General features: G+C 42.4%; 1 protein-coding gene, 1 long non-coding RNA gene and 1 pseudogene across 2 annotated transcripts; all 3 read left to right on the top strand.

Annotated features, from left to right (window-relative positions):
• Nucleotides 1-2822: 2822 nt before the first annotated feature.
• On the top strand, nucleotides 2823-20130 carry tmem86a (transmembrane protein 86A). The gene is made up of 3 exons (XM_034215959.1): nucleotides 2823-2969; nucleotides 13815-14079; nucleotides 15146-20130. Exons 2-3 carry the CDS (start codon nucleotides 13947-13949, stop codon nucleotides 15571-15573), a joined length of 561 nt encoding a protein of 186 aa, XP_034071850.1. The 5' UTR covers nucleotides 2823-2969; nucleotides 13815-13946; the 3' UTR covers nucleotides 15574-20130.
• A 9464-nt stretch (nucleotides 20131-29594) lies between these two features.
• LOC117545941 lies at nucleotides 29595-29712 on the top strand (annotated as a pseudogene).
• Nucleotides 29713-35110: 5398 nt separating this feature from the next.
• On the top strand, nucleotides 35111-37609 carry LOC117545920. The gene is made up of 6 exons (XR_004568896.1): nucleotides 35111-35270; nucleotides 35494-35582; nucleotides 35677-35782; nucleotides 36052-36121; nucleotides 36942-37000; nucleotides 37328-37609. It is a non-coding gene; the product is annotated as an uncharacterized LOC117545920 (long non-coding RNA).
• The last annotated feature ends 24588 nt before the right edge of the window (nucleotides 37610-62197 follow it).

The raw sequence follows: 62197 nt of genomic DNA, 5'->3' as shown, positions 1-62197 counted from the left end.
TTTAACAAGATTGGCCTCTATCACTAAATGCCTATGTCTGATATATCTAAAGCCATGGATGTTTGACTCTCGTTCTTATTATACATCCATGGTTTGATTTAACATTTACTGTAGTTTCACTTCCGCTTTCTCCCATGGTTTCTTTACGTAATGTCCGGCCAAAAATAAGTTAGACACTCTTAGAACCACAAGATGTCGCTACAATTGTGGATATTCTTCTTCATTTCCCTGAATGATACTATTATATTATTCTAAAGCAATTACTAACAAATAACAGTACCAAACAGTTTTAACTTTATAGTTTCCAGTGGAGAGGGCTGATTTAGCTTACTGAAATAAAAGTAACCCTATCATAATCTAAGAGTAGGGCAAGCTACTCAATAAAGTAAAGATCCTGCATTTAAAACTGAATTTTTACAAAGTTGCATAAACATGATTTAATATCGGCCTCCCTGAGCAAAAGTCTAGACAATCATGCAGAATGTTTTTTAGAATAATATTATTTAATAACTCATATTGCATAATCGTAGCACCCACACACAAATTGCAGCTCGTCTATACTTATTGTAATTTGTAGTATTGTACCCTAGTTTGGGTATACATTTTGTAACACATTTTACAAGCTGCATTTCTTTTAATTGTAGTGTTGATATTTAAGTTGAAAAGAAACTTACATTTCTCCCCCTGAAATGGGGAATCTAGATTTCTTAAGTAGTGTAAATAATAAATACTCCAGTAAAGTACAAGCACATTTGACTCAAATTGTAATTTTTTGGACCAGAAATTGTTTCCTTCAAGGCATAGGGAGTTTTCCATTTGATCACTTCTCCAGTTGGTGACCCACAGAAAGAAAAAACTAAATTATGTTTGTGTGTTTTGTATGATATTAGTTAGTATGTAAAAACGTACAGCTTCCAATTTAGTATACATTTTGACCTCCTACTTAATTTAATTTTAATGTAAAAATGTCCCATGGTTTCAGTTGTACTAAATTCAACTATTTCTACATGTTTATGAAATAAAATCCAATTACAAATGCAGAATTCAAAGCAAAATTCTGTGTCATGCTGTAACATGAATACACACACTAACTAAGGCTACACAATATAATTAAGTTTAGCGTAACAGATCCCTAACTGCATCCCTGTCCCTCATGGCTGAATGGCTATATCCCATACTTTTGATATAAATCTGTTCCAAAATCTGAAAATCGGTGTGTAACCTTAAGAATTGTCACTACCGAACACATATTATCTTCAATTAAGTAAACTTTTTCTGAGTTTTATGCAAAGTATTATGTTTGTATGTGTGTAAACCTCTAGCCATAGTTGCTAGCATTCTTTAGTTATGCTCAATTTTAGCTAGAATCGTCACTATCGAAACAGTCACTACCGAAACATATGGTAAACATATGATCGTTTCGGTAGTGACACAATGGAATGGTAAGCAGGTAAATCCCATAGTTTTGAAATAAATGTGTTTTAAAGTCTGAAAATCAGTGTGTTGCTTTAAAGGTCTCTAATTATACTATTTGTAGGCATATATTATAGGTCTCAGATATATATAAAAACCTGTCTATGAAGTGTTTTGCTCAAAATACCAAACAGATCACCCATTCTAGCCTAATTCCCCTCTATTTAAGCCTGTTACTAAAGTGCTGATTCCGGGTCAGTAGCTTCAAACATTCACACTTCAACATAAGGCATGTTATGAGTCAAGATTAAGCAATAAGCTTGAGGGAATATGATACAACCTTGAGAACAAAATACTGTGGTCACTACCGAAACACTGGATGTTTTGTAAAAAGTAAAGTATATTGACTTATCAAATAAAATGATATGATACTGATTGGTTTAATGTATGTTCAATTTCAACAATCATCAACTCTGGAATCAATATGATCAGTATTATGCACTTTACAAAGAAAAATTGCATTGAGATTGTTATGAATTGTATAAATTGAACTTTGAAATTTGATTACAAATTAAATTGCATTGATTTAATTGCAAAAACCCTTAATAAATATTTGTTAAAATACTATTTAGAGAAGGGAAGGTAAAACAATCTTAACAGGTTACTTGTTTTACTACAGTGTATATACTATGTTTCGGTAGTGACCATTTTTGGTATGGAAGAACATTCCAATACAGTCTGAAAATACGATATAAAAATCTACGGTTATTTTACTAGATATGTGTAATTTAGATATGGTACAAAATATATATGGACAAAGTTTTGGGAAAAAAACATACAACATTTCAAAACTGTTCCAACCTGACTTTGCATCAATTCGGTAGAATGGCCCATCTATGTAATACCACTATCCTAATGTCAATTTAAGAGCACTCGTATATTCATGATATTTTATGGGGAAACGGTCTGATTAGTTGACTGGGGAGCTTTAACTGAAAGGAAACAGACAGAATATCCACAAACTGTATTTATTAAAAGCATTGTATTTGAATCAATGCAATCAGTGGAATCGGAAATCAATATATTGTATTAGAGCAACATTTCGATCTCTTATAGATGTTTGCCAGGCTTTTTTGTCTGATTTCTAACGCCTCATCTGACCCATTTACAACGTTTTGTCAGTCCCAATCAATAATAAGATCAAAAGTCTATCAAGAAGCTCCTCTGTAAGATGTAAATAAAGGCCATCTGCTCCGATATGTAAACAGCAGCCTGACTCCTCCTATCAGGGCGCCCATTTTGCTTTGGCCCTCCCCCTCCACAACATCTCTCTGCTCCTATTGGTCAACTGAGAAAAACGTGCCCACGTTTCGGCTTGTCTATCACCTCCTACCGGACGTAGGGCCGCCTACCGGAGCGAGGACAAAAAACAATCGGGCATCCCTCATGCAGTAAAACACAAAGTGGAGGACCCAAAGCTAATTTTTTATATTTAACACCATTGTCATCGACACAGACACCGCCGAAGAAAAACATGGTTTTCTCCGGTAACCGTGGTGAGTAATCTGCTTTAAGCATTCTTTGATATTTTCACACACAAAACAGGAATAGTAGTGGTAGCCATTTAGCTACACGATAACACCACTTCTTAAGATAAGTTATCCATTCTTATCAATGTTTCTCATTAAGACATGTGTTCATTGTTGAGGGGCTGGAATAAACTCACTGTTTATTGCATCATTTTAGTTTTTATTTATAGCATAGCATTTCATACTCTGTCGTCGAAGGCCAATGAATGCTCAATAAAATAAAGTTTATTTATCAGTAAATAGGAATGTTTGTTTGGTGAATTGAAAATGCCCTCGGACACCCGTGTTGTTGTCTGCGTCGTATGCTCGTTATGTCCTGATATGCGTCTGAATGTGTTGGAGACTCAAAGCAGGAACTTTAATATTCAGCTGTTTCCTCGTAATCTTGACGCGTTTTAGCTGCGACTGAATGCACCGTCCCGTCTCGATATTCCACCAACAAAAGGACGTTTCCACATATTTCCAAAGGCAGCCCCCTGACAAAAAAGCAAACTGTCATGTGACGACCTTTTTTTGGTCTATTTTTCTTTCCCCCCTGTGACGCATGCGCTGAACAGTGTGGCTGCCTTTATTTTCATCTCCTTTGCTCTAGCAATGCTTCAAATAGAATAATGTGTAGACTAATGTTGTGCATTTCTAAAACATAATTTACCCAATGCCACTGTAGGACATTGGCAATTTTGACAAAAAACATCGACAGCTAAATTAATAATTTAGCCGACCTTAGCATCCTCTTACTTTGACAGAGCTGCTATGAAATGTTACCCCATGAGCAGGGGCCAACTTGGCCTGTAGTAAACTCTGACTCTCAGCCTGTGAGAGGAGCCTTTTTGGAGAAATGCTTGCCATATAAACTGGTTTCCTTAGTGATGGTGATGCTCCCTGGGCTGGGCATGCAGAGGCATGTGCTGAGATAAGAACACTGTTGGAAAGGGTAAGACAAGTATTCAATTAGAGAAGCCAAGAAGCAAATTACATCAACTATTTAGTGATCATCATGGAACATTACTTTGACCAAAACGAGAGCCAATTAATCATCATTATTTTCCTTTTTATTTGGTTACAGGTCATTCTTATGTTTACGCGTGTATCATGTTTCAGACCCAGGCTAGAAAATGACCCAGAATGACCCAGAACAATTGAATAGATGTTCATCCTGGATGTTATTCAAGGCTTCATGCTGGGGTTTGGTTGCTTTATGACTGGTGCAGAGGTATTAGTGATTAACCGCTGCTTCTTCCTTCCTGGAATGCAGTAACCTAACGAGTTGTTCCTGATAGTTATGCCAGTCACAAAAGTGTAAACATTTGTAATCATTTAAGCATATTCACCACTCATTTTGTATTTTTCTACACAAATATATACTGCTTAGACATTCTTAAGTGATTATTGTCTATCTTGAAAGTACATTGATGTGAAGTTAGAAGAGCACAGCTGTAGTTAGAAAATAGGAGGAAATAATTTGTAAAAATTCTTTGTTTGTTGCTATGAAAGAGGGAGCCATTCCATCCTACTGTGACCCTGCAATCAATCATTAACCAAATCATTATTTAACAGTGGCAGGTGTTTGCAGCCAGTCAGCTGTACTGTATGTGCTACAGCACTTTTCTTCCGACGTCAAAAATGATAACAACATTATTTATTTTGTTTGCTTTCCAAATTAGGCAGTATGTTCTTTTCTTTTCTGCTGGCGTCAGCTGACTGTCACACAGCGCTCATGTCGGTCACTGCAGACAAACTGACGCCTTATTCACTGTGAGAGGAGTTTGTTACAGCTGAGAGGATGCCATGCTGCCTAAACTCTGACAAGTTAATTCAGGTACAAGACACTGAACAGGGAACTGGAGAGAGAGAGAAATAAAACCATTGCACCCACTTCGGACCAGTTTTCCACCAGGCAGTTAAAGTCATCCTTGATGTAACAATGTGATACAATGCATAAGAGGTAAACAAAACAATATGATATTTTTTATTAATTCCAAGTTTAAACACTGTTGGACATTTCAGCCGAGTTTAAATAATTAATAAATTGAGATAAATATATATAGAGGATTTGAAAGAGTAGCCTTTGTGTGCTTTGGGACATAGGTGTGTCGGATGTACTAACGGCTGTGCTCTCTCCTATTGCGGCCCTTTTATTATTGTGTAGATACAGTGAGTTTAAATGAACAACAATGGAAAGGGAAACTGCAAAGTATGGCTCAAAGACAGTATAAATGGGACCAAAGGTAATGGGAATCTCTGACTTCCCCCCCCCACCTTCCTCCCTGGAATCTGCGGTCACCCTCCAAATCCCTTACTACAGCCATCTACACATCCCCTGAGTTTTTCCCTCACAAATAATAATCATACATAGTTTGTGTTCTTAGATCTGGAACCTAAATCAATGGGCCTCAGCCGGCAGATCTCAGGTGTGCAAGTATTCCTTTGGTGCACTTTATTAAATTGTAGATAGTCTTTTATGTGTAATGATCAGGACAGTACAATAACAATATGTTGGTTTTCTTGTTTCCCGTGCTTAAGTAGCCTCCAGTGGCCCGTCTAACAGAGATATGCTATTGGTTAGACTAGGAGTCCTGCCAGTTTCATCTCCTCTGCTCGGCACACATTTGGCCTTAATGGGATAGATACAGCACACACACACACACACACACACACACACACACACACACACACACACACACACACACACACACACACACACACACATACATACATACATACATACATACATACATACATACATACATACCAACCCAGTCTCACGGCATTTCGTGTTCACCAACACGATTTTGAATCTATTGATTCGTGTTCACCAACACGATTTGCCCCTTTTTTTCGTGTTGCACAGCACGATTTTAAAAGCAATGTATTTCTACTGCCTGCAGCACGTCTTTTTCTCCGGTCGGGTCGTGGGAGACCGGAAGCTGTGTGGTAAATAAAAACATGTTAAAGAGTAAATACTGAGTCTGAAATAGTATAGCAATATGCTGTAAAATTATGTGAAAGCACGAATAAAACTACACATCTTCAGATGTTGTACGAAAACACAAGTGTCCTACATTTATAATACAAAGTTATTATGGCTGTGTGTACCTTGTGTGCACCTCCTAGTGGTTAAAGCACGTTATTGAATTATTGTTATATTTGATTAAAAAAATATTAAGAGTACATACTTTCATAGGGGGAAAGTATAAATAAAGAATGTTAAAAATCAAGAAGATACTCTAAGTGATCTCTACAATAAAACAGTTTAGTGCAGAATGTACAAAGATATTAATAGGAGGAGGTGCAAAACAGAAAAACGAATTAACCTTTATTTAAACATTAAATAACAGATTAAGGTCTTCTTTTAAATAAGAAAACAACTTTGGGGGTATCTATAGATAAATATTAAGCCTGACAAAGTACTTAACGTCTAATATATTGCTTTCCTGCAATGTTAACTATGTTGAAGCACTTATTTTTAACTGATATTATACATATGAATTATACTCTCTTATGTATGTAGATAGAATAATACATTTGCAGAATATGACAGTTTGATGGTGGAGGTATACACATATTGATAGATGTCTTGTTGAGGAACCTGTGACCCAAGTGTTTCATTCATTGCATAACTACACCGTAGTTGTGTATATGATATGTCAATAAACCTTTGAAAATCTTGAAAGGGATGTGCAAAATAGCCATAATATACAGTCTTTAATTACATTACATTACATTGCATTTAGCTGACACTTTTATCCAAAGCGACTTACAATAAGTACATTCGACCAGGAAGACACAACCTTGAAGAAAACAGAATCATATAAGTACATCAGGTTTCATAGAGCCAAACATTTCAAGTGCTACTCAACTGGCTTTAGGTAAGCCAGTCCTTTATTAGTATAAAAGTGCTTCGTTAATAGTTCTAAACGCTCGAAGTGGAGTCGAAAGAGATGAGTTTTCAGTTTGCGCCGGAAGATGTGCAAGCTATCTGCCGTCCTGATGTCAATGGGGAGCTCATTCCACCATCTTGGAGCCAGGACAGCAAACCCACGTGTTTTCGCCGATGGGAACTTGGGTCCCCCTCGCAGCGAGGGCACAACGAGTCGTTTGGCTGATGCAGAGCGTAGTGCACGCGCTGGGGTGTACGGTTTAACCATGTCCTGGATGTAGGAAAGGGCCAGATCCATTCGCAGCATGGTAAGCAAGTACCAGTGTCTTGAGTGGATTCTAGCAGTTACCGGAAGCCAGTGAAGGGAGCGGAGGAGCGGAGTGGTGTGGGAGAATTTAGGAAGGTTGAAGACCAGACGAGCCGCTGCATTCTGGATGAGCTGCAGAGGTCGGATGGCACATGCAGGTAGACCAGCCAGGAGGGAGTTGCAGTAGTCTAGGCGTGAGATGACGAGAGCCTGGACCAGAACCTGAGTCGCTTTCTGAGTCAGCTGGGGACGTATCTTCCTGATGTTGTAAAGCGTGTATCTGCAGCAACGGGTTGTAGCAGCGATGTTTGCAGTGAAGGACAGGTTGTTATCTAGGGTCACACCCAGATTCCTTGCAGTCTGAGTCGGGGAAACAACTGAGGTGCCGATGTTGATTGTTAGGTCAAGAGTGGGACAATCTTTTCCCGGGAGGAAGAGCAGCTCAGTCTTGTCAAGGTTGAGCTTGAGGTGGTGAGCAGGACATCCACTGAGAGATGTCAGCTAGACAAGCAGAGATGTGTGCAACGACCTGGGTCTCTGAGCGGGGAAAGGACAGAATTAATTGGGTGTCATCAGCGTAGCAGTGGTAAGAAAAACATGCGGGCTAATGACTGATCCGAGCGAGTTTGTGTACAGGGAGAAGAGGAGGGGACCAAGAACAGAGCCCTGAGGGAACCCCGTAGTTAATTGACAAGGGTCGGACTCAGACCCTCTCCAAGTCACCCTGTAGGTACGGTCTTTCAGGTATGAGGTGAGGAGGGAAAGTGCAGAGCCTGAAACTCCAAGTTTTTGGAGAGTGCGAAGGAGGATCTGATGATTCACCGTGTCGAATGCAGCAGACAGGTCCAATAGGATGATGACAGAGGAGAGGGATGCAGTTTTGGCAGTGTGCAGTTCCTCCGTGACAGCAATGAGAGCAGTTTCTGTGGAGTGACCTGCCTTGAAACTTAATTAACTATTAGTAGAGAATAACGAGTAATGAATATACTTTATTACTCGTTTCCATTCATGTCAATTGCAGATACATGTTTAGTCTTCTCAAGCACCAACTATCAAATATCTCTCCTGATTGTTGGCACTTGACAATCACCTTACCTGAATTTTACTCAGGTGTAACTAAAGTCTGATTTAAGGGTTGTTTATATTTCACATAATTAATCAGAATCTGCAAAGTAACTCAAATAAATGCAGTGGAGTAAAAATACCAGGTTAACCTCTGAATTGTAGTGGAGTATAATTACAAAGTAACAATGAGCTGTCATGTGGGTATTAATGCTGCGCATTATAGATACAAGCGATTTTCACCCATTTATTAATTATATGTTTTACATTTGATAACACCAATGTGTTTAATACTGATAACTTCTAATTGTGGGAAAAACGAAAATGTTCAGTAGAGACGTCCCATAGAACATTTTGCGAAACACAATAGCCAGCATGTGTAGTTCTGGGGGGGCGTTCGATTCCAGTTTTGGATAGTCTGGCGTGGTTTCGTTCCATTTCACACAGCTGTTTGACGCTCTGCGTAACCTTACGGGACTGTAGTCCTAAACGATAGCTGGGGATTATGGGTAGTGTAGTGTCTTCGGCCATCCTAAACTCAGAAATGTTGACAATCGCAATGATGCTCGAAATGTCCCTTATAGGCCTACGTCTGTTTCCGGTTATTTTTATTTTGAAATTCAGTTCCTGACGGACGCCAAAAAAGCCAGAGATTATGGAATTAAACCAATAAATAAAAGCAAGGATAATTGTGTGTTATTGGTGAGTAAATAACAGTGTGTTATTTTGAAAAGATTAAAGAATTAGAAGGAAATTTTTTTTTACAAATACAGATTTCCGTATTCTGAGGCTCTGAGCTCCATTTATTTTTACGGCAACAAAAGTCCGAAATTATACGATTTAAAATAAAAGCAATAATTGTGGCTTGATATTGAGTAAGAACATGTTTTTATGAACCACACAGCTTCCGGTCTCCCACGACCCGACCGGAGAAAAAGACGTGCTGCAGGCAGTAGAAATACATTGCTTTTAAAATCGTGCTGTGCAACACGAAAAAAAGGGGCAAATCGTGTTGGTGAACACGAATCAATAGATTCAAAATCGTGTTGGTGAACACGAAATGCCGTGAGACTGGGTTGTACATACATACATACACACACACATTTTTCTGTGTTAAGTATTTTATGTATTAAACAGCTTATTGAAAGTAAATCATGGAGTGCATCAGTTCACACAAATGACATTACATTTCATTTAGTTGTTGCTTTTCTCAAAAGCGACTTCAATACCCATGGGCTTGGGATTGAACCACTGATCCTCTGGTTGCTATAGACACCCATTCAACACCTGAGACACCGCCGTGTTCCTCAGTGAAACGGTTCCTCCTATACAACTTGTTAGGGCTGCACTGTATTGAAAAAAACTGACATCGCGATTTCCCCCCCCCCCCCCCTGCGGTATATATTGCGTTTTTTTTAACCTGTTAAACCCCAAAGTCCCGGCGGGTACTTTACTTTTTTTTTTCACGACAGTGTCTCAGGGGATCGTAATATTTAAGAACCTATTAATGTGTTATACCAGATTAACGGAAATAATCTCAGATAACTGACGATACAAACCATTTTTACCAAAACAAAGCACAAGTCTCATAAGAAGCATCTAAATGACCCCTGAGCGATAAATGCTAACGCACTTTGGAGCAGAACTCAAGATAAAAGTACCCTTATTACTACTTATCGTAGCTGCACTTACAAGATATCCGATTAAAGCTGAGGTTCCACAGATTATTTAGGTATATAGTATCATCACTGAGTGATCTGAACTCGGACAGGGGAAGCAAACACAGACATCACAACACGTACCTTTACGTAGCTTCGAGGGGAGATGTCTCACCGTAGCTGTCAATCTGATCAAAAGACGTGTTCAATGGCATTAAAACGAGAAAGAAAAAACGCGGCTGAATCGGATAATCCATAGGTTTTTAACGTCTCTGTATAAAACAATGATTTAATTTATAATCCATAATTCAATTTTTATGTAAATATCGCAGAGCAAAAGTTAGCTGCTAATGGTAGCCACCAGAGTGGCTGCTGCTTCCGGTCTTGGCTATGCGGCAGTCTAACACACACACATTACCAAATAAGGAGTGAGAATGACGCGTAGCCAAAACCGGAAGCTGCATACATTCTGGTGGCTACCGTTAGCAGCTAACTGTTGTGCTCCGATTTTTACATACAAATGGAATTATGGATTATAAACAATTGCTTCAAAGCCACAGATACATTATCAACCTATGGATCAACCGATTCAGCCGCGTTTTTTCTTTCTCGTTTTAATGCCATTGAACACGTCTTTTGATCAGATTGACAGCTACGGTGAGACGATCTCCCGTAAAAGCTCCGTAAAAGGTACGTGTTGTGATGTCTGTGTTTGCTTCCCCTGTTGCGAGATCGGATCGCTTAGATACTATACTTAAATAATCTGTGGAGTCTCAGCTTTAATCGGATATATTGTATGTGCAGTTTCGATAAGTAATAAGGGTATCTTTATTTTGAATTCTGTGCTAAAGTGCGTTAGCATTTTTAAAAAAAAGAATAAAACCGCACGTCCCTGCGGTGTGAATACCGCGCATGCGCATACCGCGGTTATCGCCATGACACGGTATATCGTTCAGCCCTACAACTTGTATCTGTTGGAGACTGATAATATCTTAATGTGTAAGCCGAAAGCTAAGTCTTATCCATCTATCTATCTAGAAAATTGCTGCTTGAGACATTTATTCAGTAAACCTGCTATTCCTCTTTTCCCCTCTTTGAAATAAATAGGTACAATGTGGCACCAATAATACTACTGAATGTTTAATACTGAAAAAAAACACAACATTAAGTGAAGAGGCAAGAAACTGACGCTGCTGGTTGGTCCAAGAATGTCTGTCGAATATTCAACCTAAAACTAACTTCACCGCGCTAAGCCACACACCTTGATATGATCATTATAGTTATAAAAAAAGAAGAGACTAAATGAAAAAACAGGTATAAAATACTATATGACAGAAACAAAAAAGTTGTTAAAAATAACAAGAATACAGTTTAAAAAGGGAGTGATTTGTAAAATATCCATAAAGAAAAAGAAAAAATCTGCTTACAGTTCTGTTTTATATGGGTGTTGAGAGATTTATCCATAAATCTCTTAATTTTGCTCTCAAAATGCACCAGATAACTTCAACATTTAAAAAAAAATCATGGCGGACTGTACGTAATTTTACAATGATCCGGTTACTTATGTTGTGGCAGATATTTAAGTAAGCTTTCGTAACGCTAATGTTATAATAGTCAGATTGCTCTGAAGATGGGAGGTGATATTCTATTAATGTTCACGTTCACACAGTCGGTGATTTTTGCCGGCTGTCTTTCCTGCAACAGCAGCTTTTCTGTATTTCCTTTCTCCTGTAATATGACTTTAAACTCCGCACACTGAGCTCTGATTGGTCAGCAGGCAGTGCTTTCACTGAGTTGATCTCTTAGCCTGCAACCTAACCTGCTCCGGAGCAGGTTAGCCGCACAGCATAAGTTACCATGGAGATCTAGCCCGCTAAAAAGAGAACCAGCGTCGTAGGACCGGAAACCCCGACTTTTCCCTGAAGTTAGCTCGCTAAGCAAAAATCCGGCTTTGTAGTACAGGCCTCAGGGCAGGCTTGAGGTCAAACATTTAGTCTGATCTTTTTGCCCACAACTTTTTTGAGCAGTTGTGCAATAAGGATCCTCCTTAGGGGTTACTATAGTTCATATCCCAGGAGTGAGTGTAAGACTGGGTGTAACTCTACGTCCGACATAGAACCGAAGGTTAAGACCAAACTAAAGTTATGACTAGTGCACCACTAGACCTAAGCCCTGTATGGGTGTAACTTTTACGCCTAGTATGGAGCAGGCGTAAATCGGAAAGACAGAGTAGCATCCATAGTAACGTAAAACAGGCAAGAAGGAAATATAATGATGGCAGTGCGTCTTGTTTACAGGTTTAACAATGAAAGGGCATTAAGACGAGAGAGTCGTCCGTGATCGAACAAACTCACTGGACATCTATTCGGACAACGAGCTGATGGAGTGCTTTCGTTTCGACAGACAAGCCCTTTTTGAATTAATCGAGGAGATCTCCCCTCAACTACAGCATGGATCAGACCGAAACGCGGCGCTCTCCCCAACCTTGCAGGTGCTGATTGCGCTCAGATTTTACGCTAACGGGCTGCTTTGAATGGAGAAGTTCGAGTGTTAAATGATGTAGACGTGTGTTGCTTGGCAACAATTAATGTTTCGTGTGTATTGACGTGGACGTGGAATCTTAAGAATAGGCGCAGCTACGACCGTGACTAGTCAGGCTTGGTGCACTCGATGTTAATTTGAATCACTAAGTCGGACGTAGCTAAGCCAGACGTTAGAGTTAAGACCTCCTTTTTTACGTCCAGCTGGTGCACTCTACTCCTGGAGCATAGAAAATATGACCTATAGTAACCCTTACTTTTCTCTCACCTCCTCACCTCCCTCCCAAATGTGTTCAATCCTAAATCTAGCTGTCATCTGAACGCTTGTAACCCCATCCCTCTCACTGTCCCCCTCCCAATAGCGTCACTTCCCCATGATTCATCCTGCTTCTTCTTATCTGCCACTCTCAATCAGAGCTTCGCTTTTTAAATCATTTACCAGATGGATGCGAAAGAGCAACTGGAAAACTGTCAATTGGGACATCACAACCCTTTCCTTGTTTCACTATAACCCCTTCTTCTTCCTCCCTTCCCTGTCTTTTTTGTCTCCTCCTCATCTCTCCTCCAGGGATCTCAGCTCTAGTGAATCCTCACTCAATTCCTCTCCTTTGAAACTCAAAATCCCCTTTCTTCTCCCTCTTTGATTCCCTGGGGCTTTCCCCCCTTAAGCATTTCTCAACCATTGTTGGGTAGTCATTCCAGAGGTGTTGTGAAACCTCTTTGTTTCTTTGTGACCCAGTTGGGCCTCATGTATTTGGACAGAAATAAATATGTAGTATCACAGCTTGAAAGATGAAATTGAGACTTCAATATGCTTCACAGTTTTCAAGAGATACTGAGAATGAAGGTGAAACAGGAGAAGGAGAACAAAAACACAACAGGGAGAGTCAAAAAATGAAGAGAAGAACAGGTTACAGGAGGTCAAAGGAACACTGTGGAGCCTTTTTTCATTTCCCTTCTTTTTGCTGTTCCTGCAGAGTTTCATTTCAGCCACAAAACACGTGCATGTCTGACACAGAGATACAAACTAGTGACCACAAAGCAACCCTGAAGGCTGTTCCATTCTGAACCCTAACCACTTTGCCAAATAAGGAGAAATAGTTGCAGTGCTCTGCTGATTATGTTTCCTTTTTAATCAATGTGAGAAACTGTCCCTCCACCACACACAGTGCTGTCTGCTTTGAAGTGTCTGCTTCCTGTCTTATCATATCTCAAGCCATCTTCCTTGAAATAAAGGGACTTTTGTTAAATCTAGTTTAAGGCAGAATGTAAATGGTGTCACACGGCTCACTGAATAGGATTCCCTTATGTTAGTGCAACCAACTATGACAACATAATTAATGTTAATATTGAAACTGCTTACAGGTCAAGAGTGAAGGCCCAAAGCTGGTACCATTCTTCAAGGCCACCTGTGTGTACTTTGTGCTGTGGCTGCCCACCTCCAGCCCCTCCTGGTTCAGCGCACTGATCAAATGTCTACCCATCTTCTGCCTCTGGATGTTCTTACTGGCGCATGGCTTCAGCTTCCTAGGTGCTAGCTCCAATGCTCGCAAGATCTTTGCTGGCCTCGTCTTTTCTGCTCTGGGCGATGCCTTTCTCATCTGGCAGGAGCAGGGCTACTTCGTCTACGGTGAGCCAAATCCACACTCACTGAGTTGCTTTATTATTATTGTCTACAGGACTTATTACTCATTAATTTTACATCTCAGTTTGGGCCTTATTTTTGAATGTTTAGTCATCATTGAATATGGGAATTGTATCTGGGAACCCAAAGTTAGCTGTACATTTTAAATTACCCCCCCCCCCAAATAAACCTTTACGACAAAATGATAACACTCAGCACATCTGTTGTAAACATTCCTCATTGATGATTATTATTTACAGACATAACTTCTGGGTTGACTTTGACCTGCTGTTCTTACTTTTTCCCCCTCCTACTTCCTGGGTTTACTTCCATGCGTGGTAGCTAGTTTGACAAAGCTGTTGGCCTCATCTTTTTTGGACCATTAGACCTGTTGTGACATGCTGTTGCAATATCTCAGTGTTTCCAGTTCAAAGAATGTACTATGTGTGAAGATAAACTTCTGTTGTTGCAATGTTGAGGTAGAATGAAGGAGTCTGGAACGTCGATTAGCCAAAGCACTGAGAGTTTTATTGATCACAGTACATTAATACGGCCGGGGAGATCACTTAGTTTCACACCGTCCCGTGCTCCACCATCATGATCTCTGCCCCAAAAGACACAAAACATCTAACAACACGAGGAGAGGCGGGCTCCCAGAAGCCCGCGTTTACCTAATCAATAGCAAAATGCGAGACAATAATCTCCTTGTCTCAAAGAGATGCAGCCAGGTCTCAACCCTCCCCCACGGATATAGGAGAAGCGTTTGACCTGTGACCTCAACTTACAGAGGAGTCTTTGACTGATAAGTCAAACACATGTTTGCAGTATCACAGAATCTAAGAAACTATAGGAAACTCTATAAACAGATCAGATTAAAATATTCTCTTACACTATGGAGAGTTAAAAAGTTGTCATAACCCATAGAGACATCGGTCAACGCTAAAAATATAACATCCAAGTTGTAATTACCCCTTATTTTATTGTGTCATGATTCAAGCTTTGACCTACGACAGATAGGTAGGATACAAATATAAAAAACGTTTATTTACTTTTAAATCATCTTTTCCTGCAGGCCTTCTGATGTTTGCCATCACCCACATCCTGTACTCCTTGGCCTTCGGGATGAAGCCCGTTAATGTGACTGCTGGCCTGGTGGTCACTGCTGTGTCTTCAGTGAGCTACCTGCTGCTGTACCCCTACCTGTCGGGACCCTTCACCTACCTGGTGGCCGTCTACATCGGTCTGATCGGCTTCATGGGCTGGAGGGCGGTGGCCGGCCTGCAGCTGGCCAACGACCTGTGGACCTGGACCAAGCTGTGCGCCTGCCTTGGCGCCGTGCTCTTCATGGTCTCCGACCTCACCATCGCCGTCAACAAGTTCTGCTTCCCTGTTCCCCATTCGCGCGCCATCATCATGGCCACGTACTACGCCGCCCAGATGCTGATCTCGCTCTCTGTGGTGGAGTGCCAGGACGCTGAGGGGGCCAGGAAGAAGGCGTGAGGTGCCGTGGGGCTGGGAATGTAGCAGCCTCCTTTCCTTCAACCCTGAGTGATCATGGACATATCTCACTGCCAGATCCCCGGCCCGCAACCCTCATCTCTGTGTGGCGCTCCCACACGGTTGTTACCATGACAACAGGTTCATTAGATTCTTCACATAGCTATCAGCCTCCTGTCCCTCTAGTACGGTAGTCTCACACCTGTCGAAGATAAAGTATCTTCAGCCTCTCAATCCATCCTAGAATGGCTGTCTCACAATTTAGTTACCATGGAGAGTAGTGTTATTTACCTGCTTTATATATAGAGAGTATTATTTTACTTTTAACTGTTATGTTTTAATTTAAGGGGAACATGTCTCTGGGGACCATCAAGGAGTGTGTGGGAGAGCAACTGTGTGTTAGTGCATTTATGTGTGTTTGATTAACATGCCTACCTCGCTTTCCACATAGTCCCATCACACCAAGTCACCACACTGACCCCCACCACATCACCACACTGACCCCCACCACGCACATCTACTTCATATGGTCCAATAACACAAATTAAAGTGACAATAGACGACTTTTCCACAAACAATGGCACAATCGATAACCTTTATGCAATTAATGCAGTGACTTGGCCAATATGACAAAAAGCCTGCCAACTTTTAGCTACTTTTTCATAGAAAATAGTTGGCAACCCTGCACAGGAAACTGTAAATCAAGCCTTAATTTTCCCAAGGCAGACATAATTGCAATTGAGGGAAAGCGAGGCTGATAGGAAATCATTCTGAATGCTGGTCGTCATTGCACTACAGTCATCAGATTGCCCACCCTTTAATTCATAATGGTAAGTAAAACAGCTTGTCTATTGTCACTTTAACATCTTATTTTTGTATTTTTTTGTGTTGCCTGCCTGAAACCTTGTTAAAAAGGGATTTTTTACCAACTTTCCCTCATTTTGCTTTGTGTTCTCTTGAATTAAGGGTGCTATTCTTAAAATCAGGAGCGTATTCACACCTGCTTTCTGAGTCCTGTGCATTTCATTTAAAACAATTACAAGGCCTTTGTTCACCCCCTTTTTTAATATCCTCAACAAACCCACGTCCAGTCTCTGGATGATTGAATTAGGATGTCATTGAATAACATGTGAAAAATAGGCAATGAGGTGGAAAGCTGCACACTTTGTTGACTGCAATAACTGCTGCGTATTGTAGATTTAGTGATCAGGAACCGTGGAGGTTGGTTGTTGAAGCTCGGTTCTTTCTACAGGGATGTTATTGACACTGCCCTGTTGTCACAATCAGTACATATTATAGTCCCAGCACACCCCTGTACACATTTGAACATGCCGTACAGTGCACTTGCTTCTCCTTCTGGTGTTAAGTCTTTAAGGAGAGTGTTTTTGGAAACTAGGTGCATGTTGAAATGCTCACACACCTGACACCTACGACCCCTGCTGCTTCGGTTATAGGAGAAGTCCACAGGGTTCTCAATGCTGGACTAGATCAGCCGACCCATGCTGTCATTGGCCTGAGACCATGTTAAAAAGACTGAAAAGAAAGGGCTAAGTAACTGGCTGGGATATTTGAATCTATAACCTTCTGTGTATATCTGGGCCTCAGAAAGACTCGCACATAAACATACACATTGCCCCAGGGTAGCCTGAGTGAAAAAATAGGAGATGAGGGTACTGGCTTGTCATGTGAGGGAACAGTTATCCCATTATTCCCAATAATTCCCTCTCAAAGGACATTTCATCAGATTGTAATCCCGCAAATCCACCATGGCTAATCCCCCAGCTGATTTTTTGTCTTTCATCTATCACACACTTCCCGCTCTCACCTTTCATTTGTTTCACTCTCTGCAACCAGTAAACGCCACAATGAAGTGTCTTACAGAAACATTGAAGAAGCATACTGTAACCTCTTCCTCACATGTCTGCCTATATGCATGTTCGAGTGTGTGTGCATGTTTGGAATGTGTTTGTTGCCCTTGGCTGTTGAGTGAACAAGAGTGTACATGTGACAAGTCAGAAAAAGACTAAAGGACAGAAATTCTGTGAACAATCATAGCTTATGTGAAGTAGTAGATACTCTATTGGATATATTTAATGTATTCTCACAAGGCTTTTAAACTGTCTTTATTCCTCACACTCATGTTTTACAGCATCCCCAAATGTGTTCATTCAAATATAACTTAAAGGTACGGTATATGGTTACAGTATATCAAAACTGTAACTATATCTTGTCTTTTAGTTGAATTTGACCTTAATAGTAAGCATTTCGATTGCTGGACAAGCCTTGTTGTGATTATACCCCACCTGTAACCTAAGCTACATCACTGGCATTATGATTATTACCACTAACTGATTGTATACTTGAAAGAAATCAATGTTATCACAAATGTACGCCAACAAATGTAAGTATTGATTACAAAATCATCAAAAAATAGACTTTAAAAAAGTGTTTTATGGTTTGGCCCTCATGCACTTTAATGTGATATATTGAGCTGTATATAAAACAAACGGCTATGGAAAAGAAGCAGACCCATGTTGTGGGTTCCTTTTACTTGGTCAATGACCCCTGGAGCTGTCAGTAACACACCCTCATGCGCAACAACACACACACACATCAAAACATGTCTATGCATCACATCAGCCACCATGACAGATCTGCAGGCAGACCGTGGTGTTGACACTCATCAAGGTTTTTTGAAAAAGCTGACCAGGAAACACTCTCAGCTCAAGCTTCTATTCCTAGCAGACCGTTTGCCCAATATTTCCTCAATCTCCTTTTGGCCTGTCACCATGCTGGTCAGCAACATATTTCTGCCTTGTCAGTCAGACAGGTTTCGTCAGGGTGTCTGTGTGACCAACCTTCTTCTGCCCCGTGTTTTTATTTGTAGTCCCTGCACTGTTGAAACGCCTCCTCTGCTGTACCCTCTCTTCTCATCTCATATCCAGCCCCCAGCAGAATTTTCTGTCCACAATCAATTTCAGCCTTTGTGCGGAGAGACATCCAGAGTCTTACTAGCTGAAATGCAATTGTCTGCTTTATGCTGTCATAAATCAGGGTTTAATGGAGTTCAAGCAAAGATGCTGGTTAACATGATTGACTATCTAGTATGCATCCTGAATTAAGACCATGAGGGAAGAACTTGATTCAGTCGAGCTGTCTTTGTGGGAGGTTTATGTAAGCACCACTTTCTTTGTTTTCTGCTACATAAAGCTCCCTGACTTTAGTTCCAAATGGCTACATGCCAGAACACACTGAAGTATTTCTGAGACTTTTATGTTATCCAAACTTGGAAGATCTCCAAGAGAGTTGAGTTGAGTTATGCAACAATTCAAATATTGAAGCAGTAAGTTGCCAGTTATTATGCCCATATGCAAAACGGAACCAAAGTTGAAAGCACAAAATGAACGTTTTTATTGAGTGGATCTTAGCAATAAAGGCTTCTCATGTATCAAGCAACCTTTGTTTAGCGGGAGGCAGAGGACCCCCTCGTTGGTGCTGGAGGTCATTTTGCCCCCCACTTACAGTAGAAAGGAGGTCATTGTTGAGCGATACCGTAGCTGTAAATTAAGCGAGGAGGTGAAATATGACACAGGGGGAAGACTCTCCTTCCATCCAGATTGTTAGCTGCCATCCTGTCCCCACAGATGGCGGCCAGCAGGCACATCACTTTACCTCAGCCTGTCAACAGCCCTGTTGTTCTGGTCTTTGTGTGGCAGACAAAAGGGACCTGAGAGAGCTGTGGGAGGCCTGTGTGTGAGTCAGGAGCTGAAACCAGTAACTGAAGAGGGCCCACAGTTTCACTCAGTCCTATGAATTTAAAAAAGGCACTTTTCTTTGATTAAAAGTTATCTTTTTCTTTTTGCTGCCGTTTCTCGTGAATTGAAGCTTTGCTGTTGAAGTGCTGTGTCCATTATCGCGCAGCGGCGGTTGACATTCAAAACATAGAACCGTGAAGTTTGTTTATCTTTACACACGCATGACAACCAGCTTGAATCCTCCATGTCGTCCACAGTGATGACACTACACTACAACTGACAGTCCTCCAACATCAGTATAGATTGATACTATTTGTAGTATGTACAATTAATGCAATTTCCTTATTATGATATTAATCTGAATCTACTATGGCCAGAAGAAGTCTTTCAAACAAAACAATCTTTGTACTGTTTTTCTGTCTTACATAGAGACAATAAAGTTACTGTTTTGATTGTTTAAGCACAAGAAAGTGACGCATGAATTAGCATTTTTCTTTAAAAGGCATGCTCTTAAAGTGTTACAAACTGTTTTGAAGAGTAAAAGCCACAAATGTTATATTTTGTCACCGTGGAAAGAGCTGGATTTGTTTTCCACAACACATTTTTTTCTTTGAAGCATTATTTGACTTATTTCTATGAACAAATGTTTTTCTTTTCTACCATTAGAATTGACCTTTGTTGTCCTTGATTTCACTTTGTGATTTCTTTCTTTCATGACCGTAGAGATGAAATAGTTTCTTTGCTATGAATGTGAATATCTATTGGAAAAATAAATGCAATTACAATGCAACTTCAGCACAACATGCTTTGGTCTTTCTAATTGTTTTTGCTGGAATCAAATGTACGCCATTCAAATAGTTGGCTATTCAAAATGTTCACTGATATTTATAACTGTTAAGTGTTTCTACAGAAGCTGTTGGCCCTTAGCCTCTAAAGTGCCATTAGGGCAGAAAGGAGTGCAGGACAGAGGGCCTAGGTATAAAAGTCACGGCTCGCCACTGAAACACACGCATCACATCTAATAGTTTTTCCTGTAGGAACCATACCAGTTCTGTACAAAAGCGTCTCATTCATTCACAGCCAAGGTCTCACCATCAAAGAACTTCAGTCTTCTACGAAAATGAAACATGTCTGTAATGGCCCTAATAAAACCAGCAGGGTGACATGTCCTTTTACATTACATTGCATTTAGCTGACGCTTTTATCCAAAGCGACTTACAATAAGTGCGTTCGACCAATCATATAAGTACATCAGGTTTCATAGAGCTAAAACATTTCAAGTGCTACTCAACTGGCTTTAGATAAGCCAGTCCTTTATTAGTATATAAGTGCTTTGTTAATAGTTCTATCGCTCGAAGTGGAGTTGAAAGAGATGAGTTTTCAGTCTGCACCGGAAGGTGTGTAAGCTTTCTGCTGTCCTGATGTCAATGGGGAGCTCATTCCACCATTTTGGACCCACGTGTTTTTGCTGATGGGAACTTGGGTCCCCCTCGCAGTGCGGGTGCAGCGAGCTGTTTGGCTGATGCAGAGCAGAGTGCACGTGCTGGGGTGTACGGTTTAACCATGTCCTGGATGTAGGAAGGGCCAGATCCATTCGCAGCATGGTACGCAAGTACCATTGTCTTGAAGTGGATTCTAGCAATTACCGGAAGCCAGTGAAGGGAGCGGAGGAGCGGCGTGGTGTGGGAGAATTTAGGAAGGTTGAAGACCAGACGAGCAGCTGCATTCTGGATGAGCTGCAGAGGTCGGATGGCACATACAGGTAGACCAGCCAGGAGGGAGTTGCAGTAGTCTAGGCGTGAGATGACAAGAGTCTGGACCAGAACCTGCGTCGCTTTCTGGGTCAGCTGGGGACGTATCCTCCTGATGTTGTAAAGTGTGTATCTGCAGCAGCGGGTTGTAGCAGCTATGTTTGCAGTGAAGGACAGTTTGCTATCTAGGGTCACACCCAGATTCCTTGCAGTCTGAGTCGGGGAAACAACTGAGGTGCCGATGTTGATTGTTAGGTCAAGAGTGGGACAATCTTTTCCCGGAAGGAAAAGCAGTTCAGTCTTGTCAAGGTTGAGCTTGAGGTGGTGAGCAAACATCCACTGAGAGATGTCAGCTAGACAAGCAGAGATGCGTGCGAAGGCCTGGGTCTCTGAGCGGGGAAAGGACAGAATTAATTGGGTGTCGTCAGCGTAGCAGTGGTATGAAAAACCATGCGGGCTAATGACTGATCCGAGCGAGTTTGTGTACAAGGAGAAGAGGAGGGGACCAAGAACAGAGCCCTGAGGGACCCCTGTAGTTAATTGACAAGGGTCGGACTCCGACCCTCTCCAAGTAACCCTGTAGGTGCGGTCTTTGACAGGGCTTGACATTATAAATGGCCCGCTGGCCCGGAAGCACTTTTCAGACCCCCCGGGCCAGCATAACGTACTTTCCACTTGCCCGCTCGGGCCACTAAAAATATTGTTTTTTAAAAAAAGAAAATGGTCCTGTGTTATAGGTATTTTCACAAGCCATTTTGTTAAATTGTTTAGTTTATTAACGCTACAACATAGCGTTTCGTGAGGCGGTTGTCGTTGTTGGGTGAAAAGCAAACAGCTGTTTCCTGCGGAGCACAGCGCGAGCAGGCTCCCGTGAGCGGGAGCGCGCTCGTTCACTACAGACTTTCGCGCCACCTACATTCGCCAAAATGTTTTTAATACCAGCGGTAACCGGACAAGCGCCGGGCAAAAACGATCTTCAAATAAAAGAAAGTCACCAGAGGAGTTAAAGGAGAGTGACAGGGAGTATGAGAAGAAGAGGGAGAGAAAGTTTCAGCCAGCTTGATCGATGGAGTTGGCTTCTAGTGGTGCAGTGATGCATCCTAAAACCCTTTTATAATTTTCGAATCATAAATCTATCGATTAGATTTAGGATTTGAAAATTATAAAAGTAGGGTGTGGAGATTATCCGGCTAAACAAAACGTGCATTTATCAAACAGGTTCGTTTTCCACAGACCTTATTTCCAGCTATTTTCCAAAACCCGGTGGAGAAATCCTATTGCTTTTTGTCGAGGGAACCAGCAGCTTACTTCCGGGTTTTAGGATGCGTCACTGCACCTCTCAATATGATGCCAATATAAACAAGGTCTTCTGTCGGCTCTGTACATCAATGCCGACCTATGCTGACAAGTAAGTGAAGAGTAGAACATATAAAGGTATATTCGCTATAGGGAAATGTCCCAGCAGTTTAGGAGAATGAAGGTTCTAATCTATTACATAGCCATTACATTTCTAACTCCTGATAATGACAGGAAGGCAGAAAGCACATTATACTAATAATAATACTCATAATAATAGCAGACATTTTTTAACAATGACCACAATATAATAATTTTAATTTTAATGATTAATGTTGTAGTAATGTAGTTTGTGCATAAATTACTATTGCAACAAATGTGTTAATTTTCTTCATGATTAGTCGATTTTTTTTTAACGAATGCTCCGGGCCAGTGGAATTTTACCCTTAATGTCTACCCCTGTTTGAGGTATGAGGTGATGAGGGAAAGTGCAGAGCCTGAAACTCCAAGTTCTTGGAGAGTGCGAAGGAGGATCTGATGATTCACTGTGTCGAATGCAGCAGACAGGTCCAAAAGGATGATGACAGAGGAGAGGGAGGCTGCTTTAGCCGTGTGCAGTTCCTCAGTGACAGCAAGGAGGGCAGTTTCTGTGGAGTGACCTGCCTTGAAACCAGACTGGTGCGGATCCAGAAGGTTGTTCTGATGGAGATAACAGGAGAGTTGTTTAAAGACAGCGCGTTCAAGTGTTTTAGACAGGAACGGGAGGAGAGAGACAGGCCTGTAGTTTATAACATCAGACGGGTTGAGAGTGGGTTTCTTTAGGAGAGGGTTTACTCTTGCCTCCTTGAGACTGTTTGGAAAGTGACCAGAAGTTAGAGAAGTGTTGATGAAATGGGTGAGAAACGGTAGAATATCAGGAGCGATAGTCTGAAGGAGGTTTGAAGGGATAGGGTCCAGCAACACATCCTCACTCCCAGGTCGGCCTATGTTGACGTTATGTCAAGTCCCCTGTCGGCTTTAGCGTCCATTTTCAACGCAAGGGGGGGCCCTTAGCGTCCATTTTCAGCTTTCCGGGATGTCCATATGCTTCTATGGACGCTCATGGAAGCACGGCGTTCGTTTGTGTCGGCTGCCCTTAAAGGCAATGTGAGCGTCCATTCTCATTGGATAACGGAGAATTGTACACCCGGAAGTAAGTATTCCCCTTACTGTCGATTGATTTTACAGTGATATCTGCACTACTCATCGACTAAAAAACACCAGATTATCCTTGTTAATTACACAACATTGATTGGTTTAAATTGTGTGCAATGCTTTTGTATTTTTCCCCTTCGATTCGGAGAAACAAATATTTTTTCGGAGTAAAGGATGGCAGAAGACACTACACTACCCAGAATCCCCAGCTATCGTTTGGACTACACCATGTGTTCTGTTTGACAAACCCCGTGATAGTCCTCAAGCTCTGTGATTGGAGAGTGTGCTCCGAGGGTTACGCCGAGCCTCGAACAGCACTTGAAATGGGATGGAATCACGGCAGACTGTCCAAAACTGGATTTGAACGGGTCCACCGCGTCCCCCCCCCCCCCCCCCCCCCCCCGTCCCCAGAACTACACATGCTGGCTATTCTGTTTCGCAACAATACACATGATTATAGCATGAGGGGCTAAAAAACAAAATAAAACACCAGCGATACTTGGCTCAATCAAAGTAGGATTTGCCTCCCTCATGACTCCAGCAGGACTCCTTTGTCTTTGTCAGTCTTTGGGCCCTTCTCACTTTGGTTAAATGGAATCCTTGCTTCCCTCACTTACGTCATTTCCCTGTGACTAGTCCCTCCCACCAGGGAAGCATGGAGAGACGCAAGGAAACCACGAGAAGCAGGGAAATGAGTTTTAAGAGCAATAGGACGTCCTTTCCTCTGGAGCGTCACGTAAAGCGACGTCCGTTTGTGCGCTGCACAGCTGATCGTCTAACAGCAGCTCTGTCCCCGTTATTTCCACACACACCATACACATTTACTGACACAAACATTTGTATCATCTGTTGTAGACCCAAATAAATTAAATAAAAACTCATTCTCAAAAAAGATAAACGCCATTCTTAAAATGTATAAACGAACAATAGTTTGATTAATATTGATTAGAGTGCACAATAGAAATAAAATAATTGAGAGAAGAAAAAGAGATATGTATAAAACCCAGTTAGATTAACATTCATTGGACTGCACACTTTGTTTGTTTGTTTGGATATGTAGCAAATTAACATTTTAAATAGCACTTAATGACTGACTGAATGGAAATGACAATAAATGAAAATGTAAAACGAAAAAAGCGATCATGAAAATGTTTCCAAAACATGAATAAAATGATTTTTGACCACTTTGTTGTTCAGATATATCACATATTTGTAACTAAATGATACATTAATTGAAACAAAACATGGTATAGACTGAGGAGTGACTCCCGTGAGGTTCATGTATTTTCTTCACTCCGCTGGGAAACTGCTCTCATGTCAAGAAGCATCAGATCAGTGCATGCACTGCATCGTCCAATCAGTGAGCGATACACAGTAAGGGGGCGGCGCGAGTGTCTGAGGATTTCATCGGAGGATGGTCTGGTGGTTCCTCGGTTATAGCTCCTCCATTATCGCTCCTCGCTCCTCCGGCAAAAATAAGGCCATTGGGACGCTACTCAAGATGGCGCAGACAAATCAACTTCCGGTGAGACCGAGACCGAGGAGCGAGGAAATGAAAAATAAGAGAAGTGAAACGCAGCCTTTGACTCCAGCAGGACTCCTTTGTCTTTGTCAGTCTTCGTCTGACGCTCCAGGAAAGTGCTACCTAAAATGGACACCTGATTGCTGAGTTCTCACATCTGTGGGGCCACGTCCCTTTAATTAGTTAACTCTCTGCAGCTGGTGGCCCTCAAAAGGAAATCTAGACTGGCTCCCTCCTGAGTTGTTATTGTCTTTTCAGTGGCCCAATGGTTTTACAATTACATTAAACCCTAAGTTATAAAGTTATGAGTTTAACCCTTAATACAGTTACACCTACTCAATAAAGCTCTTAGTATTCTACAAATGTTTAAATCAAAGTTAACCATAGCAGTCAGTTACTTCAGTTTTGAGGTTTCAGTCAAATTACTTGTCCCAAGTTTCTGCCTGACAGATACTGTAGCGGTTTTGAGATTTAAAATCACAATTTCAGTCAGATCAACTACAGAGCATTTATACAGAGTACACACACTGAAACAGAGAAGTCTAAAAACAGAATGTTACTCACACAATTCTAGAAGTCACCAGTTGTTATCCTGTCAAAATTGAGTTGCACACTCAAATAACACAAACTGAAGCAGAAATATTCAAGTGTTGTAAAATATTTCCTCATTCAAGTTCCTATTTGGAAAACCATTTCATCATTAATCTATTGAATTAGTTATATAAATGCAACATAATAAAAAGGCAGAAGAATGATCTGAGATTCTCTTTCGCCATTAGTTTCTTTCTATTCAGGCTAAAGTTTCAGCTCAAACTCCTTCAACCTTATTGTGTCGTAGCCGAGCAGTGAGGAAGAGGAAGGTGACGTAGGTTGGTGCCTTGATTTGGAACTGGCAGCCGGACCCTGGCAGTCCCCTGGTCTCTGTATAGAAATGGAGTTTGTGTGAGCCAGCACAGTGACGTCAGGCTGGAGAGGGGTTTCAACCTCTCTGTGTGTGTTTGGCAGCTCCTTACCGGACCCCACTCACTCTCTGGAGGAGCAGCAGACCGCTCAGAGACAACGCCCAGACAGAGGCCTCTTTAACCTGAGAGCCATCACTGATGTCATACAGGGCTGCAGCCAGGGTGGCAGGAATGAGCGAGGTCGAGAATTTGATATCTTTATCCCATTGAATGCATGAGAGCCTTACTGCATTTATTCGAATCATAACTTCATATCATTTATTTAAAATGTTCCAGTTGCTTCCTGTCACATAACATTATTAATGGTATTTTTTAAAAGGCCTAGAGCTGCTTAGCACCTCACTCTCATTGTTTTATTTTTAATGGCCAAGACCAGGGGTGTCCAAACTTTTTTCACAGAGGGCCACATACAGAACAAATATACGAAGGGCTGGGTCACTCACTAGAGGTATATTGCCTCATAAGTTCAGTTATAAGTTAGCCAAATCAATCAAATGTATATGCTTGTGAGTGTTGGCAGCTCATCCCTTAAAACAGAAGCCTCAGATTTATTATAATAAGGAGAAATATGAAGGGTGTATATCAAGCTTGTTATGTAAATAAGTCATTAGGCTTTTTTCTTATCAACTAAGATGTGTTTGAAAATGTTTCCAACTTGAATTGACTGAATTTATTTGAAAAGTGTTCTTATTAACACATCAATTCTACTGTGTAATATATGTTTACATTTATATTTAAGAAGTACAATATAAGACAAGCACAAGTTTAATTTGTGGGCCATATTCCATTATACTTTTACAATCTGCTGAGGGCCGATTCAAAATGGTCCGCGGGCCGTAGTTTGGACACCCCTGGTCTAGACAGAGCCAATAAAATAAATTACACTGTCTTTTTGGCAGCATTATATGCACAGTGGCAAGTTATTGGTTTAGGATTAAATCAATTCTATGTTTTTCTGAAATATATTAGAATGCATTTATGTGTTATTTACTCAATCGTCCATAGTGGAATTCTTCAGGGAAGAAAAGACGAGGCCGTGATAGAAGTTGTAGACTAGATTCAAACTTAGGGCTTTGTAATGTTATGCATGTTAACAAACCATTAGGACACCTAAGGGAACTTGAAGTAGGATTTGAGATAGTTGCATGATTGGGCTCTCACACCCACCTCAGACTCAAAGTGCCTGTGGGAAAATTATACACTGCGATATATAGGACGGACACATCTGCTGACATGGAATGTGGCCTTGTACACCACGCCTTGTAAAACAACTGTATTTGGGCTAAAACTGTGAACCCTTGAGGAAAAGATAAACATAGACTTTTATATCGAGGAAAGCGTTTGTGATTTAGAGAGAAAGGATGACTTTTGAGTGAACTGATTATTGAGTTAAAATCCCTTCAACACACCAAACACTAATATGCTCCTGGGGCAGAATGAATTCACAAGAAAGGGAGCGAGCATGACATCTAGTGCCCATTTGTTGCATTACTAACACTGGAAAAATTGGGTCAAAGCAAGTTGGAAGATGTTGAATAAACAGCACTTTAAACAAAAACAAAAATAAACTAATGTTCTATCTGATCTATAGATTTCTAATCTATAAAAGACTAACCACAGCTAAAGTCAGTTAGTGGCTACAGAGCATGCAGCATAAGGTCAGTGGCCAATTAAAGTGGATCTAGTGGCGAAATCTGAAGCAGACTTCTTACAAAATCAACTTCTCTTTGTTTGCCTGCTTGGTCAGGCTCTCAAACAGACCTTTGTCATCTGTAAGACACCAAATACAAAGAGACAAAGAAGAAGTGAAGAAAAGGAAGACAATTCAGCCAAAAACATGCATGTTATACTATTATTGGTATTTAGTTCAAGTTAGCATTAGAAAGAGTCTCAATTTCATTTTCAACTATCTTCTTTAGTAGCAAGCCCATTACATTTTTATTTCAATCTATATTCTTAAGGATTTATCAGAGGGGTTTGTTCATATATCAGGCTTAGCCTGGGGCTGGGATGCTTTGCCTGGGGGTTCTGGGTAAAACACGAGTGAACTAGGAGATATGGAAAAAGGAAGGTGAGTTTAAAGATGACATGATCATTTTAATGGCTGTGGTGATAATACAATGATGGTGATTACTAGTCTTCCCTCTATCTTACTTTGCACAGTTTCTTCAATGTTTCCAGAGATGATTCTGATGATGCCACTTTATAAATAATAATAAATATTGTACTTATAATTAGCTCTCACCTACAGGTTCTCCAGCGTGCACCTCCTCTGTCTCCAGAGGGTCGCTCATTCCCTCTACCTTCACGGCCCTGAAGCGGTACTGGTAGGTTATCTGGAAAGATGGTGGCCCTGCTGTCTACTTCACCAACAGGGTCCAGGAATTCTTACCAGCCACGCTCCGTTCAATCACAAAGCTGGTCACTTGCTTACCTCCATTGTACCGCAGGGTTTTCCACCTCATCTTGTTACACTTTCTTGATAGTTCAAGAAACTTCACTTTCCCTTGAGGAGACTTAGGATGGTGTGTGGAATCTTTTTCAATGAGAAAATGCTTTTAAGGAATACGTTAGCCATAAAATTAGCATTTGTATATCAAGTACTCATCCCGTATAACCTCCAATTCTTGAAAAAAAATTCGTTTTTTTGCTATTTTTAGCCTCTAAAATAAAATAAATGATTGGGACAAACATTCCCTAGCCCGACACAATTTATGCTTAAGTATTTTGATAGTGTTTTACGATGGTTAAACATGGCCCTCATATATTTTAATTCATAAAGGATTTCCTCTTTTTCTTAAAATGTGATTACAGTAAACGTATGTGAGAATTACAAAGAATTCAAGTTTACGAGGGATGAAAAATGTATATACAAATAGTCCTTTTGTGAGTAAAATATTTAAAATCTGCGTTGAATGAAACTTTTTGTTTGTCAAACATGTATTTTCACCTACCAATCACATTGAGTTGCAGGTTAGCCACTGCACTGCTACAGTCGCTCTTTAGACAGAGCATAATTGCTCCACTGTCTTCTCGCACACATCTAGTAAACAGCAAGAGTTAGAGCAGAAGTTTAATTATATTTGAATTTGTGTGTGACCTTTTGAAAAGATCATTAAATATCTGAGTGGATGACGCCTCACCCACCTGCTGAGCACCAGCATGGTGCCGTCAGCCGTCCTCTCCACCTCAGTCCTCTCATCCTCCATGACCTCCGCACCTTCCTTGTACCAGGTGACCTTGGGAGGGGGTTTGCCCTTAAAGAGGATCTTAATAGAGGCGGTCTGGCCTGCCTTCAAAGTCACAGGTTGAGCTTCCAACAAGTCCAGCACAGAGGAATCAATTTCCGGAGGATCTGGAAAATAGGGTCATTAAAGATTGTGAAACCATTATATGTTTCAATTGTAAATGTAGGTTTATTGCCTTTCAGTATAGGTATAGCATTAGTCTGAAGGATTTGAAAATGACTGACTTTAGCGACTCCTAGTGGTAGTATCAAAAAATATACTCAATTGATGTATTAAACACTTTGTATGTTTCCCCCATCGCTTCTCGGCCTTTTGGCTAAGATCAAGTGTAGTATCTGTTCTTTACATGATTAATTGGAAATGGGGGACCCTGATGTAAACAAGACGAAAGTCTTTCTCTGGTCTGCATCCCCTTAACAATTGTATGTTTTGAGCTGTACTGTACTGTACCCAATATACAAGCTGTTAATAAACTTTTCAATCAATCAATCAATGTGAATACATACTCAAATACAACATTGTAATACAAACCTGCAATAGTGGGTACAGCCTCGCTCTCAGCCCCCTTGGCTCTGAAAGTGTATTTGCCCTCATTGCCCCTTTCACACCAGCGCTTTTTCAGCTCCGGCTCGGAGCTGGAGCCTGAAAAGCGCTGTTTTTTCCTGTTCACACCGCAGCGGTGCCGGCTCTTAGCTCCGGAATCGGGTTCACTTCCAGCTCCAAAAAATTGTCGGTCTAGAGGCAAGAGCTTCGGAGCTAAGAGGTGGCGTCGCTTACGTCTCTCTTACGTCGAGGCGTGCAGGAAACTAAACCCTCCTCCCCTGAACATGGGTCGACTGTCATGCCTGCCTACAAGCAGTAGTGCTTATAAACAGGGGTGCACATAACTTTTTTGCCCTGGTTCTCAAAGGAGCACCTGGAGATGTTGCTTGGTGCTCATCCTTAAAATGAAATAAACCGTAACTTTTGAGGGGGTCTTGACTTTATTTGCCAGACACACGGCACTGAACACACATGCAGAGGTGAACACAGAACACACATGCAGAGGTGAACACAAGACAACATTAGCACGACCAGTAATCCTACAAGCTGTCATCACCAGTGCTTGAATTGGAATGAAAAAGGTGCCAGTACTCTAAAATCAGCAACTTTTTCAAGTCAATTTTATATATACAGCCCACAAACAAGAATTTGGCTACTATAATGCTGGTGGGTTTGTCTCTTTACTACTGTATATTTTAGAAAGGTTCACTGTACTTAACATTTTTTATCATAGGCAGCGGATATGGCTAAAGCTCAGTAAGGTCAATATTAACTGAAAATATAGCAATCAAAGTCTAGATCTTCTGCTGAAGACACATGAAGCAGAGACCTTTCAGGTGAGAGCCCCTCTGGTGGTGTTCAACATTAATGACAAGGAAACAAAGCTCTGGTCAGAAGCATTTTTATAAAAAGCTTTAACAAAATTAAGTATTTCTGTACATTTTGAATGCAATCTAACTTTCCAACTCAGAAAACGAAAAACGAAAAAGTGCCAAAAGTCTTCTCACATGGCTGAGCTGCTTTGCAATATACTTCACCACTGAAGAATACAAATATGTATAAAGTAAACTATGATGCAATCTAACTTTCCAACTCAGAAAAATGATAAAGAGCATGAACAAAGAACATGTAAAAATAAATGCAAAATTTGCACAATCTAAAATGAGAAACTGTAACTGCAAGTAACAAAGTCTGAGCCATGGTAAAGAGTTACATTGAACACCAAGCTGATCAGATAACTCCCTGGTTGGTCTGAAGTCCTTCTATCTCCAGGATCTGTACAAATTGGCACATTATGCCAAAAGTCTTCTCACTGGGTGAGCTGCTTTGCAATATACTTCATATTGTTAGAAAAGGCTCCAGAAGGCCTTGGGGACATCAGTATCAGGGGCTGGAGCTGGACAGGCTCTTTCATCAGCACTTCTCCTTCCCTTTGCCAGCCAGGACCTCACATACTGTTCCGGATTGAACTGTCCTAGTGATGGTCCATTACATTTAATGAAAACCAGGCTGGACAGTCGGCTGACAGAGAGAGCATTCCTTTTTGCAGTAAGGATATCGTTCATGCAGCTGAATGCCCGCTCACACTCACTAGTGGAGACAGCGATGGTTCGGACTGCTTTCAGTAGAGGCTCCATGGCAGCAGGTGTACGGGATGCCCTGGTTTCCTTGTATTCGCGAAAGCCCTGAACAGTCTCTCTTCTGTCCACTTTCAGCACTTCGCACAAACGTAGCACCTCTACGTCCCCATACTGTACGTCTAACTCCTCTTCAGGCCAACTTCCAGGATGGATAACTTTCATGTCCTGGATTAGCTGATTGTCCCGGGCCTCCCGGCCATGTAATGGGATTTCTCTTGTGCTGACATGAGAGGAGGTTGTGGAAGTCATTCTGTGTCTCAGATTCTCTACCATACTGCGGAAAAACTGACCTGCATGAATCTGTACAAGCCTGCCATTCTCACGCAGGGCAACACCCTTGAAGGACTTCTCAGCTAGAGCTGTATGAACTGTAGTCATGTGTGGGCCAGGCATGGTGACCATGGATTCAAAAACTCGTATTTCTCGAGTTAAGAGCCTATCTGCTGTAGGCAGTGTCATCTCTCTTTTTTGGAGTTGCCGAGAGAGGTCGCTGAGCTCTGTGAGCGCATCGTACATCAGTCCCAGATTGCTGACAAAACGTTGCAGATGTGAGCACATCATCCAGGCCCTTGTACTTTGCTCTGTCTCTGGAATCCCTGCTCGTGTCGTTTGCAGCATTTGTGAAGTGATCATGAAGCACTCGGTAGTTTTCCCAGACTGCTCTGACGCTCCTTTCACTTGAAGCCACCCAGCAGATGGACAAAACACGCCCTATCACCAGGAGACGCTGTCCGACTGCTTGCGCACACTGCGCTAACTGCCTCTGATTTTTGGGGGAGGCATGGAACAAGGAATAGAGTTTGTCAAAAAAGATCTGGAAATGATTGAGCCCTGAGACCTCCTTGACCACATCCCCAACTGCCAGCTCTAGACGATGATTGGAGCAGTGCCACACAAACAGGCTTGGGAATTTACTACACAACTAGGTAGCAACGCCTGTTCTCTTCCCTAGCATGACTGAAGCCCCATCACATGCAAAAGAAACGAAACACTGACCTAAAAAGTCCTCGTTAAAATCTCTTCCAAGACACTCCATTAACGCCTTTGTGATGTCATCAGCCGTTGTTCCATCCAACTCGATCAGCTCCCAAAAAAACGTTTCGGGCTCAGCATCAGCTAATGCTGAGCGTAGACACACAACAAGCACCGTTTTACTACTAATAGTGGTAGATTCATCGACCAAAACACAGAGTTTTCTTTGGTTTTCTGTAATGTCTTTTGCCATTTTTTTCTTCAGCTCATGAGCTATGTGGTCGATGATTTCACCACAGGTTTTATTGGAGTGCAAAACCCTGCCCACGTTCAGCCCATTCAGTTTCTGTACATTCAAATCAATTGGCATGTTTGTGAATGGCCGGCTATGTTTGCCAATTTTATATGCCGTTCGAAAAACTCTGATAGTGGTGTCTAATTCAGATTTATGCATAGACTGCACTTGATGTTGAATAGTTTCACGTGAAGCAGATGTAAGGATGTCAGCAGCTTTTACATGGGCTTGTGATTCTTTATGTTCTTTGATTTTTTTTCTCAGGCTAGCTTGTTGTTTGCCCTTGTCAACACCGAAATGAGACACTGCACACTCACCCCATTCAGTTGACAGTTTCAGTCCTTGTCCAGTGTGTATTCCCAAAGATTTGACATCTCTGCATATCCGACATCCTAGCTTCTTATCTTTAAGAAGGAGCCATGCATTGGTCTTGCAAAAAGATTGCACCTGGTCCGTTGTCCAGCAGTCAGGTGCATCGCTTTGCCCGGTGTTGGTGGTGGCAGTTGCGCCAGCAGCAGCTAACGTTAGAGGCTCTGGAGGAGGCGGCGGAGCTAGTGCTAATGCTAATGCACTAGAACTTGGAGCAGGAGGATCAACCAAAGAAAGCTCCCCATCAGACACAATTTCCAACACAGGCACAGCATTCTCTGTATTTGAAGTTTCTTCCGGCGACAACCGCTGTCTTTTTGCACTTTTATTAATCCAAGCTAACATTTTAGAAATGCTAATTTGTGACGTGACTTGCTTTCCTTCTCTCGGGGGCGTGCCTGCTCTGTTCTATCACTCTACATAGCCACCCACCCGCAGTTGCACTGCATAAACACAACACAACACACGTGCATCTAGGTATGTCAATTGTAAAGCATTAAAACATGGTTTTACTAACAGTTTTCAGTATGTTGTTACTTCGGCATTATTATTATTATTATTTTGAAACGTGTATTACTATTAAATCACGGTCAAATAGGTTAATTTTGACATAGTCGTTTCCACCACAGTATTTACATGGAGAAGATAAGCCCCGCCCCCTCTCCAGCACGTTCTGTTTGAATGACAGGAGTAAACAGCTGACAGCCGCTGTGAAACTCCAGCGGTTAGAGCGATGAGAATGTCCGTTCGGCACCTCATGACGCATCTACTGAGTACCGGGCGGCTGTATATATATATATGGATGTATAATAAGAACGGCGGGAGAGTGTTGAGTACTGGCACGGTGCATGAGTACCGGAGTACCGCCAGCATGCCGGTACTGAGCAAGAAGTGCCGGTGTTGTGTCACATTATGCCTCCCCGTCATGAAATGCCCCCCTTGTCACGGGAACGCGCATTTCTAAATGACACGTTTCACCTCTAAATGACACGTTAACACCATAGGTTTACACCTTAAAACGATGTTTAAAACGAAAAGTAAACGTTCAGGGTTTTTATTAATGGTAATTTTCAGACTGAGTTGTTTAGTGGTAGCTCATAGTCTTGATTCTTCTGGTTGAACTTTTCGCTACGTATTTGAGGTGTCGAAATTCGTTCGTCACTTCCTTTTCAGTTTGTTTTTTTAAATGTTTTTTTTTTTATCATTATTGTTACGTCCTGTCTGTATAAACGTGCTTTAAAATGTATTGTTTAATTTTACATAGTTGTCATCTAATAATCAAAATATGTTTACAAATGTTACATAGTCTTTGTCAGCATATATGCTATGCGTACAAAATAAAAGTGTCACAATCATGAAACTTGCTCCATTTATTGGTACCAGTCCTAGAACCATACCCTGAAAAATTATTGAGGGTGGGATTCATAGAAACCTATTTTGGTGGGGGGGGGCATTATATGACAGGCCTGGCCATCACAATATGCCCCCCCTTGCTATCTTACAAATAAAAGTGTCACATTCATGAAACTTGCTCCATTTATTGGTACCAGTCCTAGAACCATACCCTGAAAAATGCTTGAGGGTGGGATTCATAGAAACCTCTTTTTTTTGGGGGGGGGGACATTTTATGACAGGCCTAGCCATCACAATATGCCCCCCCTTGCTATCTTACAAAATAAAAGTGTCACATTCATGAAACTTGCTCCATTTATTGGTACCAGTCCTAGAACCATACCCTGAAAAATGCTTGAGGGTGGGATTCATAAAAACCTCTTTTGGTGGGGGGGGGCATTTTATGACAGGCCTGGCCATCACAATATGCCCCCCCTTGCTATCTTACAAAATAAAAGTGTCACATTCATGAAACTTGCTCCATTTATTGGTACCAGTCCTAGAACCATACCCAGAAAAATCAACCAGCGCAATGACGGTCAAGCAGCTGTTATTGACAGCTACGCTATGACCACCATCTGGAAACACAAATTTGGAAGAATCCGGGTATGTACATGATTGGAATGACTTTGCTTTTGTAAATGTTGCAAATGTGCATTTTTCAACAGGAATGTAATACTTTTGCAACTACTCTCAGGTTGATCCAATGGCACACAGTCATCGTGGGAATTGTGAACGAGAACCATCACTGGATGTTGGTGGTGAGAATAGGAGCATATTTTAAGCTCCAATCTGTATCTATAGTGCTGTATACACCATATATAATTAGTGATTTGCAAGATAACCGGGCCACACATACATGCTGTCACTTATTATTGATCAAATCTAAACAATACCCTACATCGTACCTGCGTAATGTATGGTTCCTGCCTAATGCATGGTTCCTGCCTAATGCATGTTGTGTTTCCATGTGAATAATAAAAGGTAATGTACCCCCATGAGAAGAAAACCCTCTTCTTGGATCCACTTGGAGAAGGGAAAGGCAAAACGAAGGTGTGCCTGCAGTCTACAAGGTACATTTGATACAGTGTACTAGTTCCGGTGTTTTATGAGTATTTTGACAATGATGTGCTGCATCTTGACACATGTACTATATACATACTGTAGAGCCTTTATGAGGATGAAAGGCTGCTAGGTGTCAAGATGGACATGCAGCACCCTCCCCCATAATCGCCAACAAGACAGCACATCCTGTGGTGTCCTGGCCTTAAAAGTGAGTGTGAAATGCATTTAGCCAAACATTACTCTCAAACTCAAATTCAGTAGCAATTAGACTGAATATCTTGACTTGCTTTTATACATCTTGATCAAAGATGTATTGAATTGTGTCAAACTACACATATACAACATGTCATTCTTTAAATCTGTTGGGTCATTTGTCTGTATTCCATTTGAGGGTAAAATCATAGACCATGCAGTCCATATACTAATCAAGGTTCTCTTCAGTTTGCAGAGAACATTTTATTGGGGGAGGTAATTGAGTTTGAAACCTCACAGAAGGCAGTGCACGAGCTGAGGCTGGACATTGCTACTTCTCTCCTCAGAGAATCTGGTTTGTTACCTTTTCTCAACATTGTCAATGACTTCATGTAGTTACTTTTATTAATTGTATCTCATAAGTATGCATCAATAACCTAGTATATTAATAATGTGCCATGCAAATTGTTGTATTGTATCACTGCTTGGACCATTGGTACTGTTGACCAGGGACATTATCAGGGTTTTAAAAGCAACACAGTGGCTTAAGTATAGATTAGGGTAAATAGTCACTACATACAGTATATTGTGTATCTCAACTCCAAACAGATAACATATGAAGCATCGCAGGCAGGCATCTTCAACTGCAATTTCATATAGGCTACACACGTCACACTCTAACACACCCTTTCAATTCCGCGGTTTATTTAAGATGTGAGATTTCCCCATCTTCCTCCTTTCAATGTGCTCATTGGTGTTTATTACTTTTAACTGATATCCTCAGTTAATTTTTACCTTGAACTTATTATAATCAAAGCTGTAAAGCTAATGTGATGAACAACAAAAGAACCATGAGAACCAAACTTAAATTGATGCGTACAGTGCGAAAGAAGTTTTTGGATGTTTTGTAATGACATTGTGCAGGTTCCCATTCTAAAGAGGGTACGGAGAGAGTGAAAGAAGGAGCAGATGGCTCCTCTGTGCTCAGATTTAATCATTTAGAAAATCTATGTGTTTGTGTGTGTTTTGCCTTTTCTTCACACAAAATAATAAAGACCACAACAAATGTGTCCTTATATAATTGACCTTTTAGTCAAAAATTGGAATGGGTCACCTTGACCCCAAATCTGCTATGTGGTTTATCTGAAGATATTGATTACGTTTTGTCTCAACAGATGATCTAAGCAGGCTTTGCTTTTACTGCGGGATGGAGGAGCAGGATGAAGAACATTGGGTAATTTCCTATTGCACATTACAAATAAAGAAAATTAGCAGAAATATGTTTCCAGACTTTATCAACATAACATTTGCGTTGGTAATTGCTACTATATTTGGCATCTTCAGCATTAACTGATAAAGGATTAATGTTTTGCTTGTTTTTCCATACATTTTTGTTGAAAATGTATTTCTTTCTCATAACACAACATTTATGTTTTTGAAAGATTTCGATAATTGAAGGAATGGTTAGAATGTTAGTGGGAAATACATTAGAGATATTCTATTATCATAAAAAAATCCCATAATGCATACCTTACATAACAAGTATTTATTGTTTTCTCAGATTTGCTGTGACATTTGTCAGCAGTGGTACCACCACCAATGTGTACAAAGGCCGCCAGTTGATCAACCGTACTTGTGCCCTGGATGCACATAATGCCCCGAAGGAACCATCATTAACTGTCCACTGTCATTTCAACCAATGCAACTATTGTTTGGCCTGTCATAAAATGCACCCCACCCCAAAAGAGGTTTCTATGAATCCCACCGTCAAGCATTTTTCAGGGTATGGTTCTAGGACTGGTACCAATAAATGGAGCAAGTTTCATGAATGTGACACTTTTATGTTGTAAGATAGCAAGGGGGGGCATATTATAATGGCCAGGCCTGTCATAAAATGCCCCCCCACCAAAAGAGGTTTCTATGAATCCCACCGTCAAGCATTTTTCAGGGTATGGTTCTAGGACTGGTACCAATAAATGGAGTAAGTTTCATGAATGTGACACTTTTATGTTGTAAGATAGCAAGGGGGGGCATATTGTGATGGCCAGGCCTGTCATAAAATGCCCCCCCCACCAAAAGAGGTTTCTATGAATCCCACCCTCAAGCATTTTTCAGGGTATGGTTCTAGGACTGGTACCAATAAATGGAGCAAGTTTCATGAATGTGACACTTTTATTTTGTAAGATAGCAAGGGGGGGGCATATTGTGATGGCCAGGCCTGTCATATAATGCCCCCCCCCCCCACCAAAATAGGTTTCTATGAATCCCACCCTCAATAATTTTTCAGGGTATGGTTCTAGGACTGGTACCAATAAATGGAGCAAGTTTCATGAATGTGACACTTTTATTTTGTAAGATAGCAAGGGGGGGCATATTGTGATGGCCAGGCCTGTCATATAATGCCCCCCCCCCCACCAAAATAGGTTTCTATGAATCCCACCCTCAATAATTTTTCAGGGTATGGTTCTAGGACTGGTACCAATAAATGGAGCAAGTTTCATGATTGTGACACTTTTATTTTTGTAAGATAGCAAGGGGGGGCATATTGTGATGGCTAGGCCTGTCATAAAATGCCCCCCCCCCCCCCCCCCCCCAAAAAAAAAAGAGGTTTCTATGAATCCCACCCTCAAGCATTTTTCAGGGTATGGTTCTAGGACTGGTACCAATAAATGGAGAAAGTTTCATGAATGTCACACTTTTATTTTGTACGCATAGCATATATGCTGACAAAGACTATGTAACATTTGTAAACATATTTTGATTATTAGATGACAACTATGTAAAATTAAACAATACATTTTAAAGCACGTGTATACAGACAGGACGTAACAATAATGATAAAAAAAAAAAACATTTAAAAAAACAAACTGAAAAGGAAGTGACGAACGAATTTCGACACCTCAAATACGTAGCGAAAAGTTCAACCAGAAGAATCAAGACTATGAGCTACCACTAAACAACTCAGTCTGAAAATTACCATTAATAAAAACCCTGAACGTTTACTTTTCGTTTTAAACATCGTTTTAAGGTGTAAACCTATGGTGTTAACGTGTCATTTAGAGGTGAAACGTGTCATTTAGAAATGCGCGTTCCCGTGACAAGGGGGGCATTTCATGACGGGGAGGCATAATGTGACACAACACCGGTACTCCATGGGTCAGAACCAGAAGTGCCGGTACTGCGTACCGGTGAGTACCGGCCCAATTCCAGCACTGGTCATCACTACCCTCCTGACTGTTCTCCTCTCTGTCAGACATGGTAGCTGATGATGTAGGCCTACTACTTTCTCTCTGGTTGAGTCTGCGATTAGCTGCTGGTTTTGGGTTGAAAGTCTCTGTTGTCATCTTAGACAAGTGGATGTAATCAAATAAGTATGTGAACATAACCAATAACCTACCATAGCAAATAACAAATTAATGTAACTTATTTTATTTATGTTGTTCATTCATATCTTATTTTACCTTAACATTTATTTATTTATTTATGCATTTTTTTTTATCTCTCCAGTTTTAAAGGATATTTTTGGTTTACTGTCCTATAGTATACATTGGAATGATTTCAAACCTGTTTATCCCAATAATTATAAAGGAGTGCCTTGGAAATATGTGTTTACATAAATTGTGACCAAACCGTTTGAACTTAGACTAAAGTGAACTATCTAAACACTCAAGAGTCCTTTACCTCACTGAGCTGTAGTATCATTGATTGATTGATTGAAAAGTGTATTAACAGCTTGTATATTGGGTACAGTACAGTACAGCTCAAAACATACAATTGTTAAGGGGATGCAGACCAGAGAAAGACTTTCGTCTTGTTTACATCAGGGTCCCCCATTTCCAATTCATCATGGTCATTTAAGACATATAAGACATATTTGACATACAGATGGCTTATTTACAATTTACATACAGGTGGTTTTTTACATACAGATTGCTTATTTACAATTTTCATTTTAGATTTCGTTCTAATACATCCTAACCGGACATTTAAGACATACCAAGTCTACAGAAATACAGTTAGTAACAGAGTCTAAAATGCGAGTATATACATAGATGGGGGGGGGGGGAAGCTGTCCATTGAACGACAGGTTGAGATTTGTACTATTACCGGGGCCAGTTTTGCAATGCTCTCCCCCGAAGGTGCTCTTTAAGAGAGGTTTTGAAGGTAAGTATAGTTTTACTTTCCTTTACAGTTGTGGGAAGAGCGTTCCACCTTGATGTGGCATAATTGCGAAATGTGTATTCCCCCTTTTTTGTGCCAAATCTGGGTTTCACATGATTTGTGGAGCTCCCTCTGGTGTTATGATCATGGTATTCCTTGACCATTGGGAAGAATTTTGACATGTACATGGGTACCATAGAGGTGTAGTGGATCTTGTAGACCAGGCCCATTGCAAGTAGCTGTACTCTGTCGTCTACTCTAAGCCATCCTAGGTTGTCAAAGTGGGCAGAAGTGAGGTGGGTTCTAGATGAAAGGTCAAGCAGTAGTCTGACCAGTTTATTTTGCGATGTTTGAAGTTTTATTTTTAGCGCCTTGGAGGTGCTATGGTACCATGACGTGCAAGCATAGTCATAGTACCCTTGAATGAGTGCTCCTGCCAGAGTTTTCAGGGTGTTTTTGTTTACCAGAGAGGAGATCCGGTATAGGAATCTAGTTCTTTGATTGACTTTTTTTATTACATTGGATGCCATTTTGTCACAGGAGAGGTTTGCCTCAAGAATAGATCCTAGGTATGTAATTTCCTTCTTACTTGTGACAATAATGTCGCCCACTGCAACTGAGAAGTCGTCGGATTTGCTGAGATTATGTTTCGAACCGAAGAGAATGGACTCTGTTTTACCCAGGTGTAATGATAATTTATTATCGGCGAGCCAGGTGCAGATTCTGCCGATCTCGGAGCTGAGGGTTTTTTCAACCGGCAATCTGCTCCTGTCAGAGACCAGCAGGGCTGAGTCGTCCGCGAACAGGAACAAGTTGCAGTCACATGCTGATGACATGTCATTTACATAAATTAGGAACAGTAACGGACCTAATATGCTTCCTTGTGGAACACCACAGCTCACTGGGAGGGGGGGGGGACAGAGTACCGTTTACCTCCACCATCTGTTCTCTCCCCTCCAGGTAGGATTGCATCCAGCTCACCGATAGTTTATCAAAACCAATTGCTTTTAGCTTGTCAATCAGAATGGGGTGATTGACAGTGTCGAAAGCCTTTTGTAGGTCCAGCATCACCATGCCGCAGTACTTGCCCTCGTCCACCGTTTGATGTGGTCGCTCAAATAAAGAAGGCATGTGTCAGTGGAGTGGGATGTTCTAAAGCCAGATTGAAATTCATAGATTAGTTTCTTTTCCGCGAGGTACTTTTCGACCTGTTCATATACTATTTTTTCCATGACTTTCGAGATGGAGGTAAGTATAGAAACAGGGCGGTAGTTGCCTGGGTCCAATTTGCTGCCCTTTTTGTGCAGGGGGGTTACTCTTGCAATTTTGAGGTCTTTGGGTACTTTCCCTGTTTTATGGAGAGGTTAATTATGTGAGCTATGACTGGTGAGATGGCGGTTGCTGTGTCTCTGAGGAATTTGGAGGGGATATTGTCGTGGCCAGTGGCCTTGTTAGGTTGGAGGGCGCTCAGTTTAATGAGTACCTCTGCTGTTGTTACCCTTGCTAGACTGAAATCATCTTTGCGTACCCCTAGGTTTTTGTAGTAGGGTCATGATGTGATCTACTCCAAAAAGCCCTGAGTGGGAGGGTAATTTATTTACAAGAGTTGTGGCTATGTTTGTGAAAAAAATGTTCAAGTACTTGGCCACATCCAGTTTGTCTGTGATGAGCCTGTTATCTGTCTTTATGTTTAAGTTAGAAAATCTCGTTTTGAGTTTTTTACTGCAGCCAAGCTGGTTATTGAGTAATTTCCAAAGTTCACGGGGTTTATTTTTGCTTTCCTCAGTTTTGACATTGATGAAATTCTTTTTGGCAGTTTTGATCATGGAGCTTACGTAATTTCTTAGTCTGTTTCTTTCAATTCTGAGTTCAGTCACGTGGGCCTGGAGTTCACTGCTCGTGCTTTTGGAAAGCATTGACTGACTTTTATGAAACTCAGAGCATTTTTTGTCTCTGGTTTTCATGGCGGTCAGTATGCCGGAGTGCATCCACGGCTCAGCGCGATTTTTTACCCTGGTTGTTCTTAGGGGGACCAAATCATTGAGTATTGCAGAGAATTTGTTTTTGAAACCAAGCCATGTTTCTTCAACTTGTGTACCACTGAGCTCATCTGACCAGTCCAGGCTCTCCAGTTCTAGGTTAAAGGCCTCGCTAGAGTAGTTTTTGAGGTCTCTAGATATGACTGTTTTGTGACAGCCGGCCCTTTGTTTTAGCTTTTTGCGGGTACAGAATATCATATAATGATCACTTAACCCGCATGCTATAACCCCTTTACTGGAGATCCTGGACTTGTCAGAGGTCAGAATGAGATCAATGGTAGTTTGTGTTGTTTCACATACCAGGGTGGGTTGGGTGATTAGCTGGCTGAAGCCGTGCAGATCACAAATCCTACTGAAGGACTTGAAGACGGACGTGTCTTTACGTTGCATATCCGTGTTCAGCCTCTCAGTCTGACTGGAGAGGACTCTCCCTCCACATTATTGTAGAAACATCTTCTTCTTCCGTTAGAGCAGCTAGCACCAGATGCTAATAACAACAGCACCGGAACCGGTGCACCCTCCCTCTCTCACTCGCACTTTGGCTGTGAGCTGCGGGCGCCAGATAAGCCAATAGCCCCCATTTTCATCACTTACAGCGCCCATCGTACAGGGCAAATGAAACGTGTAACCGGGGTGAAAAGGGTGTTACATTTACTTAATTGTGAATATTGTTACATCAAGGCCGAAAATTAGGATGAGCCCCAACGGTCAAAAATGTTTTTTTCCCTCCCAGAGCTGCCAGCGCAGCGCCTCCACAGATCTGGCGCCCTAGGCGAACAACTATTACGCCAGTGCTACGAGCCGGCCCTGAGTTCATATCATAGGTTCATATGCAACTCGCAAATATATTTCTCTCTCTCTCTCTTCTCTTTTCTCTCTTCTCTCTCCTCTCTCTTTTCTCTTTTCCCTTCTCTCTCTCTCAATGTTGGTACGCAAATGCGCCTTTTTTCAAATGACACGGTGCTCTTTTTTTGGCGGAGGTGCGCATGCGCACCTGCGCACCAGTTATGTGCAGCCCTGCTTATAAACACACTTTATAAAGTCAGGCAACACTAACCAGGCTTCGTGTGATTCTGTTTATTTGTACCTTACTTTGCCATCCGTTCATTGTTATTGATCATTGTGGAGAGAGGCAGACGTTTTGTTTTGTATTATAGCAGCTATCGGATTGAATCAATACATGGGCTGCACAGGTTGTCGTGTCCGACTATCACAAGTAGAATCATTATAAAAATACGCCGGTAAAATGTGCCTGTAGAAAACGGTTTATGCCACAATAGGATAGCAATAGCAAGTAGTCAGTTTAGCTTCGGTTGCTATGCTAACATCACCCATTTTATACCAGAGAAACTTTCATAACAGCGTTGTGATACCAAACAGCGTCAATTCAGACTGACACACATTCACTTAGGCTAAGGGGAACTGGGGATATGTATCAGCTGCTTGTGTGAGTCGGACAGTGAATACTTTAGAGCGGCCGCAGCAGTGTGAGCTAACCGGGAGCTAACGGAGGAGAATAAACTCCCGTGGAAGAGCAGCCAACACTGCAGTGGTCGGTAAATGCTGCAGAAACACATTAATAAACAATGAACCACGGCACTCTGGAGCAAAGTATAAGGTTGGAGAAGTCGTTATTTAATTTAATCTGGCTTCGTGTGATTAAAAGCAACACGATCATCGACCCGACGCAGTTCCCCGTTGTTGTGAGCGCCGTAATGCCGTTGGGGAGCAAATCAGCGATGTAAACGATGACGTCATGACGCAGCAGCGGCAGCACCAGTCGGGTGCTGGGCAGTGTGAACAGAGCGGGAGCAGAAAAGGGAAACCGGAGCTGAACCAGAAAAGCTCTAGCTCGGAGCTAGAAAGGGAAAAGCGCTGGTGTGAAAGCCGCACATGAGCGTCAGTCACATCAGAGAAGATCAGCCTGTGGACGGCTCCCTGTTTGACTACAAGGACAACCTCAGCTCAGAAATCTGTCAAATGTGACACGCATATTATGTTTAAGAAAAATGATGAAAGCTGTTTTGGTAACAGACATTGACTCACACAACGTTAAACTTCTTCTGCGAATGACTTGAATAAATAGGTGCAATATCAACGTTTTTTTAAGTTGTGTGAATATGCCATGGGTATCACTTTAACACAACCAAGAATGCACATTAATGCTGTTGCTCTGCAAGGCTGTACTGCCTGCTTGTGCTGATGTTAACAACCTCATTTTCAACCTCTCGGCAGCATGGATGTCTTTACCTAATGTCATGCACATCCATCAGTTCATCCCATTGTTGTTGCTATTTCTCAGAAACCTAGAATCGTCTTGGTGGCCAAAGACAGTAAAGATCAGGGGATCACTAAAACCATTAGGATTAATTGTCATTGTAACACAAATGTATTACGTCACATTTTCATGGCAATCCATCTGTTGAACTATTTCAGTATGTTCAAGGCAGTGGGCCGACAGTAGATAAAACACTATGTATGCTTGACATTTTTTTAAAATGCCAGTTTAAAAAATAAGTTTGACGCACAGCTCTGCAGGGGAGCCTGTAGGACACTGAGCATCTGACATACTGCTCTTCACTGAGGCAAAGCGCTCTGGCACAGAGAAAACGGCTTTGTTAATTTCTTATTTATAACTCATGTTAAAATATTAGAACTTAATAAAAAAAAGATGGAAAGAAATCCCCTCGTGCATGAAGGTTGCGCTTGATAGGAACCCCTAGGTTAAAAGTTCAGTAAGAACAAAACGATAAGTCACTCTGAGTTTTTGGACCTTTTTGAAAATGTTTGGTCTTTTCTTTACTTGAAATACACGCAAAAGAAGTTTCATTACAACAACAAAAAAGGGAAATCAAGATTATAAGGTGAACAAACTTGAATTTTGTAACCTTTTTAGGTCTCTTCTTTTATATTCAGTCTAACAAAAATGCAGCAGCTAATGCGACATATAGTTACATAACAAGAGATATACAGTCTTCTCATGAATAACCTTAATTAACTCAACCTCAATTACTATGCTTCTGTTCCTGCAACCCCAGAGGACAGCCACATGTCCTTGTGAAGATATTTACATGCTCCAGCTTGCACCTTAGGCAAGTAAGCATCTTGTTAGACACAGACATAATAAATGAGCTTGTTGTGAGGAGGGATTTGCTTGGACTTTCAACTCATCACTAGGAGAGAGGATTTATTATGCTATCCATACGTCTTCCCTTTGGACGACACAGGGAAGATGAACTCGTTAAGCACAGCTATGAAGAAACCATGCCTCTGATCTCAGGGGACGAATCCAAGGCAGTAACTGCTCATCTCCACCGAGTCTGAAGGGGAAGTTTGTTTCCTTAGAAATGCTAGCTCCACTAAAACAGGAAGACACAGGCCTGTAGGGAAAAAAACAAAGCATAACAAAAAGTTTTGCCTGTAAAATACGACACCCTACGTTCTATAAAAAGTGGCACGGTGACAGTGAGGTGATGCTGATGGGTAGTCTCCAGGTTCACTGACTTTCACATCCTTAATCTTGAGGGTGTAGTTCAGACCATCCTCAGACAGGGACACGTCAAACTTTTCATCTCTTTTCACTTCCTTTCCCTTTACCTGCCAAAACACCAAAACTTCTGGGAAAACTATTTCTATATAAGGATAAAGGGTGTCATTTTTCTCATACTGATATTCTGAACAATCTGTGCTGTTGTATTTGCTGTAAAGTGTCTCTACTGTAGGCTATTTTTATTATATATACAGCACTTTGGCTCGACCAAAAATCGTTCATAAATGTGCTATATAAATAAAACTTGATTTGATTTGATTTATATTCCTTTTCAGTCGTGTATTTCCCTTGTGTTCACGATTTGCTATAATGTTGTCAGTACATTTGGGTGTTATTTTGATTTCCTAGATGTCAAAAACTCCTAGAAATATAGCAAATATATCATGCTTTTGGAAAAATGTCTTTCTGGGTCACGTACAAACCTTCCAGATTAGAGGTGAATCCGTCTTCTGAGAGAGGCGGACTTCGAACATGGCAGTCTGTTACCTTTTTGGGATTTAAGTCAGACAGGAATTTCAGAGGTTCATCTGAAGGACAGACGTGAGAGAAAAATACATCCTCATCACATGATTTAAAGTGTATACTTAATCTTGTTAACACTTCACTAGGGAGGAAGCTATGCCAAACAGTAGGATTTGTAAGCTACAAAAGATGTCTGGCAATATTTGCTTGAAAAATGCGACAACAAAAAAAATCCCTTAAGAGAGAAAGCCATCTCTGACTGATGGTTTATGCTACATAATGTCCTGTAAATGGGATGAGGGATGAGACAAGACAAATAAGTGAAAATAAATGTACAAAACATCAGACGTGCACGGATGGGCGTTATGCTTGAATAAAACATGTTCCTATCTGTTAAACAAAGAGAGAAAGTGACAATAGGGTAATTTAGTCAATGATGACCTTGTCTCTCTGAGTTACGAGGAGTTGGAAAGACTTGAGTCTCATTCTGTACTTGCCTATGACGTTAAGTTTGGATGACAGTCTCTTGTCTGCAACCTGCAGAGTGTAGGTGCGCGTGTCACCGAGGCTCAGGCTGGAAATGCACAGCAGGTGCTTGGTTCCCATCTGTTTCACTTCCTATTTCCCATGAGAGTACTGGATCCGCAGCTGCTCTGCGCCCTGAATCGTAAACAAAATGCCAAGATGAAAGGAGACTCGCACGTTTTTTGGGATAGAACAAACACGATGTTGGTGTCAGCTTTGGAAGTGATGTCCTCAAGGGGCTTCAGCACACCTACCATCAGGAAAATAAATAATCAAACTTTTTTTTTCAGGCACACCACAACAATGTCACCCCCCTCTCATTCTTCACATAAGTTGACTTTGGTGTTGCTATGCGACAAACGTTTGTTGCCATTCCTGTGCGACATTAAACTTTTCTTCCCCCTTTTCTGTTCTTCTCTATTTTTAGCTGTTTTACATCCCACTCCTTTTCTTCCTTATATGTGATCCTGCGGTACCAGACAAGCTCTCTGTATGACAGGCCTATACATCCACCTCCACTTTCTTCTTCATCTCCTTCAGCTTCTTGAGGATGCTCTGAAGTCGGTGAAGCTGTGCTCGGTGCAGATCCTCTCGTCGTCCTTTTTGTCGTTTCTAGCCAGGATCTTTCTCCTCCTCTATAGGGGGCCACTTCTCCTCCCTCTTCCCCACATTACTGCACAAGGAGGGAACACTTGTGCCAGTGTTTGTATGCCATGTACTGTGTGTCTAACGCTATGAATTGGTGCAATGATAGCTCAGGAGCATCTGCCCCTGCAGGCAGACAATGGTACACATTGCTCCTCTTTAGATCTCATGCTGAAGATATCTATGGATGCATGCACAAAAAAAGATCTATGGGTGGATGAGAAAAAGGCCCCCACACCATGTTTTAGGAGTGTCAGGGCTAGTATTATACAGCAGGCTTGTGTTCCTACCACTTCTTCAGCATCTTTTTGAAGGCCAGCGCTAGATCTGGAATGAAAAACAGAGCATCTTAACCTGAGCTGAAGACACATAAATATATCAGGACTAAAAAGAGTGCATGATAAACTCACTTTCTGTAACAATGAGAATACAGAATAAGGGGCTTCTCCGTGCTTTTGGAGGCAACAGCATCTTCCAGGGTCAGGTTTTTTTATCTGGAATTTATTACATACAGGTGACATCAATTAAATGAAAATTGCTTGCTTGTTGCTCACTGCAGTATCTAAAACTGTCATACTGTCATTGCATTGTCTGGTCACATTAAATCCCACTGCAGTACTTCTGAGGCACAGGAGGCAGTGCCATGCTGGGAATACCCAGTAAACATTTAGCGCCTCAACTTAACAGTCATCCCTCACCAGAGAAACAGATGGCAAGGGGAGATGCATATGTCAGCACCCACAAGTTAATTGCTTTATAATAGCTATTTAAGCTTCACTTAAGCTCCGAGGCTGGTACAGAGAAAGTGCTAAATCCACTCCAGAGTGGTTATAGATAAAGGGATCAGAGTTTTTTTTCTTTCTCCCTACTTTTCCTCATGATGCATGGTGTGCCGTCTAAGTTGACAGAACCAAGATGGCAGAGCCCCTCGGATTAATGAAAGGCTGCATAGAGCTTCTGCACTTACAGGAATGTGGTGTGGTCAAACACCTTTAAAAAAAAATTAGCCACAGTATCTTGGAAAACGCAATAAGATTTACTTGTGGAGTTGTTAATCGAATTGCTTTTAGGTAATAGAATATAATTGAGCTCCATTCATAGATTTATTTTAGATAAGTGATTATCAGATTTGGACAGATGTAATGGATTTGTCCAATATTAAATAATTTTGTTTTAGGTCATATGCCATCAATGAAGCAACCAGAAACAAGTTTGATATATGCAACTATTTATCGTGTTAAATGACTGAAATAATACAAACATTGATTTGACTAATTTACAAAGGTACTTGTTTAATACATAGGTTTAATTGTTACGGTGTGCAGGAAGCAGGACCCAAATGCAAATTAGAGTAAAAATAATTCCTTTATTTCAAGGCTAGATATACACAAAGACAGAACGGACCACTCACCGATGAACTGTCATTTACACAAGACAACCCGACAAAGAGAGACAGAAAACCCATAACTTAAATACACCCAGGACTAATCAAACAAACACGAGACAGGTGAGGAGGGAGGAGAAAACACAGAGGCACCAGGTGAACACAATCGGGTAATCAGGGAGGGAAACAGACAAAAAGCAACAGGCAGGAAATGGGGGTGAACACTTTACAAAATAACACAGGAAACCAAAGATAGAAAAAGACAAGACAAAACAACAACACAGATCCTAACAGTACCCCCCCCCCTCAAGGGACGGATCCCAGACGTCCCAAAACAAAAACAAAATCCAAAACCTCAAGCAGGGTGGATGGAGGGGGTCCGGAGGAGGGACGCATCACTAAGCCACCAGGGTGGGTGGAGGGGGTCAGGAGGACGGGACTGAACTGACCGCCCAGGGGCACGGCAGAGGACCAGGAAGGGGTCTCGGGCGGACGGCCCGGGGGCAAGGCAGAGGACCAGGAAGGGGTCTCGGGCGGACGGCCCGGGGGCAAGGCAGAGTCCAAAAAGGGGGACTCGGGCGGACGGCCCGGGGGCAAGACAGAGTCCAAGGTGGGGACCATGGAGGGGTGAAGGCAGCGGCAGGAAGAGTCAGGGGGCCGGGCCTGAGGGCAAGGGCAACGGCAGGAAGAGTCAGTGGACCGGGCCCGAGGGCGAGGACCGCGGCACTCAGGGGGCCGGGCTCGAGGGCGAAGACCGCGGCTCTCAGGGGGCCGGGCTCGAGGTTGAAGACCGCGGCTCTCAGGGGGCCGGGCTTGAGGGCGAAGACCGTGGCTCTCAGGGGGCCGGGCTCGAGGGCGAAGACCGGACAACTCCGGAGGCCGGGCAGGAGCCGGTGTCGACCGGACAGGATCAGGAGCCGGTGGGACAGGTGTCGGCAAGATTCCCCACGGAAGAGGACCAGGAGTTGGCAGGACCCCCGGCAGGAGAGTAGACGGCGGGACCTCCAAGGGGACAGGACAAAGGGTTGGCAGGACCCCCGGCAGGAGAGTAGTCGGCAGGGCCTCCAACGGCACAGGACAAAGGGTTGGCAGGACCCCCGGCAGAGGAGTAGTCGTCGGGACCTCCAACGAGACAGGACATGGGGTTGGCAGGACCCCCGGCAGGAGAGTAGTCGGCGGGACCTCCAACGAGACAGAACAAGGAGCTGGCAGGACCCCCGGCAGGAGAGTAGACGGCGGGACCTCCAACGGGACAGACATACGATTGGTAGGACCCCCGGCAGAGGAGTAGTCGACGGGGCCTCCAACGGGACAGGACATGGAGTTGGCAGGACCCCCAGCGGAACCTCCAACGGACCAGGACATTGGGTAGGGACTTGAGACGTGACTCGAGAGGGGACTCGAGAGGAGACTCGAGAGGGGAACTAGAGAGGGGACTCCAGAGGGGACTAGAGGAGAGAGGAGGGACTAGAGGAGGGACTAGAGGAGGGAACTCGAGAGGGGACTCGAGAGGGGAACTAGAGAGGGGACTTGAGGAGGGCCTAGAGAGGGGACTTGAGGAGGGACTAAAGGAGGGACTAGAGGAGGAACTAGAGGAGGGAACTGGAGAAGGGACTCGAGAGGGGACTGGAGAGGGAACTCGAGAAGTGACTAGAGGACGGACTAGAGATGGGAGTAGGGAATTGACTAGAGGAGGGACTTGAGATGGGACTAGAGAAGGGACTAGAGGAGGGACTAGAGGAGGGACTCGGGAAGGGACCAGAGAGGGGACTAGAGAAATGACTAGAGGAGGGACTTGAGAAGGGACTAGAGATGGAACTCGAGAGGTGACTCGAGAGGGGACTTGAGAGGGGACTTGAGAAGAGACTCGAGAGGTGACTGGAGAGAGGGCTTGAGAGGTATCTCGAAAGGGGACTCGAGATGGGACTCGAGAGGGAACTGGAGAGGGGACTCGAGAGGGAACTCGAGGTGGGACTAGAGGTGGGACTAGAGAAGGGACTAGAGAAGGGACTAGAGAAGGGACCAGAGGAGGGACTAGAGAGGTGACTAAAGGGGGGACTGGAGAAGGGACTAGGGAAGTGACTAGAGGAGGTACTTGAGAAAGGACTTGAGAAAGGAATTGAGTAGGGACTAGAGAAGGGACTAGGAAAGTGACCTGAGGAGGGACTAGAGAAGAGACTAGAGAAGGGACTAGAGAAGAGACTAGAGAAGAGACTCGGGAAGGGACCAGAGGAGGGACTAGAGAGGTGACTAAAGGAGGGACTGGAGAAGGGACTAGGGAAGTGACTAGAGGAGGGACTTGAGAAAGGACTTGAGAAAGGAATTGAGTAGGGACTAGAGAAGGGACTTGAGATGGGACTAGAGTTGGTACTTGAGAAGTGACTAGAGAAGTGACTAGAGGTGGGACTGGAGAAGGGACTAGAGAAGGAACTAGGAAAGTGACCTGAGGAGGGACTAGGGAAGGGACTAGAGAAGGGACTATGGCAGCTGGGGCCGGGACTGGGTCTGGAACCATGGCTGCTGGGGCCGGGACTGGGGCCGGGACCATGGCTGCTGGGGCCAGAACTGGGGCTGAAACCATGGCTGCTGGGGCCTGTACTAGGTCTGGAACCATGGCCGGAAACATGGCTGCTGGGTCCTGTACTGGGGCTGTAACCATGGCTGCTGGGGGCTGAACTGGTTCTGGAACCCTGGCCCTTTGGGCTCGTGCTGCCAACCTGACCTTGCGACTCCTTCCTTTAGGAGCCGTTTGGAGGCTCCGTGGACCTCCAAAGGCCAGACGAGTACCAGCGAATGGCTCCTGGACTGTAGCACCGGGTGAGAAGCAGAGGCTGACGCCAGACGGACCACACCGATGCGTGTGGTATCAAAACGGGAGTTGGGAGGCCTGGGGCTGTCAGGCAGGGGATAACACACCGTGAGAAAATCCAAAATCCTGCCCGATAAGAATTTAACCAAGCCTGGCTTCTCCATAGTAATCCGGCGTGCCTCTGCCAGAACAGCCTCTCGCTGCTGAACCCTGGACGCTCCCAACCATCGATACGAGCAGTCATCCAAAGCAAAGGAAAACTCCAATAGCTCCTGCTCAAAAGGATCTGCTGGGCCCATATTTTGGTCGGGTTGTAATGTTACGGTGTGCAGGAAGCAGGACCCAAATGCAGATTAGAGTAAAAATAATTCCTTTATTTCAAGGCTAGATATACACAAAGACAGAACGGAACACTCACCGATGAACTGGTCATTTACACAATCGGGTAATCAGGGAGGGAAACAGACAAAAAGCAACAGGCCGGAAACGGGGGTGAACACTTTACAAAATAACACAGGAAACCAAAGATAGAAAAAGACAAGACAAAACAACAACACAGACAGATCCTAACATTAATATAACATATTGCAAAGTCATATCAAACTACACAAGGGAGGAAAACTAAAGAGACTCAATATAGATGGGTGTTCAACACAAACATTATTTCTGTATCGGGACCATTGTTGTGTTAAATCAAACTCCTTGGTTTGATTTCAAGTGTCAGCGAGATCCTTTAATAACTGGGGAACTCTGTAAGCTGTGCAGTTTTAGCGACAAACCTTGAGTATGCCGAATGTATGGTGTCATAAAAAGACGTTATCGTGTCAGACAGCAAAGCACCTTGGCCTTGAACACAGCATTGTCACCTATGAATGTCATAACAGACAGATCAGGTTAATGCATGCAATCTGCTCAAGATAAGTGAGCAACAGAGTTAGTACTAGGGCTGTGCGATTATGGCAAAAATCATAATCACGATTATTTGGGTCAATAATTGATATCACGATTATTTTGACGATTATTCATTGACCATTTATTGAACTTTAAAACAAATACTATTTTACCAATAAACAAGATCAACAAATATGTTGGAGCGCACTTCCAAAACCATACTAAACATATATTATTAATATGATAAATAAAAATAAATTAGACCAAAATAAATTAAATCAAATATGATGCAGTGCACTGTCACAACCTACTGAAAACTCCTTAACATATAGCCAACATTTTGGTAAAACATATTCAACATATTCCACTCAGTTAAAAGTTGAAGGCTGGCCCACCGTCATGGTCCAGAAGTAACAGGAAATAAATGTTGAACTACAATTTAAGACCAAATAAAAATGTTTTGGCCACCATGGCAAATGCTGGTAGGGCTGCTCATGTCATCTCTTAAAGATTGTTCGCAAGAAACACCAGCCTGTTTACATGGTCTGGTTTCAGAGATGAGCGCAGGCAGGTGACAATATTGCCACCTGTACTGAAGACCCTCAGCCACGCCCCGACACATGGGGTGACGCCGGCCAATCACAAAGCTTTGATGCGTTCAAGTGCATTATTCTGGCACAGGAAGATTATGTTACAGGACATTAACGATAAAACAGAATATTGTTGTTCTATTTTAGACACATCTCACGATCGACTGGTTGGGCACCCTTGGGCTAGACCATAGGTCTGTTGTGGTAGCAAAGTAGTCAGCTGAAGCCAGATCTCTCTCAACTTCCCCACGGCATTTGTCACATAGAGCAGGCAGCGCAGACCTGCTGAAATAATACCGAGACGGCATCGCGTAACGCTTGTCCAACGTGTTGACAAGTTGCTTAAAGCCCTGGTTGCTAACAGTGCTAACTGGGCACATATCTTTAGCGATGTGAAATGTAATGGCAAAGTACTTGCAAATAGTGGAAATAGTTTTACCCTTCTTTTTAACGAGTTGCTGCTCTTGTTTTGACATCTTCGCTCGCGCTGAACACTCACAACACATGTCACTCCCACGTGGCCGAGTGGGCTTTTAGGGAGGGGCGAAAGCGCACCCAGCAAAATAATCGTATTTTGTCAATTATGCTGTTTTCATAATCGTCGCAAGCCATAATCGTAATCGCGATTAAAATACGATTAATTGCACAGCCCTAGTTAGTACTGTTACTCCTCTCTTTTATACATTATTAATTATTGTTAACAAACATAACAACATTAACTACAATTGGTTAATATTGGAATAAATACCCCCATCTTTTCCTGTTTTCCTTTTAGTACAGTTGAGTTTAAGGTCATCCCATGAATGCTAATGCTATGGCTACTCCGCAGTGTTCTGCATATTGTGACTGGGTGTCTTAATCTATAATTCAGGTAGAGCCAGAGTGGGGCTCAAACTCTTGCAGTTTATGTAGAACAGGCACTAGTATTCAGCAGAAGCACATGCACCTCTTACAAACTCTATCACAGCATCTTTTAGCTATGTGGGGGTCTTATTCAGGACATTGATCAGAGAAGATGTACACTATCCAGAGAGTGAAATCTAAAGTGTACACATAGAAGCAAAACACTATTACTTCCCTTTGCTTGTGTCATCTGGAGTTTCTAGGCAAACTATAACTTTAACTATAACTCAAGCAAGGGCCCACAGTTGAACCTGTTGAGCCCCACGACCCCCGCGGGCGGGGGCAAAAACGCAAGATCTGCAAGAAACAGCGTCTGAGGGCTTCTTAACATTTACAACCTATTAATGTGTCATACCCATTTAACGGGAAGAAACTCAGCTAACTGACGTTATGAACAATTTTTACCGAAACAAAACACAACTCTAACGCAGAGCCTCTGAATTAGCCCTGAGCGAAAAAATGCTAAAGCACTTAGCACATAACTCACGGTATACATACTTTGTTACTTATCGGATCTGCACAAACAAGATATTGTAGAGCCGATGAATGAGAGTCGGAGGCGGTGTGTTCAGTATGGAACTCCACACTTTATTATACATTGAATCACAAGACTGGAATACACTTGTTGCTACTGCATGTCATGCTAGCCTGCATGAATCTAACTTCCGGTGTCCCACTCTAACGGGTCCGTGTTGCAACACAAGCCTGAAGGTGAATTATGTCCAATAACGTGTCACCACAATATCAGATTAAAGCTGAGATTCCACAGATTCTATAGGTATAATTATCATCACTGTGCGACCAAAACTCAGGGCAGCGAACCCAGAAAACACACCACGTAGCTTCACGGAGCCAAAACGGCAAATATGTCTTACCTTTGCTGTTTTTCTGATCAAAAGTTGTGTTCAATTGCATTAAAACGATGAAAACGCTGCTGAAGGTTAATCCAATGTCTCTGTGTATCTTTTAAATGTTTTTACTATGGTCAATCTGAATTTACTTTAAAATAAAAAACATCTATATTGACTCTGACTCTTCTACATCCAATTCACAGGTTTATCATTGCTTTGAGAAAAAAGATTATTATTTTACCCCTTTTAGAAGTGAAGATATAGTCATTTGTTCTGGGAATGTCATTTTCGAGCCCGAGACCTGAAAAACAGGCTTGGGGCTTAACAGGTTTTTAATAATACATTGTGAAGAGAGATATTAGGGGACGCAAAGGGCATTTCTTTAAATTTCAAGCGAGAGGGATCACCTCACCCTCTTGGGCAGTGATAGGGCGCAGCTTCTTATCAAAATCTGGGACAGACACTCCCTCTGGGATCTGAGGGGATTTCAGTACCTGGCTGAAGGACTCCACCACAGCGGAGGTCTTACACTGAGCCCAAGAGTGCTCTGAGTGAGCATAAAGGACATCATAATCATGTACAAAAGGCAGGCTATGCAAATCTGCCTCACATGCAAATGTGATATTATCATTATGACTTTGAATGTGTTTTGTTGCACTGAAGTACAGAAATAATGTAGTTGATTAGCTCTAATATTGGTATGCATTTGGCCAGGAGCTTAACATGGCAGCCTGACATAATTGAAAAGTTTCAAACATAAAAAAACACTGTTCCGCACAGTAAGAATTATTTTTATGAAGCTACTATTTGAACCCTCTTACATTCATCAATTGTGCCATTTTTGCTCAATACATTTATGACTCCTATAATAGAGGGTTCTTCAAGCAATGTCTCATAATTAAAAAAGATTATATTAGCAAGTATGTCAGAGGTAAAGGAGAAGTGGATCTCGATGGATAATTCCTAACTTCCATGGTCCTTGACAAGTCCTGAGAGACTTTTTGCAGCTTGGAGGAGTTTATGGAGGAGGTAAAGGTGGAGGAGGTGGATGAGGAGAACATTTGCATATCTGACATCTGTCTTACCTGGCCCATCTGCTGTTCCATCTGCTGCACTCTGCCCCCAGTGGACTGGAGGAGATCTAATTTCATGATGATGATGATCCGATGTGTTTCTGGTCCAAACAGATACAATGAGGAATGTGAAATGATTAATTGGCAGAAAATACTCAGTTGACTCCTCCTTCCACTGGGTTGGTGTGTCCCTTTATATCGCCTCCAGCAGATAAGAGAAGTAAGGAATAGCCCTAACCATCCTCTCTAAATGTGCAAAGTGTACACATGTGTCTTGGTGGTAATTGGGCTTGTGTTTCCAAAAGCGCACATCAAAACATTTTGAAAGTCACTTCCCTTATTATGCTCTCCCCATGCCCTTTCCTTGCTCTATCACATGCCTTCCAACAGTGACTACAGCAGTCCTTTGCCTTCGCCAGACTCGCACAAAGATCCAATTAAAAAGGTAATCCACACACCTGCTATGTGAGATAGAGCATTGCGTTTGTTCCACTGATGAACTGTGCTCTTCCTCTGGTACTTTGGATTCAGATTCCTCTCTTATTCCCTGTCCCCAAGTCTTTCTTTCTTTCAACGTGTGTGTGTGTGTGTGTGTGTGTGTGTGTGTGTGTGTGTGTGTGTGTGTGTGTGTGTGTGTGTGTGTGTGTGTGTGTGTATGCTTTGGATTGATGTGTATGTCTATCTTTGCCTGCAGATGATGTATCCACTTTAGAAGGGGCTGAAGGAAGAAGATTACATACATTAGAACTGTTCAAAGTCATGTGAGGGAGTGTGGGCTCTATCAATTATTCTATTTAAAAAGGTATCACTCACTGTTCTACTTGAGAAAATTCAATAAACTAAAAATAAACTAAAAACTCAGTGTGCATGATCATAGCCATATTTGCGAGATTGTATCAAAAATAGAGGTATCTTTTCAGCAACAGCTTGGTTTCAGGATGTAAATGTGACATCACAAGCGAAAGGAACAATTCATCAGAAGATTAGTCTCTGAATGGAAAATGTAAATGTAGCTTCCTGCAGCAAACACACTACATGTTGGGGTTACTGAACTAATTAGTTCCGGAAGCTTTGATACTGACTAAAGGAAGTTGTTTTTATGCGACCACAGCAAACGCTTTGATGATAACACTTTACAGTCTAAGGAAGAGCAAGTGACTGTGAGCTACAAAGTGCTGAACAGGTTGCTGTCACACTGTAGGTGGAACACAAAAACATTAATTGTACCTTCCTTCCTCTCCCCCTCTTTGTTCAATGTCCTTGATCTCTCTGTTCCTTTCTAACAGCAAACAGCATAGCAAATAGCAAAATATATATTTTTTGCACTCCCACTTGTATTAGAAAAGCCTTTACTTTCTTACAGATTTATGCCCCGGCCACACGAGGACGAAAACGGCTAAACGCATAGGATTAACGCAAACGCAATCGCAAAAAAGCTTCCGTCCACACGCAATAGTCATCCGGATAGTGTCTGTCCACACGAGACCGCTCCGTTTAGCTCCAACCGCTGGAGAAGCTGCAGTACATATGCAGGAGCCTGTACGTGGCGCTGTAACTTCCTCCACAAAAGCAGCGAAGAAGCATGGTTGTCATGGTTGCCCTTCTGTTTATTCTCCGCGGTGGGGGCCGAGGGAACCGGGCAGAGTTTTTCGCCAGTCAACGTGTATTAAAGTTTAAATCTTCCGACAAAATTATAAAAGTGCCAGTCAAAGGTCTTCTTTGTTATTTATTGAGCTTTAAAACAAATGAATAACGACTCTATATAATATAATAATAAAATACACGGAGCCTCTCTTTTTTCTCCCTCTCTTCGGACAGCGCCAGTGTCTGTCTCATGCAGCAACTGATCCAGTAATGAGTGACCCGGCCGACAGTAAAAATAAACATATTTATATCTAGTTTAGGTAGTTTGAGAGGTAATTAAAATAGCTAAGGGTGATGATCGGACTTGAAGTGTGTGTTTTACTCCGTTCACCGCCGCATCACAGCGGGAGGAGCTGCAGGTGAGCAGAGCTGCGTGTCTCCGTCCTGTCAGATTAGACTTCACTCGCGTTTAGGTCCATATCGAGAGAAAGATAAATAATCTGAATTCAGTGTGCAGTTTACTTTGACGCGGGGGTGAGCAGCAGAGGTGGGGAGAGGCGGGGCTATTGCCTCATCATTATCAGAAAATGATCTTATAGAGCGTACACACGGAGCCGTTGGACCCCCCAGAGCGTTGCGTATGCCGTTCTATCCACCTTGGGACCCGTTATCGTTTACGCAGTCGTTTAGTGCTGTATTCGGTCGTCCTCGTGTGGCCGAACGGTCTATATGACACTAAACAGTAACGCAAACGACCGTTTTCGTCCTCGTGTGGCCGGGGCATTAGTATGTGCTTCAGGTTTCTGGTTCAACTGCTTCCAGCTCAAAATCTTCTCTTGTGATGTCCTTCATCCACACGCTGCTCCCCTCTTTGAGTTCCTGCCAAGGCTGGAGCACTCATCTTAAGCTCCTGCTGTGTCCTGACTCTGGACAAATAAGGCTCTGATCTATCCTGGATCTGCCGGTCAGTCCTGAGCTGGGTCAGTACATCCCTAATTTTTCCCACAGGTCAGTTAGTCTAAATGCCCACTGTGGGCCGACTAATTCTAGTATTTAAGAACTATACAAAGAGCATGTGGTGATGCTGGTTCTGCCTCTGATATTCATTTATGTGTCAGTGTGATATACTTTATTTTATCATTTTAAATGCAAGTTGCAATAGTTTAAACTATAACACAAAAAAGACATAAAGTAATAGTGTTATTTGTTGGTTTGTGACAGTGTACTAGCTCTCCAGTGTCATTTAGGTTGTTTGAGCTTTAACTATAGTGTGGTTATCAAGATCATCCAGACCACATTTCTAAAATCAGTATTAAATAAATACATTATTTAAAAACATAAAAATACAATACTATTTATAATACAGAATATAAAAATGTGTGACAGGCTATTCAATACTTTGAATTCAAACTCAATTTGAAATGCATTTAATTCTTCTTTTTCAACGCTGTTAGTTTCCTAGCTCGGAGATTGTTGAGATGCTGCCTAATGCTAGTGCTAGCGCAGCTACCTGGTCAACAATATGACTATTTTTCTGTAGTTTTTCCAGCAGAAACAAAATGTCAACTAATAGACAGCCTTTAGCATCAGGGACATGAATTCAACATTTCTTATTTCCAGAAATAGCCAATGAAAATGAAGGAAATAATGGAAGAAAACTACAGAAACTACAGAAAACTATACACTTTTCTGTGATCAACGCAAGCAGGTGCACGAAAAGCAGAGGTTTGGTTTATACTTCATTGTATGTATTTCACAAAACTATGTTCAACTTTTATAAGAGTAGACAGTTTGGCAAATGTATAGCATTGCACAACAGCGGGCAGGGCTAGCTACATACGTGTCAGTGTGGTTAGCATTCTTTGAGGTTTTTTAAAAATATTTTTTACATTTAAAATGACATGGAAATCTGTTATTCCAACCAAAGCCTACCTGTCAGGAAATATTTTTAAATGTAGTTTATATTCTTTCACAGTCTGCTTCTCTCCCTAGCTGCTGCACCAAGCACTTTCCACAAACCCCGCCTCCACTGTTACATATATGGGTATCTGTAATGCCTGTTATATAGTGACTCCTGTTGGCGCTTTAGTAAACTGCATGCTGACACAGGCCCGTCTACACTACAGGCATCAACAAATCTTGAAGCTGGGCGTGTCTGAGGCTTGGCGATTTCTCGCGACCAACAACCAATCACATGAATCTCCCGCCCCCGACATACAAAGCAATAGCAATGTTAAAACGAAGTAAACTGGATATAAAATCCCCAAACAGACGAAAACCTACCAGTTTCACCCACTGTCTCTGCCACCTCCCTCCATGCCTGGTTCCTCCGGTTTGTATCCCGGTAAATAGTTCTGGTCGTAAAGAACCGGGTGATTTGCTACCGTAATTTTCGTTTGGAATATGAGGAAATGAACTGCGGTCTGGCTCTCCAAGCTTGCACGCGGTTTGATTGGCTAGCGCTTGTACTGGCGGGATTTGCATAAACGGGATTTGATTGGCTGATGCCAAGCATCGAGCCTCAAAAGTTGAACATTGCTCAACTTTTGATGCTCGCGATGCTTGCAAAGCCACGCTCCGCTCCCCACAATGCAGTTCGGCGAAGATTCAAAATCAACTACGTCACCCCATTCAAGTGAATGGGCGAAGCGTTGAAAGTGATGTACTATATCCGCAAGCGCGGGAATATACATGTAATGGAGTTGTGAGTTACGGCCCCTACACACGGCGGCGTGCGTTACCTCTTGGCGGTGGGCGTGTCTGAAGCTTGGGGATTTTTTACGAACAACGCGACCAACAACCAATCACATGAATGTCCCGCCCCGGACATACAAAGCAAAGCATTCATGCTACATCCATGCTGGCTAAATATACTGTCTATGCTTGCTAGCTGTCCATTCAAACGAAGTACACTGGATATAAACTCCCCAAACAGGCGAACACCTACCAGTTTCACCCACTGTCTCTGCCACCTCCCCCCATGCCTGGCTCCTCCGGTTTGTATCCCTGTATGTAAAGAGGGACTGGTCATATAGTACCGCCACGATCATTTTCTCCTCCATTTTTTGACATGGGAAATAACTGCGGTCTGGCTCTCCCAACATACACGCGGTTTGATTGGCTAGCGCTTGTAATGTCAGATTTGCATACGCGGGATTTGATTGGCTGACTCCTCCATAGAGGCGGCAAAAGTAGAACATTGCTCTACTTTTGCAGCGAGCACCGCGAGAAAAGCTACACTTTGCTCCCACAATGCAGTTCGGCGAATCGTGACGTCACCCCATTCAAAGTGAATAGGCAGAAGCGTTGAAGCGGCAACGCACGCCGCCGTGTGTAGGCTCCGTTACGGAATAAAGCTGCAGACTGAAACATGGTGTCAGAAGCGGTCTTCTTGGACTAAAAGCTCAAGAAAACTCACGTCATGACGACAAACGTTATTCCGGCACCCAAGGGCATGCATATGTCTGGTGATATAGCCAAAATCTGGGAGGTTTTTAGAGCAGAATTTGAGGACTTTTTGCTCGCTACAGGTCTGACCGAAAAGACGAATGCGGTGCAGGCAGCCACACTGAGACGGCTTATGGGGAACGACTCAAGTGCCGGCATATATATATATATATATATATATATATATATATATATATATATATATATATATATATATATATGCACAACGTCACGCTGACCGAGGAACAAAAGAAAGACCCCAAAACAATTTTGGATGCGTTGGGGGATTATTTCAAGCCGGCAAAAAAATTGATTTATGAGAGATACACGTTCGGATGCTGCAAACAAGGACCGGACGAGCCGATCGATAGCTTTATAACAAAGCTGAGGGAAAAAGCATCATCATGTGAGTACCGTCACCTAAAAGATGAACTGATTAGGGACAGGCTGGTACTCGGTATTGCCAGCGAGAGCACCAGACGGAGACGGCTGCGTGAACGGGACCTAACGCTGCCAACACCTGTGGAGATTTGCCGCCTTGCAGAATTGACGGAGTCACGCATGAGGCTTATTGAGAGCCCGCAGGCACAGGCGGACATTATTAATGCTATGGTCGGTGGACAGGCAAGGCGGACGACGCAACATACAGTGGAAACAGCAGAAAGAAACACAGCGGCTGAGAGAGAGCAGCAGTGGACCTGCAAATACTGTGGAAATGGACACAAACGGGGCAGAGAGCAGTGCCCAGCCTATGGTAAGACCTGCCGAGCATGTGGCGTTTCAAATCACTTTGCAAAAGTATGTCAGGCCAGCAGCAGAGCAGAGAAAACAAGAAAAGTTAATGTTGTTGACGATGTCCAGCAAACTGAAGGGGACTCAGATACAAGTGAAAACCTATACAATGTCACTGAATATGTGGGGAATGTGAAAGCACCTGGACGCAAATGGTTTGTGCACCTCCACCTGAATAAGAAAAGACAGCTATGCCAGCTAGATACAGGGGCCACTTGCAATGTTATGGGCCGCCAGTTTAAAGAGAAACTGTCACCAAAGACAGCCTTACAGCCGACCAGAAGGCTAAAGCTGTACTCTGACACATACATGCCATCCCTGGGGAAATTTCACACTGACTGTGTGGTCAGGGGGAAAATACACAGACTTGTGTTTGAGATAGTGAACACCAAACAAAAGCCCCTGCTCGGTGGTGCTGCATGCACTGATCTGGGCCTTGTGAAATTCACTATTCCAAGAGAACTACTGCCAGCGGAGGTGAACACTATTGATGCAAGCCAGTCTATGCCACTCACAAAAGAAATGCTACTGAAAGACTTTCATGATGTTTTCCATGACCCGATCCAGTCAGTCCCAGGTAATATTCATTTCGATCTGAACCCTGAAGTGACACCAGTCCAGTGCTCACCACGAAATGTCCCTGTAGCGCTAAAAGCCTGGGTTAAGGAAGAGCTGGACAAACATGTGAAAGCAGGCAACCTTACGCCAGTGACAGAGCCAACAGT

Source organism: Gymnodraco acuticeps, unplaced genomic scaffold, assembly GCF_902827175.1.
Source record: "Gymnodraco acuticeps unplaced genomic scaffold, fGymAcu1.1, whole genome shotgun sequence".
NCBI classification, from domain to species: domain Eukaryota; kingdom Metazoa; phylum Chordata; class Actinopteri; order Perciformes; family Bathydraconidae; genus Gymnodraco; species Gymnodraco acuticeps.
The sequence above is the reverse complement of the archived record's forward strand: the minus strand, read 5'-3'. Positions and strand labels throughout refer to the sequence as shown.

Bases quoted from the DNA above. Each gene is read 5' to 3' on its own strand.
- tmem86a (XM_034215959.1), top strand. From the start codon at position 13,947: ATGTTCTTACTGGCGCATGGCTTCAGCTTCCTAGGTGCTAGCTCCAAT. The intron at 14,080-15,145 runs GTGAGCCAAATC...CTTTTCCTGCAG, and splicing joins GCAGGGCTACTTCGTCTACG to GCCTTCTGATGTTTGCCATC.